The sequence below is a fragment of the Hesperophylax consimilis genome, chromosome 26 (genome assembly GCF_061612785.1).
Source record: "Hesperophylax consimilis isolate HC1 chromosome 26, BYU_Hcon_1.0, whole genome shotgun sequence".
Lineage (NCBI taxonomy): Eukaryota > Metazoa > Arthropoda > Insecta > Trichoptera > Limnephilidae > Hesperophylax > Hesperophylax consimilis.
Window position 1 is genome coordinate 866,788 of NC_142861.1, and position 72,089 is coordinate 938,876.

The following is a 72,089-nucleotide window of genomic DNA, read 5'->3' on the forward strand; positions in this document are numbered from 1 at the left end:
TCTCATCTCAAAATTTACACTGACAGATTAAATGGACTGTCCACAATTTATGAACAAGTCTCAAACGCTCTTTTTGCAGCATTTAAAAAAGGCGCTAATCACTACAATTTACGGAGAAGAAACGTTACCTTTCAGGTCGGAGACGTAGTCTGGAGAAGAAACTTTGTATTATCCAATGCTTTGAACTATTTTTCACAAAAATTGGCACCTCGTTTTGTTCAAAATATTGTTGTTAAAAAAAAATCAGACCTAGTCTATACACTGGCTGATTTAAATGGTAAGGAAACTGGTGACTTTCATGTCAAAGATATAGTAAAATCAGATAACATACCAGTTTAGTCTTCTACCATAAAGTATCGTGTGGAGACTGGCCATCTTTACAGGTGCTATCTTTAAATAAATCTTCTGAATACTGCTCATTTCAGTTCGGCCTGATCATCCGGATTGCTATGACCAGTATTTGTTAATAAATATACATATTTTTAAGTTTGTCCTTTACGGAAAATTAATTTTACTCCAGTTGATTACTCGAGTATAATTTCTCATTAGAATAATAAGTTAAAATTTTGTAGATTATAAAATATACATATTTTTAAGTTTGTCCTTCACGGAAAATTAATTTTACTCTAGTTGATTACTCGAGTATAATTTCTCATTAGAATAATAAGTTAAAATTTTGTAGATTATAAAATATACATATTTTTAAGTTTGTCCTTCACGGAAAATTAATTTTACTCTAGTTGATTACTCGAGTATAATTTCTCATTAAAATAATAAGTTAAAATTTGGTAGATTATAAAATATATATACAAATGTGAGATGCTTCGAAACACAAATACATACATATTTCTGGTCACGATCAGTTCAACTTAGCTCATATTTATTTTTAAGTTTATTTTTATGTCAACTTGGATTATACGACGATATGAACCCGCATATCCTCTTGTATTCTAAGCTTAATATCATATGAACTGTGTTCATATACCTTTATATTGTATTACTTTAAGTAAAAACATATGGAATTATTCGCCCAGTATTTCAAGATGTTCCGAGTTTAAATATATTGTGCTTACATAGGTCTCATTGCCCATTTGTCTATGTAAGTATCTTTACTATTACAAAAAAAATTCTTGTTAAGTTTCTATAAACAAGTTACTACTGAACTAATATTAATAAATTTATATAATATTAAAACTTCATCATTTGAAAAATGTAAATCAATCCTAAAAATAAATTAGTGATTGATTGGTTCCTGTGAGAACCTCGGTAATTAGTTACACTAATACTACAATTTACAAATTGAACCCTCGGGGACAAAAGACGAATACTTAATTGATTGGCACCATTTTTAACGATGGTTGTAGACTATTTATAGCACCATTTATTTACGATGGTCGCTAACAATTCTATTGGCACCATTTTTAACGATGGTTGTTTACTAAATAATGTGGCATCATTTTTGCGATGATTGTAAGACTATTCATAACACCATTCATTTACAATGGTTGGTTATATCCTGTATTTCATATACCAATGGTAAAATAAACTTATATGTTGTTTTCTATTGTATAACTGTCAGAAAAACTAAACCCACGAGACCAGTTTAGGGAGTTAGATAGGAATACTCTTCTATAGAGGAACTCTTCTTTTCCAAAATGGATTTAGAATCAGTGATAAAGTGCAGATGGTACACCATCTACGAGTGTAGCCTACTTTGGCTTATTTAAAAAAGTGAATCTGAACAGTGATGCTTTGTGCATATTTAATGTTTTGATGTATATTGATGTCATGCTTTAGTGATAATATTTGTATACTAATTTTAAGTTCTATTCTGTTATAGATGCTACGTCTACGGTAGTCCCAGACGAGAGTCAGAATACATCACCCAGCGTCGTACATGCTGCGGGTGATTACGGGCCCCGTCCACGTATCTTCTTACTGCTAATTGTGTACAATTTAAGGTCTTTATTTCTAAGTTCTGATTTTGTTATATCTAATACTCTGAACTTCAATTGGATGCGCCGCAGACTCATCCATCATGTCTTACGCATGATGGGCGCGACTGATTTTGTGGCACACCCTTTTGCAAGCATACTATTACTTTTAGTACATTTCTGCTATATAACTCGTTTTTTTATGTTATTATATCATGTATGTTTTAGGAACCCATCAGACCAAGTTAGGGTATCTCTTAGCTCAGGCTTTTATTTTGTTCTCCTTGTGTTTGAGGGCAAACACGTTGGGGGCGACCGGGGTAATGTTATGAAAATAACATACGATTTTCACTCTAAGTAAGAACCTGTCAAATCTGTGATTTATCTTGTCTATTGTTTATGCTCTGGCAACTTAGAACTTTAACAGGAAGTGAGAAGAAATTCAAGATGGTGGCACTTCCCGGCCGGTGACAGGAGAGACAGGCTGTCCGGTCGGGGGGTCAATTATTATTTCTGGAGGTCTGAGGCTCTAATCGAAAGTTATTTCATGGATTTGCGATTAATACCGAAATGTTCAGTTTGTGCTTCGAGATTAGAAGTCTAGTCATATTTCCCGCGAGTGGAATTCGCCCCGGGTGGCGTGAATAATGAAAACGTTTTTACCATGCGTGGCCATGGTGGTAATCCGAGTTTATTCAAGCGATCGGTGATTATTTCTGCCGATAATCTGTTTTCGCCGTGTGCATTTTGATTCAGAGCATTATTAAGTTCCACCTTGCCTTCGTGGAAGGGCAACTTACGGATTAACCGTCTACTCAGGGCTGGACCACACTGGGCCGTAGGCCAGCCACATTCTGATGCCGTCTACTCCTCTTGGCTGGACCACACTGGGCCGTAGGCCAGCCACATTCTGATGCCGTCTACTCCTCTTGGCTGGACCACACTGGGCCGTAGGCCAGCCACATTCTGATGCCGTCTACTCCTCTTGGCTGGACCACACTGGGCCGTAGGCCAGCCACATTCTGATGCCGTCTACTCCTCTTGGCTGGACCACACTGGGCCGTAGGCCAGCCACATTCTGATGCCGTCTACTCCTACTGGCTGGACCACACTGGGCCGTCGGCCAGCCACATCCTGATGCTGCCGTCCTCTAGCTACATGGCTGATTCATCTACTCCGCCATTCGCGGCACTCAGTGTTCGTTCCTCATAACTAAATACGTTCTTATTATTTTAGACAGGGTAGATAGATTCTACGTTCTGGTCGATGGGGGTAAGTTTTCACCTTTTTTGTATTTCTCTGTGAAATTTATCAAATATAATTTGTTACGGCCAGTCCAAAGTTTATCCAGATTACTTTCATTCTACAACCTTGCAACTTCCTTTCAAACATCATGTAGATGGGATATATTTTTCCCCGCCCTGAATGGAGAATTATGCTCTACCGTCGGTAGGTCGGTTTGGCGAGCTCTTTTCCAGTTCAACCACTGGAAGGGACTCTGGCGCGTTGGCCTTCAAAGACCAACAAAGTCAAACTTGGCCACCCACTATTCATTCATATTAACAGTCAATAATGTACTTAGAAAAACCACACACAATAACAGCCTATTAACGCATCTATGGGCTAAGTAAGTATCGTAACATTGTGTCAAATTCATATTCATAACAATATATTTAATATTAACTTTGCGAATTTTGTGGATCACGTAAAAGACTTTTTTCAACACTATTCCTAAATGGTTATATTTTTGTAAACCAGTCAAATCGCTGTATTTTTTAATTTTTTTTCTTGTTATTTTTGATTTTGTTTCTTGCATAGGTATATTATTTTTTAATGTAATTTTATTTTTATTATTTCTTTCTTATGTTTCAAAACTGTCATTAAAATTGTACCACCCACATGTAAAAGCCCTCTGGGCGTTAAATAAATAAATAACTCGACTCCGTATCTCTTTCCCATGCAATTTTAGTGCTAGTTAAGGCGAAGCTTAGTGCTAAATCACTATTTTGATTAATCTTTATAACGAATTGGTCTACATTAAGAATACCAAAAAATATGCTTAAAATAAATTGAAGGTTTTCCTATCGTTTCCCTTGAGTAGAACACAAATAAAAAAATAAATTACCCAATAAAAATATAAATGTAAACTACTAAAAAATATTTTTTTTCAATAGAAATATATGAACGCGTAAAGAAAACAAATTAACTCAATAAAAATACAGTATTAGAGCTAAGATTATCAGTGACAATTTCCCTTGATTACCTTTTTCTCTTTGTTAAAAATAATTTACAAAATAAATAAAAACCACTTTTGTGCTTGAAATCGAACGTTTCCAGACTCCGTTTGTCAAGCGATTTTAATGCCTATTACCTATATTCGTGACAATATAAGGCATACAATAACAATAATAATATACGAATAAAAACAAGCTTTGAAATTTTTCCTCGATATCTGTTCAGTAGTTATATGTAGTCTATTGGGCACAAAAAAGAAACATTAATAATATAGAAGATTACTTCATGTATATAGAAGGGTACACTTAAAATAATTAATAATCTACTCTTTCACAGATGGCGCTAGTTTAGGCAATTATTTTAGGAAAAGAAGGGGAATTAATTTTCTATTAGAAAAAGTATTATCGTCAAAATTTAAATAATTAAACGTCAAAATGAAACAAACGCAGATACAGGAACGTTGAAATAAACGCAGAAATAGGGACAAGTGAAGTAAATCTGAAAGTTGTTTTCATACAATAAAATATTATAAAAAATCTTTCATTCATAAATACTGACGTTACGCTGTATAACTCAGAAACATTTAATGTGTTTATGTTAGTAATTTTGGAATGTGAATATATGGTACACAATTTATTACCACTTATTCGTCGAATAGCCAAAAGTTGAAAATTTCATGAAGAAAACAACAATATTTAGTTTGGAAGACGTCGTAAAAAGATGCCGTAATAATAATAATATTTAAAAATATGTAAAGAAGCTCTGATTTTTTGCTGTAAAATTATACGACAAACTCCCTCCTAATAAATGCCATCAAATCTTGGCTTGGAATAATAAGCAAATAACTGATTATTTATAAAAACATCGTTATGGAAGTTACTGAAAATACCCCAAGCAAAGCTTGAAGTTGAAGTTCATGTATAATTTATATTACTTATCTTCTGAATGTTTGTTTCTTCAAAACCTTAAATCTCATAAATTTCTTCACCGATTGCTTTGAAATTATGACACAGCGTTGCATTCGAATACGCATGTGTTTTTATATACCTGTATTATATAGGTGTCACCTGTGACAGGTAAATCTATCCAATTTTTGAAAAACAGTGTAATCTGTTGGACGTAAAAGCAACTCGCACTATTGTTTTTTCTATCTGCACAGATAAACTGAGCCACAGCAACGCGTGGCGGGGTACAGCTAGTAAACTAAAAATAAATAATAAAAAAAAATTATATAGAGCTATTTTGTGAAGGTTCAACTCAAGTGTGCTTTATACTAAAATAGCCTAATCTAATATAATGTATACATTGATATATTATAATCCTTAAAGACAATGTAAGCGACTCTCAAACGAAAATTTAAAACAGAAAATCAGAAAAAGAAGGGATAATAGAGAAGTCAATAGATGTCGCACATTAAAATAAAAAAGGATATATCTATCCAAGGTAATATCTCAATTGCATTTAGTTCGGGACGAATCTTGCAATCAAGGTAAAAATAGCAGCCAGTTAAAATAAGCATTAAGAAAATGAAGATAATTTTGGTAGTTCTTAGTCGAAGTATGATACGGTTAAATATAACTGGATGGTCAGATTAACAAGTAGAACAAAGCCCCGGTAAGACTGAGGCACGACCGAATTAATTGACCGCAGTTTTGTTATGAAATAGCTCCGTCGAGGACTTTTCAGGTTCATGGTGTGATGTGACTGGATGTGGCAGTTAATTGTTATCAAATAGCCCCGTCAAGGACTTTTCAGTTTCATGGTGTGATGTGACTGGATGCGGCAGTTAATTGTTATCAAATAGCCCCGTCAAGGACTTTTCAGGTTCATGGTGTTATGTGACTTGATGCGGCAGTTAATTGTTATCAAATAGCTCCGTCGCCATGAACCTAAAAAGTCCTGGACGGGGCTATTCGATAACAATTAACTGCCGCATCCAGTCACATCACACCATGAACCTGAAAATTCCTTGAGTTATTCGATAAAAATTTGAAGCCGCGGGGTGAGGAGGAAGTTGTTAAAAAAATACCAAAACCTACTTAAATTTTTTAATGACAAATTCCATTCCTTCTCTAATCAAATATTCAAAAAAATCATAAGCCGTTATAACTGCATTAACAACACAAACATAAAATTATAATGGTTCGTTATATTATTTGCATACACATAATTTTAAAAGTTAGTCATAGAAGATAGCTGCCAGGCAAGTAGCACCCACTCTAGATTTGGATTCAACGCCATTCATACAAAATCGCAATTAATGCTCTATTCAGGGCTTTATAGGTTCATTCTTCACATTAAAAATACTGTTCTAAAATGTAATTAAACACACTACCTTCTAAAATAATTCTCTATGGCCTTGAAAAACAATTATTGTAATTTTTTTTTAAATAACGAACAACTTTGCAGTATATCATTTCATTATTATTATAAGGTTTTTCCATTATTAATGGAAAAAACCTTGTAGATGGATTACATTATTCCCATGGTCAATTTTCAAAAACAAACATGACATTTTCTAAATACGAGTAAACTGTTATTGGAATAATGCAATTAAAATCGATGAATTGTCTGAAAAATGTTTCTTGAACATATAATTTTTTTTTTTTTAAAGAAAGATAAACATTCCCGGGTTACGAATAACCTGACAATATTTGAAAATCTCCCACTATCACCACAGTAAGCGGAAAATATTGCTTGTGTTGTGATGTAGGACTTAGCCAGCCGAGGAATTGAACACACTACGCCTGGGTCGGACTCAAACGCGATGTCAACTCAGGCACCGACCGGTCAATTACAATATTGACTGGTCCTTGTATAGAGTAACGAATTCCCATTGTTCAGGGTTTCTTGCAATTATATGGGAAAAATTAGTTGCAAGACATAGGTCCCAATGGTCGTGTGCGACACCTGTCCCGGTAAAACAAGAGATCCTGGGTTCAATTCCTTGTTGTGACCGTTATCTTTTTATTTTTCTGTGTCTTGTTCTTTTTCATTATTATCTTCTTCTTCAACGATATATTACATTGATGGGTCCTACCTTCAAAGTAAGTTAAAAATAAAAAGTTGTTCCTTAATTAATTAAGACTACGGATCGTGTATACGATTTCTTTCAACTCTAAGAGCTTATTTAGTTCACCTCCGTTCATTAAAAAGCCAGTTATTTTACACAATGGAAGCGACATTATTAAAAAAAATGTGGACATTGACAGCTTATCCGACACATTAAAGGCGGTGCTAAAAGTAGCGGCTTTTGTCTACCGACTGTTGGAATCATATTCTGATCGTGCTCGCGAATATCGCTCTCAATATCTCTTTAGCCTTAAACGTAGTCAAGGACTGCTCGGATTATTATTAACAGGCTGTTGGAGTCAATCTGGGCCACATAAATTAGGGTCCTTTTAATTAAACTCCGTTATTGAGAGCAAACTGAATTATTTTATTTAATAAATGAATATACACTTTCACATGATATGACTAGGCACTCTTTACAGTAAAATACTCTAAATACAGGCGAATTCCTGTGATTCTTTAGGAAAGGTGAAACCTTTGATTGTTTTTGAGCAAGAGAGCGTTTTTAATGAAACCTAACCTTTTATATGACAAAGACAGTTGACAAACTTCAAATTCAAAAGGCCACAAAACAGGAATTGTCCTTGACATACAAATACAAAAAAAATAGCAGAGGCGAGAACCATTCATAAATACTATAACCTAACCTTCACAGATGGCACTAATGGTATCTAATAGATCCAAAAATAATACAACCTTGACGTTGGGATCGATTGAAAAAATCACAAAAATAAATCGAATTCTTCTTTATACAGAAACATTTTATTATAAAACACTTTCGTATAAAACATCAAAAAACTTCTCCGTCGAATGACTGGTAATAACAATTAATTGATACAACGCAAAAATCATTATTTAATCTCACATCATAAACAAAAATAAGCATACTCATCATATTATATTAAATCCTTTGAACAAAAGATGGATGCTTCGAAGCGGTGATGTAATTATGTATATTCGTATTTAGTGATATTGAGGTGTTCCATAAACAGAATGAACTTTGGGAATAGAAGCGTCGGGGGTTCCATAAGACGTAGCTGGAACTGAGAAGGTTCCAGTGCTGCTGGCTGATGACTCTTGGCTGAAGTATTTAGCCATCATCTCGACTATTGCGTTCTCAATCTGTCCTTCCTGGACTTCTTGTCCATTCACGAGCTCCACAGTAACAGTGTAAGTCTTGGGGAAGTTCTGGACATTTGAGGATCCCTTCTGGGAGACTTGGTAGTTGTAATTTTGAACAGGTCCCTGCTGATGTTGGATCTGAGGCTCCTGGTAACCTTGAGCAGACTGTTGGAAGTTCTGGACAGGGGCAGACTGGAAGCTTTGAGCCTGGTATGTCTGCTTAGGGGCTGACTGGAAAGTCTGGACAGGAGCAGCTTGGAAGTTCTGAGAAGACTGGAAGCTTTGAGCCTGGAACGTTTGCTTGGGGGCAGACTGGAAGCTTTGAGCCTGGAATGTCTGTTTGGGAGCTGACTGGAAAGTCTGGACAGGGGCAGCCTGGAAGTTCTGAGACAACTGGAAGGTTTGAGCCTGGAACGTTTGCTTGGGGGCAGACTGGAAACTTTGAGCCTGGAATGTTTGCTTGGGAGCTGACTGGAAAGTCTGGACAGGGGCAGATTGGAAGTTCTGAGAAGTTTGGAAGCTCTGCTCCTGGAACGTTTGCTTGGGGGCAGACTGGAAGCTTTGCGCTTGTTGCACTGGGAGAGATTCGTAAGTTGCCGCGGGAACTGCAGCCTGGTAGTTGTTCTGCTCTGGAATTGCCTGGTAGTCTTCATCCTCAGATTCAGATTCGTATTGCTGTGCTGGAGCAGACTGGAAGCTCTGTTGGACTGGAGCAGGCTGGAAGCTTTGCTGGACTGGAGCGGCAGAGTGGAAGTTGTCCTGGAAGGTCTGTTGGACAGGAGCCACCTTGAGAGTCTTCACCGGTGCCGCTTCTGGGATGGGGAAGGTGACATGTACAGCTGGCACGTTATCGTTGTAAGTCTCCTGGAAGTTCTCCTGGAAGTTGACGTGCTCCAGCTTGGCTTGTGGGATTAGGTCGGGGGCGCCATATGTCTGCTGGACCTTTGGGGGTGGCTGGGAGACCTCTCCGAAGGAGGTTGAGGAGGGCTTGGGGTAATCATAGCCGAGTGGAGCTTCTCCAAAGACTAGCGCCACGAGGGACAGAGCAACAAACTGAAAAATAATAAAACAATGATCAGTCAGCATTACAAGTATACATTAGATTTTTTATTTAAAAAAATAATTTTAGTGTCCTGTTTTATTATTTTAGTTTTCATAATTGTGAAAGCTATTTCGGAGTTCAAGGCCAGTTTGATAGTTTGATAATGGCCTTGACCGCCGAAACAGTTCACAATAATAAACACTGAAATGCTTGCAGAACCTAACAACAACAATAAATATCAAATTTGATTTGCTTTAAATTAAAAACAAAGTCAAAACTATAATTTTATTGTACTTTAGTTAAGGCGATGCACTACGTAGTGTAATATTTTAAATCGAGCCCCTTACGTAGATGGCGATAAGGTTTAATATCCCGCTTAACACCATCCGCCTGTTTTGATTTATGCAAGAAAAAAACATGGTCAAAAAGTGCCTTTTATTTTATTTTGTGGATGTTCAGGCATAAATATTTAATTTTTTCCCGATCATTTTATAAATAACTTAATTTGCCACATTATACAATAAAATCGTAACCGAAAATGGGTTCGAAAGTAGGAGATTTTGAACTTTAAAGCAGTTTTCATTGGCCTTATACATTATTTTTTTCTGGGCTTATAAAAAGACTTATCTAAAAAATACTCGATTATTTCAAAGGCCAAGATATATTCTACTTGCAGTATTTAATTAAAGAATCTGAAACATTTCTAGGCGACCAAAATTTCAAACCAAAAACACATGATTTTGAATTACTACGTAGTGCATCGCCTTAAGTACTCAAAGTTATGTGTTATCATTGGAGACTGGATTAAAATCGCTGAATAGATAAATATCGGTGATTCAATCCAATATTGTATTTGTATGCCTTTCTTAAAAGAACTGATTTTTTATACGGTCTAAACTATTTATTCATATTCATATTGTGTATGTACGGGCGCAAACAAATAAGTCATCTTAATATTTTAAAGCATAATTTGCAAAAAGTATATTTAAACTAACGTCTTCTATAACGTAGGCGCATCGGTATTTTAAACGAAAGAAAAATGTCATCATCGAGGAAACTTAGCGATTTCGTCAAAAGGGCTAATCCTTAAATGAGAAGGTCCCAATACACTATTGTAGTCACAGTTGATTTCATACACTCTATTTACTGGACCCTTTTGCTTCATATTCCTTTGACTGCTCAATTTCAGTATTTATTTACTAGTTGGGAGCGGCTCTGTGCGTTGTGCGGTCTAACGTGGACGTATCTAATAATTTATGATTAGCTGACCTTTATTAAAAGGAAGCTACAAGCCAAAAATGTGTGTATTCTTGGTATACCTTATATTGTAGGTAATAGGCATTACAATCGCTTGAGAAACGGAGTCGAGGTTCGATTTCGAGCATAAAACTGTTTTTTTTTGTAAATAATTTTATAAGAAAGCAAAAAAGTTAATCAAGTGAAACTGTCACAGATAATCTTAGCTATAATACTGTATTTTTTAAAGTTGTTTCCTTTACTCGTTCATACATTTCTATTGAAAAAAAAATTTTTTTAGTAGTTTATTACATTAATATTTTTTATTGAGTAATTTATTTTTTTATTTGTATTCTACTCAAGCGAATCGATGGGAAGACCTTCTATTTATCTGAAACATATGTTTTGGTATTCATAATGTACACGAATTCGTTATAAAGATTAATCAAAATAGTGATTTAGCACTAAGCTTCGCCATAATAATAATAATGATTGGATTATTTGTATAGCGCCGTTTTTCGTGACAAAATCACCGCAAGGGCGCTGTGCTGTCCTTTGTGCTGTGCGTAAAAACCTTGTCTTATAAACATTTTATCATAAAAAATACATATTTACGTTGAAAAATATAGATTGTTATGATTTCTGTCCGTGGTGTCAGTGGTAAGGTATAAAATATTACAAAAATAGTTAATAAATGGTTCTCTCAAACGATACAATAAAGTAAATCATAAAAGTAAGCTGGGTGTAGAAATATTATAACCTCATCTGAAAATTAAATCATTACAGATTTATCGGAATGTCATCATCGTTTTAATTTACTTGGTGCCATGATATTTCACTAAAATGAAAATTCAACACACATAGTTACCTTTGTAACCTATTTAAATTAGTTTTGGTTTCATCACTTTTCATGACTTTATATCACTTTTTGGAGGTGTGTGAACTGTCATTTTGATGACAATTCACACACCCGATACCCGGTCACCTTTGCACAGATATGTAGATAGACGCAAATAATTTTTAATTGATTCGTTTGTATTATTTATTCCTAAAAACAATAATATATAGGATATTTACTAATCGTTTCAGAGTGGTAGATACTTTCAGTATCGCCCTTGTGAAATCTTTAGTTGTGTCTGATGAGCGGATCTGAATAGCCAGGTACTTACCCACCTCCCTCTTTCCCATCTCCTTCCCCATCGCACTACTTTCATGGGCCCTTTATATAGGCCACACGATTCAACTTGCAGAACCCAATATTAATAATAATAATAAATAGAATTTAGCATTCTCAGACTATAAAAATATTACCATTTGTTATTTCGGCGACTAGCATTATACCTAGCTCTCTCACACTAAATTTAGGCGTATTAGATATATTATCAAAAAGATTATATTTAAAAATGCAAAAAATAGTCATTTTAAATACATGTAGGATTACGAAAGATTTTTTAAATATTTATGTTGAGGGATCAGTAGGATTTATAGGCCCTGTTAGGAGTTCTACCGAGCCGAACCCTCTGATATGAAAATATCTGGAGTCGGTGAATTATTTTCCCATTTGATCTCTGGTGAGTTGACGTGTTGTTCTTGTATTGTTTTGTATTTATTGTGCTTATATAATGCACTTGCATAATGTGGATTGACCAGATGATCATTTGTGGAAAAGTGTGTGGAAGGGTTTAGTTTTTCCTATAGGGAAGATTTAACCCGGACATAAAGTCGGAAATTATAAGAATATACCGTAATATACTAGAATATACCCCAATATATCGGATTTTCTACAGGTCGGAACTTGTGTCGGCAAAACCGCCACAAGTTTCCCAGTTTCCCTTAATTACCTTTTTTTACTTCCATACAAAATTATTCACAAATAAACAAAAACCATTTTTTTCACAAAAATCGAGCGTTTTCATACTCCGTTTGCTAAGCGATTTTTATGCCTATTACTAATATTCGAGGTGATATAAGGCACAATAAGAATAAATGGGCTATTTGAAACATTATTTCAATTAAAAATTGATATATTTGCACCTAGTTTCAGAATGGTAGCCACATACTCTCTGTTCACCTTCGAAAGTACGCCTATAATGTAATAAATCACCGTTGAATATATATTTTTTTGATTCCCAAGGATTTCATATTTGACCTAAGTTGACCCAAACACCTTTTAATAAAGTCAATACTCCAAAATCTACTATTTAAATTCCTTTCTTACATCTTCGCATTCAAATAAAACTTGTTTAAATATAGTATACCTATATACAAATCACAATTAACGTGATTGATAAAAAAACGTATATATCACTTCTATACACCGAAGAGATAAATGGATAGAAATGTGTTGTAGGCGCGTCTGTGTGTCTTGTGATCAAAGATTTTAAAATATTCTTTCTTGATTAAATACTTTCCAAAAAAATATAATTCCTTGACTTGTAGAAAAGTCAGTAGATGTTGCACATTAAGGCGATGCACTACGTCGTGTAATATTTTAAATTGAGCCGCTATCAATAACAACCCTTACGTAGATGGCGATAAGTTTTAAATTTCCGCTTAACACCATCCGCTTGTTTTGATTTATGCAAGAAAAAACATGGCCAAAAAGTGCCTTTTATTTTATTTTGTGGATGTTCAGGCAAAAATATATAATTTTATTCCGATCATATAATAAATCACTTAATTTGCCACACTATACAATAAAATCATAATCGAAAATGGGTTTGTAAATAGGAGATTTTGAACTTTTCATAGGCCTTATACATTATTTTTTTCTGGGCTTATAAAAAGACTAATCTAAAAAATACTCGATTATTTGAAAGGCCAAAATGTATTCTACTCGCAGTATTTAACTAAAGCATCTGAAACATTTCTAGACGAACAAATTTTCAAACCAAAACCACATGATTTTGCATTACTACGTATGGCATACATAAAGATAGCGGTCAATAAAAATATGCTTTAAGAAAATGTAGATAATGTTGGTAATTCCATATAGAAATCGGGCTAACTCCTTTTTTAGCCAATGTTTCAGACATCATTAGTCAATAGACACATGTGTGTATAAAATCCATTACAGAAGGATGGACACTGTAGTGCTGTCCGAAACGTAGCTAAAGAAGAAGGTAATGCAACACGGTATAATATTCCCAAAATAAATCACTTTAATAGTTTTGGCCATGGAAATCTCAAATCATATCTTGGTAGTTCTAAGTCGTAGTATGATTCTAAATATGACAAGGGGTATGGTTGAATTAGCTCTGTGGTATTGCAAAGTCCCGGGTAAAGGCTAAGGTCCTGGGTTCATTTCCTAGATGCGACTAAATCCTTTTCTGTTTCAAATTTTAATTGTCTTCAATGATTAAATAAACTCCTCCACATCGTTTCGGAAACAAGAAGTCAAAAGCCCTATATTGAGGCGACGTCAGTTTTATTTCAAATCAGTATGATCACACTTCTATTAATTTTCTGTTCAGTGTTTCAGAATTATCTTCATAATATATTGTGTAACTCTCCATTGATGATTACTAAAACGATTTTTTTACAATTATTTAATTCTATAGAAATAGTCATGCATTATACAAAAAATGCTCATCATTGCTATAAAATTTCGACTTGACATTTAGCATTTGGTTGTCGCGTTTCCTGGTGTCAATCAAATCAGTTTGTTTTGAAAATATTTCAATTTTTCACATTAACATTATATTAAGTTTTTACGTAAATCTATGACATTTTTGCATCCTATTGCAGAGGGTTCACACTGCAATGTTAACACCATATAAATACTGTCTTTACTAACTGTCTGCCAGATGGTTCAAATGCATAATCAGGATCTTCAAAATGCATAGGTACCTACTCGTAGGTTTCTACTTAACCCTTTCAGTACCGCATTTTTACTTCCATATATAGACCACATTATAAACTTAATGACCAGTCCAAGCGAAACAGCCCAAAAGGAATATATAATTATATTTACAGTGTTGTAACCAGAGATGTGCAAAATGGGTACCCAAAACCATTAGAATTGCAAAATGGAAATGGGTCAAAACTTTTCCATTTGAAAATGCAAAATGCAAAATGGTTTTTAGAAAAGCATTTCAAATGCGAAATGCAAAATACCTATTTTCAAAATGCATTGAAAATGCAAAATGGTTTCTCAGGTCAAACAATTAAAATAATTATAGAATTTTTAAACAATTTTGTCATTTAATAATGGACATCAATGTAGAACAAACATATTACATGATGGTAAATCCAAAAACACCACGACCATAAATATACCACTCTCACCACGACTACAGATTATGAAACCACAAAAAAATTGCGCGGGACTAATGTTGCCAACGTAAAAACATAGAAACTGCTATCTAACATTTAATATTACAGCGTCATGGCCCCATGTTCAGTATTTGAATCAGTATTTTTTGTAATGGTATCACTCAATTGCCAGGGCTCCTACCAGGGAGCAACTTGACAAATGTAAATTATCTCTCATAGCGAGGTTGAGGACCGACTGATATTTGGGGCTTATGAAAAAAAGATGAGTGGAGATAGTAGGAAGAATGTTGCAAAAAAGCATTTAAAATGGAAAATGCATTGAGAAAAGCATTTAAAATGCAAAATGCCAAATAGTTTTTAGAAAAGCATTTAAAATGCAAAATCGAAAATACCCATTTTGCATTTCCATTTGAAATGGATTTATTTGAAATAAAGCACATCTCTGGTTGTAACAAGCATAAAATAACCTACACAAGCAATACGCAAAATACGGGGCGATTTGTTTAACAAAATCAAGAGATATTACTTTTTTTGTTCATGTTTCCCAGGAGGAACTCTGATATTAAAAGAGTTGATTATTTTTCCTTCTAATAAATAACACATAAATTACAATATAAATTTGTTTGAAATCACTTTATTTTAGTAATTACTATTTTCTATTGGTTTTGGAAGGAACCTAATTCCTGCTTAAATCAGTGGTTTCCGGACACCTTGTAAAAATTCGAATTCCATTTCTTCATATGATATTGAAATTACAGCCAACAACACGCATGAAGTGTGGAAACCAGAAACATTTTTCAAAAAAGTACTCTCTTCGGAAATTGAACCTGCGATCTTTGTCAAATGATAACAAAAACACATCTTCAATATGTAACTGTAAAATGAGTCATAATTGAAAGTAAACTTATGTATTTCCAGGAAATCTTGAGTGATCGGAATTACCTTCGCGATGATATTTCGGGTAAATACTAGTTTTATGTAGCTGTCAATGTACATATAAAATATCTCACATCCTGTTCCCGAGCATTACGACACCTGTGTGACATTTTTACTTATGGTTTATCGCTATAATTTTCTAAAATGTTGATGATTATAAGAGTATAAGTCATTTTAGTTGTATTTAACTTTATAAAAGCTTTCAACAGTCTAACACTTGAAAATAAAAATTGAGGAAAATAAATTCAGACACAAAATTAAAAAAAAGGATTGAAGACCAAAAAGACAAAAAAACAAACAAACCAAAATTTCATAACATAAAATAATAAAACCTTCACGTAACACACAAAACCAATATAAAACACTCATCACTCACAAACACACAACATTTTATATAAATATACAGATTTTTTAAACTTTATTTCATTTTATTTAAATTTTATTTAACTTTAATTTTTAATCTATGTTTTTAGTTTAAATTTATCTTAATCTTATGTTTATTTTTCTTCATCAATGTTATATATATTTTTTCTATAAATGTATTATGAATATTTTTTGTGTTATGAAATGGAGGCCTCAGCACGGGTAAACCACCCAGTGAGGCCAACATTACTAAATTGTAATAAGAAATGTAAAATATTGCATACAAATATGGATTAAAGAACGAAAAAGGAAACATTACAAAAAAATATCTTAAAAGAATAAAAAAATATACCTACATAGTTACACATTATACACAACCGTACCAATAGATACATTACATGTTGCTTAGTTATATATCTGAATTAAATTTTTTATTTTTTTCGAAATTTGTTTAGTTTATAATAATTTCAACACAGTTCGTTTTATTAACATACATAATTTGTCGAATGGGGGCCCCAGCACGGGCAAAGCACCCAGTGCGGCTCACATTGCCAAATAATATTTTATAAAAAAATATATTGAATGCATTAAAAAAATTGATTTCACTTTAATCCAACGATTTATTTTGGATCTAAGTAGAAAAAAACTTTTTTTTTGCGTTTTGGGTTATTTTAATTTTTTTTTTCAATGGAAAATTACTTAAAGTGATCTGATCGTGAGCTGAAAATAATAATTCCAAATTTAAGATATGCAAATTTTAAGACGCTAGAACTCATCGTTTCAGTGGTTTTGCTGCTTAGACACATACACAGATTTAGATATCTAGATAAGATGACATATACAGAAAGGTTATTTTTAATTTTTGGTAGTAAATTATGAGAGATGCCGCAGACACTTTTACCGCAGTTCAACGCCTTCTAACAAAATATACGAACTTATTGCTGCACATAAATTGATGCGAAAAGAATTATACAGAATTTTCTCCCAATGCGTTTCATATATTAATATCTACGCAGTAGTTAAAACAAAGTTATTTATTTATTTGTCAACGCCCTTTTTCGGGGCTTTTACATATGCATATTAAGAAATATAAATTATTTATTGTACATAACTGAATTGCTTCATTAACAACATTTTATATTTGTTTAAAGATAAAGATAAAAAGATGTCCACTGACTTGGTATAATTGTTTCCCTCCATATTATTGTATTCTGGGCAAAGAAGAATACATATGCTAGTCAGTCCCAGAATTTCTGCACTGAAATAAATCCAATTGACTTCTATTCTAGCAATACCGGATTATCAACTAAATAATTTAGAATTTTATACAGAAATAGCAAGTCAGTGTAAATTCTTCTGTCTGACAATTTGAGAATATTCATATAATTTAACAGAGTGTTGTAGTTCAACACAATTGCTGGAATACCCATTTTAAAATATATAAAACGTAAGAATTTGTTTTGTATTCTTTCAACAGCGTGTACATGTATATGATAATGTGGGTTTCAGACAGGAGAATTGTACTAATGTTGACTTCTTACATAGGCAAAATATAACAATTTAAAACACTTTATACTGTTAAAATTTCTGGTTAGCCTAGTTATAAATCCCAACATTTTAAGCTCTTATTAGAAATTTCTGTTATGTGGTTAACAAATGAAAGATTTGATTTAAAAGTGATGCCTAAGTCTTTGATTTGTGTTAATGTCTCAAGAGCATTGTTATCAATGTTAATAAAAATGATTTTTTATTCGAGAAAATCCGACTATTTTAGATTTTGAGATATTTAAGTAAAGTCTGTTTTCATTATACCAAATTAATAATAAATTTTAACTAGTGTAATGGTGAAAATTCAACCAAAAATCACGTGTTAAAACATAATGTTTAGAAATTAAATGATTTCGAAAATAATAACCAAAATCATGTCGAAAATTATAAAATTTTGAAGTTAGTTATTGTTTTATAAGAACGGATGGGTTTACTGACTTGGGCCATTATTATTCAAAACCTTTCATGGCTTATTTATTCACGGTATGCGTGCCTACTTTAAAATGAGCGATGTGTTTTCCCAATTTCGTGATTTTGCGTAAAGATCGTCATAAAGTCGTGATTGCGTAATGTCATTCTAACACTTTTTATCGTCAATCAATCTTGCTATTAATAGACTAAAAAACGTTTATTCAAATTTTCTATTCATTTTATTGAGATTAAATCATGCAAGAGATCACTGAAGAGATTAACAAACTAGATGTTTGTGAAGCAGATGAGAAGTGTTAATAAATTCCTCAAGGCCCATGTCATTTTAGAGAATGCTGTGTGAGGGGTCTTTTTGAGGAGAGGAAATAGTGAACATGTCTCTTGAAGATACTCATGTTGTAGGAGGGAGGAAACACATTTCTGAGACGTAGAATAAACGTTTGGGGCGCATTTGGCTTGTTTCCCGACTACGCAACGGTGCTGGAGGTCTATAACCCTAGTTCCTTGGAGCACCTTCCTCTTGAGATGCCAGCAGAATAAGTACAGCATTCCCACTTGACGCCTATTTGCTCAAAATATTGTCAATCAGTTTAGATAGAGGAATCTTTCAAATTAACCGCCTGTTTCTGCACAGATTCAAGGATGACAAAAAATATTTTGGAGCTCCGGACCAGAGGTGGCTGCTGAATTCAACGGTGGAGAACACTCGCGATTTGTACAGGGTTAGCAGTTGTTTATTATTAAAGTATCTGCCGGCTTGACTCTGCCTTTTATGGTCTCTGGTCACTAAACAGGACCAAAGCAATTTCAGGTAACGTTTCGACTATGAATAGGAAATCTGGCTTCCTAGAAACTGGGCGTCAGCAGCAAATCTGGAATACGCCCAACAATTGAATTGTCAATTGCCATATCTAATACAAAGACGCAATGTGAGCATGCTGAGTCTGCTTTACAGGTATTTTAATAGAGCTTGCTCTAAGAAGCTAGCAGCATTGATCCCCTGTGCACCAGAATTCGACGTACACGAGCCTAATACACGTTCACAGTTGATGTTGAGTTCACGAGAACGGGCCGCTTGTTCGACTCGCTTTCGTGTAAAAAGGTTCGTATGTGTTGGCATCTGTTTTTCCTCCTTCATATAATTCGGTCCTCTTCAAAATCCACATTAATAAATCCTTTTCTAAAGTTCCTACCCAATACGTCTCACCACAGCGCCTTTGAGGTGATTTTGCACAAAAAAGGTGCCTAACTGGGTGGTGACATAGACCTCCTGCGCCTTTACACCGTAAACTCTTATGAGGTGTCGAACTAAACAAAAAGTGAATGGTCCCTCACTAGGGTGATACTGAGAGCATCTATTACACTAACTACTAAAATATATCCTTAATATGAAAGTTAGCCTCATAAATTGAAATTTCGCAACCTTCATCTGGTTAACATTAAAATTTTTCAAGATGATACCAGTTAATACTAATTAGAATTAAAAAAAAAACTTAATGAATGATATTTTTTACAGAATTTAACATAAGATTAGTGAAGTGTGCACCTGCGTTTCAAGGTTACGGGTTCAAATAATTTGATCTTACACAATCAATACAGCTTCAATAACAAAACAGCTTTTCGAAATATCTATCGAGATACATTTGCAAAATACACGTATGATGCAAAACTTGTCTTTTTTAAAGAAAATTTTACAAACTCAAGGCGTCAAATTATTCTTAACCTTATGCACGCCGCCGTATCGAATATGAGATTGTGACGGCGAGGCGTACCATATATGTGATTGTATCATTTATGATCCATGATATTACGTTATCGGGAAAATCTGAACATCTTATTAGACTAAAATACTAGGTAAGGTGTCCAACATCATGCAATTATTATGGAGGAGAAAGAGCAACACGGCTAAATATCCCAGAAAACAAACAATACAATGTCATGTGTACTTTAAGCCGTTAAAAACTTTAATTATAAATCGTAAGTACAGTCGTACATAACAACAACTCAACACAATGGCAATTCAGCACACCCTTAAAAGGTGATATACAGTCATGGAAAGTGATGAAACCAAATCTAGGTAATGGAGGTATGGTATATATGAGAGTTTTTTTTCACTTTCAATGACTTTATATTACCTTTTAAAGGTGTGCTGAGAAGAAAGGTGTGTTAGAATATCATAGAACTGTCGACCCAAGCGGCAGGCCCGTGAAAAATCACGGAACATTATAATTGTAAGATTGATAATTGCTTGTTAACTAAAAAGCACAGACCATTGAAAAATCACAATATCTGAAATTACTTGCCAAGATTAACGAAAAAATACACATTTCAAATACAGAATTAATATAATTTTCTGTAAAATAAAATTATGTTATTTTATCGCTTTACATTCAAAACAAATCCAAGTTCATTGAACCAGGGATACAATCACTCACAGAGTGACAGATCCGTAACCAAAATTAATTTATTTGATAAAGAGTTCAATTTTTGAATCAATTGTCACTGTTGAGCCTAATTAATTGTCAATAAATTAAACTACCACAAATTAACTTTCACTAATTTACTGTAACACATTATTATTTTACAATATACTCGTACGTACAATACTTGTATTGGCAGCCTGGAAATTCAAGAAAGTCAAGCCAAAATAAAATTATAGGTACCGATAAGAAATACCAGACAATGTGCTTGTTAATTTAGGGAATGTTCTACACATATTTAGTTCAAAATTCCGTTTTAGTGATGGTTTTATGTAAAAGCCCGCTATATAGTAAATACATAAATAATTATTACATGTGCACAGTATAAAGGAAACATGATTTTAATTCTTTTGAAGAACAGATAAATCTTTATCTATACTATCATCATACACATCGACACAAATTTTATTATCAACTCGATGAATTAATTTGATCGAATACCGGGAAAGGTTAAAACGATATATTTAACCGAAACTACAAATATACCCAACCAATTCCAAGGAAATAGCATATATTGGTGAATCGAACAATTTAGTAGAAAACAGGTTGGTATTTCGTAATAGAAGCCTTGTTAACTAATATGCATATTTATTCAACACTTACATTAATAATCGATCGTAATAGGTTTAGCAATGGTTCGTGTGACCAGTGACCTTTTTCGGGGAAACTGTCCCGGAACATTATTATGCTAGGTCACCTGAATTACTTCATAGGTACAACATTAAATTGTAACATTTAATAATTTAAAACAGTATTAGCTACTTTCAAACGACAACGACCCCATCTCGCTTTCCCACCCCAAAGCAGAATGTGGATAATTCTTGATGAAATTTTACATAGAGGAAAATTACTGTCTACTTTCTAAAAACCCTGCGTAGAGCTTGACAAGTTTGACACTATTGATAGATATATATATATATATATATATATATATATATATATATATATATATATATATATATATATATATAAAATTTTTAAAAAGAAAGACAAACATTCCCGGGTTACGAATAACCTGACAATATTTGTAAATCTCCTACTGCCACCACAGAAAGCTGAAAATGTTGCGTGTGTTGTGATGGAGGACTAAGTCAGCCGAGGAATTGAACACGCTACGCCTGGGTGGGACCCAAACGCGATGTCAACTCGGCCACCGACCGTTTACTACATATATACATGTTTACTACATTATACTGTAATGAATTGGCTGGAATTCGATTAATAGGTACCACGTTCGTAGAAACGTTAATGTAACCATATTGTTCTCTTAATATATAGGGTTTTCTAATAAGAGATGTTATTTTGAATAGCCCGCTATTTCGGTAGATGTTACTTTTGAAGCTGTCATTTTTTAACATTTGATAAGAAGAAACTACGCCATTAATAAAAATGGAACGATACACGCTTCGATTGGGTCCTTGAAATGCGTGAAAATGATCCGGAATTCCATCGAAAAATCATCTTGAGTGATGAGGCCCATTTCCACCTCGTTGGCATCATCAACAAGCAAAATTGTCGCATCTGGGGCTCGGAAAACCCAAGCGTTATTGTTGAAAAGCCTTTCTATCCTCAACGTGTGACTGTTTGGTGCGGTCTATGGTCCGGCGGAGTCATTGGACCTTGCTTTTTCGAAAATGAGTCTGAAGCAACAGTTACGGTGAATGGATTGCGCTATCGAGAGATGATTAATGATTTTTTATGGCCGGAATTGGATGGTATTGATCTGGACAACGTTTACTTTTAACAAGACGGCGCTACGTGCCACACAAGCAACGTAACCATTGATCTTTTACGATTAAATATCAAAATAACACCTCTTATTGGAAAACCCTGTATAATCTTTGTGCTATTTTCATTTTTATTATTTTGCAAAATTATTAACCTCAACATAAGCTTGTCTGTAAAAAAGGATACAATATTAAGAAACAATAAATAATAAACGATAAACAATAAACAATAAAGATATTGAATAATCAAAAATTATTGGAAATTAACCCACTCGAGCGATTTTTGACATATTATGGCAAGTTTTCAAAAACGTTTTGTGCGATCGCTTGTGCCAAATTTATAGGTGGATTCATTGACTTTAAGACGCATTAAGCAGTTTCATATTATGTTTCTATATTAATATTTTGAAGAATGGTATCAATTGAATAATATCGTTAATGTGACACCAATCGCTGGAGTGGATAAAAAAGGAGAAAGTAGAAGATTAATTTGGGCATTTGAGAGGTTACAGATTTAGTAATGGGAGTCTCAAAATGGAATATGATCTCAGTCGAGATTAGCATATAACCTTTGCAACTTTACAGAAAGGTCGTAAATAAAGGGCTTGGTTATGTAGGGCCTGAAGGAGGCTTCCTCACAAAATGCTGGCGGAAATTCTGGGCGGAAGACGACAGTAGTTGATGAGCCAGTGAGACCATGGCAAGAGTGGAAGGGATTGGAAAGAGGAAGGTAGGGGAGTATCTGGCTATTCAAAACTGTTCACCAAGCACGGCTAAATCCATTTCATTGGTGGTCTTATACCAGGGAGATACGGAGAGTATCTTCCACTCTGGAACGTGCCGCAACTAAACCAGATATTATTTTTAATGAATAAATTGTGAAATAACACAAATTAATCAAATAAAATTTATTTGCACACGCTGGGATTTGAACCTGAGACCTTCAGCTAGTTAGTTGAGAGCCTTAACCCTCGACCACTGAGGCCGTCAAAAGACCTTTACAGGCTACTTTGCTATTTTTTGTGAATGAGTAACAACGAGAAAATAATTTTGTACAACGTACTAAGATAATACAATAACATGCTCGGTCAGTGGCTGAGTTGGCATCGCGTCTGGGTACCACATAGCTGTCGCGATCTCAATCGTGGACTGGCTTAGTCTTCCATTATGACATAAGTAAGTTATTCCGCTTACTGTAGTGATAGTAGGAGATTTTAAAGTTATTGTCAGGTTATTGTAGAAAGCAATCACTTTGTGGTTTGACATATTTAATAAAATGAAATTAAATACTTTTTGTTTTAAAACCACGAGTTTTTAATTATTTTTAGAACCGACCGGTTTCGCTTTACTCAAGCATTCTAAAAATTATTTAAAACTCGTGGTTTTAAAACAATAAGTATTTAATTTTATTTTATTATTGTCAGGTTATTCGTAAACCGGGAATTTAAGTCGTTTTTTTTTTTTAAAATTTAAATTAAATTGAATGAATATAAATAATAAAAAAAGATATTTCAACGTAAATACACAGTAAATAGGGCAATAGTCCTATTAAAAATAATAATTATTAACACACAAGTAAAAATTATAAAGTTGTCTACAAATTCATTAAATATCGATCTCTTTAATAGCTTATACTTTATAATTTAAAAGAAAAGTAGAATAAATCCTTACTAAATATTTAATATATCGCAAGAGCACATAATTTTCAAATTAAAATAAATTATTCAGTTTCGTTTCCGTCAAATTCAAAATTACCGCGCTACTGTTTCTCATACAGTATATGTTGAAACTTCCTTCCCAGTGAACGGAGTAAACCGTGCTACCGACCTTTCCAGACGCCGAGCGGATAGGATCGACACTTATTTCGTATATTAACTTCTGTAATGTCGTCCGTTTTCAGAGAAATGCGTATACGTCCGCGTTTTCTTGTTTTACACCAAAAGTTGATAGAATGCTTTATCATTGACAACGAGCCTATCTGTCGAGTTTCAGCTCGACCGGAAGTCGGGAAATTGGTTAGTTCCCGCTTCCAAGATTTGCATTTGAATACAAAAGTAAAATTCAAATAAATAAATTAAAAATAAATCTTTTACATTTTTTCCCTTTCACCGTTTTTTTTCCTAAATTTCAAAAAAAATTCCATGACTTTCGATAGCGTGGAATTATTACATAAAAAGCATACAAATTATTTGATAGCACTTAGAATTCGTGATGAAAACTTTGATGAACTTTGATTGTAGAATTTCAAAAGGTAATATCACTTTCATTGGGTGCATAGTATCTTGAGTGTATAAAAACTAACATAATTACATAAATCTCTTAAATCTCTCTATTTAAGGCGAACCACTACGTAGTCATCCAAAATCATGTGTTTTTGGTTATAAAATTTGGTCGTGTTGAAATATTTCAGATGTTTTAATTAAATTTTAATACTGCGAGTAGAACATAGACATATGAATATTAGTAGACCTGCCCTAAGTGATTAAAAGCGTATTATTCCCCACTCCCCATACCGGTTCCATTGGAGCCGGCTGGACTCGCGTATGGCCTCAAGTGAATTTAGAAAACGTGACGTCATCATTCTTGTGCGAACTATGGTCGAGGCATCATCGGTTCATTTTACGAAATAACACGACAAAATGGTGGCTTGTGGTATGAAAACATGTAAAAATAGATGTGAAAAAGAGAATAAACCCAATTGTCGTATTACATTCCATATATATTATAAGCGTTATTTTACTTTATTTTAAGCATATTCACATCGTATAATATGGATCAGTTGTAGAAACATATACTATCACATCGAGATGGACGTCTGGACGCGAAACACAAAGTTGGTTGGTTGCTGGGAAGTAAATTATGAACATTTATAAAAGTGTCTTAACTAAATACGTAAATGAAATATTCGACTCTGAAAATAGAAGAAATTTATTTTGCCGAATTTGGACTTCGCAAATTTGTTCATAACGTAGCGAGTAATTTGCGCTCTCATGTAAAAATGTCTATGATATTATAATGCGAGATGCCTATATACTGTCAGATTGATTTATTGACGAATCACAGTCAGCTTTACCCCCTTCGTTCTTCAACATTTGATTTTACCCCTCATCTTTAATTTCTAGTCTATATATTCATATGTCTGTGGAGTAGAAAATATCTTGGCCTTTTAAACAGCCAAGCGATTTATTTTACTTTATTTTTTTAAACATATAAATTAATATTACTTAGAAAACATAACATATCTTTTATTGTTTATGATATAAACATCATATCAAATCATAAACAAAACATTAAGATTTGAACATATTTTATAAGTTTAAAAAATATATCAGGCCTATATAAACTGCTTTGAAGTTCAATATTTCAAAATTACTAAGCCATTTACCGTTATGATTTTATTGTATAATGTGGAAATTTAAATAAACAAATTTTTTTAAATGTTTGTGCCTGAACTTCGCAAAATAAAATAAAACATATAACATTGCATTAATCAAAACAGGCGAAGCTTAATGCCAAATCACTATTTTGATTAATCTTTATAACGAATTGGTGTACATTATGAATACCACAAAATATGCTTTGGATAAATTTTAGGTTTTCCTATCGCTTCGCTTGAGCAGAATACAAAAAAAAAAAAAAATCGTAATTGTAAAAAGCATTCACTTTGTGGCTCATCATAATTTATAATAAAAACACATAAATTTGTTTTTGACCACGATAGTTTTATTTTCACTCTACCGGTTTCGGAAGATCCCTTCCTTCGTCAGGAGAATATTTAAACAAAATATTCAATATATATTTAAACATAATATTTTAAATATTCTCCTGACGAAGGAAGGGATCTTCCGAAACCGGTAGAGTGAAAATAAAACTATCGTGGTCAAAAACAAATTTATGTGTTTTTATTATAAATTATGATGAGCCACAAAGTGAATGCTTTTTACAATTACGTAATATCGGCAAGTACGGCCAACAAAGCAAAATTATTTAAAAAAATAAATTACTCAATAAAAAATATAAATGCAAACTACTACAAAAAATATTTTTTCAATAGAAATGTATGAACGCGTAAAGGAAACAACTTTTAAAAAATACAGTTTTATAGCTAAGATTATCTGTGACAGTTTCACTTGATTAACTTTTTTGCTTTCTTATAAATTTTTTACAAAACATGTAAAAACCAGTTGTTTGCTTGAAATCGAACGTTTCTAGACTCCGTCTGTCAAGCGATTTTAATGCCTATTATCTACGATATAAGGTATACCAAGAATATACACATTTTTGGCTTTAAGCTTCCTCTTAAGCGGGAATTTAAATCTTATCACCATCTGCACAAGGAGGGTTATTGTTAGCGATCATATTCCAAATGTTAGACATTCCAAACGACATTATGTAAAAGCCAGTTAATGTGTGTTAAAATCGAAAAGTGATAAAAATGAACCCCAAATACCAGTTAAGAAAATATAAAAATCTTTTATGCAACACTTTCAATGTAGTTAGTTGTACTTTATGGTTTATTAGCTTTGAAGATTTTAAACAAAAAAACATATTTTTTACTATAATACGTCTATTTTAAAAAACTTGGTTTGACGGAGGATTGAACCCTCCTACCAAGTAACTGAAGTCAACAACTCTACCAAACTCGACAAATACTGAATGGGTAGGACCGACATTTATATATATATATATATATATATATATATATATATATATTGACCTCTTCCCGTAGTATGTTGATCCAGTAAGAAGTTGTTAGACTATGTTGATCCACCTTTAACACCATATAACTTGGCTATTGTGGAATACATCTGAATGAATTGACAACAGTGGTACAATAATTATCAATGTTGCCAGTTTGCCAGAAAAACCATTTGATATACTGTTCATAAAATTTTCTAAATTTGTATGGAAATCGGATGCATAATTTATGTTGATCTACCTAAATTGGCATACTTATGTTGATCTCATATATATTGATCTATTCCCGTAGTATGTTGATCCAGGTAAGAAGTTATTGGACAAAGTTGATCTGTGTCCCTATATATGGTTTTACTAAATGAACCAATCAAGAGCAATCGGTGGACTGTTCATCACAAGGTTTTATCTGATTCCGTAATCTTTTGTGATATTGAACTCAAAGTATTAGTCTCTGGAGTCGGATATCGCATGAAATGACTGTGAGATGGTACCGTTTCAAATCAAAATGACGTGTTCATTCGACTGTTTGTTGCTTGAATTGTTTATAAGAAATGTATGCGTATTTAGATTGAAACGAAACTTTCGCAAAAATCAAATCCATTAAAAAAATACCTACTGCGTGGCGGGCCGGATCGAAAGAGACTGGTTGAGGGATACCTTTTGACCATCAAAATTCAAAATGACGGCAAAAGGCATAATGTTATATGGGAAATATTGAACTTGCATCTATTACCATCTCTCCTGATTACGCTTCGTGACTTAGTAGGGGTGGCCGGGTTCTTGGTTATAATGGGTAATTAATGGATGATTGGACGAGGTTGGAGCTAAGAAAAAACTGTCCAAAGAAGCGAAGCTAGCAGTCCACAATGGAGTGCTGGTACCTACCCTAATATATGGAAGTGAGGCATGGAACTGGCAGAAGAAGGCTGAAAGTAGACTGAATACTGTAGAAATGAGATCCCTGAGGCATATGTACGGTAAAATCATGTATGACGAAATGTGCGTATGCTGTGTCTATTCTACAGATATTTTATTAGAGCCTGTTAAAAGGAGCTAGCAGCATTGATCCCCAGTGCACCGTGCACGTGCTTGATACTCGACAACTGCTTGATACTCGACAACTCGACGGACACGAGCGGATTGATGTTATCGATACATATATGAACGGGTCGTTTCTCCGACTCGTTTTATCGTAAGTCGGCTCGTATGTGGAACGAGCTATCGGCATCTGTTTTTCTTCCTCAATATAATCCGGGCCTCTTTAAGACCCGCATTAATAAATTCATTCCTACAGACCCTATCTTAATCCGCCCCATAACGCTGCCCAACTGGGTGGAGACATAGTTTCTATGTATTTAACGTATAAAGACAAGGGCACTCTTGTGAGAGGTGTCACATAAAAAAGTCATACCTCCGAATTTGAATATAGAGACATACAAAATGATCTATATTATAAGCAATGAATCCACCCATATTTTATCGATTATCACATTATTTTAGAATTTAAAAAAACTCGTAAGCTTAATAATCGCAGAACTCAACTCAACTTCAAATATTAATATTCTGTATAAACGATTGTTACATCTTACCGGAGATGACCAGATAAATCATCAAAATGATAATTCATCACATCTTTAAAAAGTTATGTAAAGTCATGGAAAGTGATGAAACAAAAACATTATTAACTGGGTTAAGTAGGTTAGGTTCGGTTAGGTTTAAATTTTTTATTCATCGTTTCTAATGACTTTACATCACTTTTTAAAGGTGTGTTGAATTGTCACTGTGTTGAGTTATCATGGAACCCTTACCGGAAATGTTTATATTTTAAAGTTCTCTAAATAAAATGAAATGCTCTTAAAAGAAACATCTCATATTTAATATTATACAACAATATGACCGGAAGTCGGCATCTTTCTTTGAAATAAATAAATCATAAACTAAAAAACAGCTACAAGGTGGTTACAAATGCAATTATATTTAATCAATTTGTTCGATTATATTTTATATGAAGTTTTTTTTACAGTGGGCCAAATGAATTCTATATGTGGCCAATTGAACCAATTCAACCAAAGTTGTCCAATTTTAATAACTTCGACGAGGAAAAGAAGTTTTTTAATTAGTTGAATAATAATTTTTCAAAATTTCAATTATGTTTAACGTAATACACTATCTGGCATCAAGAAAATCAGTCTAGTCACGAACCGTAACTATTTAGTGTAATAAAATAAAAAAATAAAATTATGTTTATATCATAGTTTGCTTTAATCTCAATAAAAAAGAAGGAAAAAAGTTTTTTTTTTATGAATGAGATAAAACTTTCCCCCAAACAACGTGTATATTTAACTAACTAACTAATTAACGATCACGCCGTTTCCCCGCAGGGGTAGACAGAGAGGACGGACCGCCAAACAACTCGGTCTTGGCACACACTTCTTGCCTCATTCACATTCATACATCGTCTCATAATACTCTTCTATTATTCTGACTCTTGACATGACCCGACTCGAGTATCTGATTCACTTGATCGTGCCATGTCTTCCTCGGGCTTCCCCGACTTCTGCTACCATTCACATTTGCATCATATATCCTCTTTACACACTCCTATCTTCGCTCATTCGCTCTACATGCCCAAACCATCTAAGCGTCCCTTTCTTAATCTTAACCACACATACGCCTCAGGGATCTCATTTATGAATTAAAATTAAAATAGCAACTTCACATTAGGAACGAACAAATAAGTACATTGACTAAGTGTTACGGACGGACATGCACTTGAGCAAGACTTGGGAGCTGTATTCACAGAAACTTTAAAAAAATAACTGACGTTTAGTTGTAGTACTGGGTCAATTGTTCTGGTATCCCCCGAAAACATAAAAACATAAACAATATAAACTAATTTTTGAAAAGAAAGACAAACATTCCCGGGTTAAGAATAACCTGGCAATATTTGAAAATCTCCTACTACCACCACAGTCAGCTGAAAATGTTGCTTGTGTTGTGATGGGGGACTTAGCCAGCCCAGGAATTGAACACACTATGCCTGGGTGGGACCCAAACGCGATGTCAACTCGGCCACCGACCGGTCTAAAATATGGCAGAAATCGCTCCAGTGGATAAATAATAAAATGTAGTTAATAGGCACTTTATAAAAAAAAATCGTCTAAAGAAACAGAAAATTTTTTAAAACAGTAATAAATAAAATACATTCTGGAATCGTTAATAAGTCGTTATGAAATATTTAGCCGTGTTAAGTAATCAATAGTATCGCGGTGGCAAAACGTGGAATTCCATAGCCGTTTTTAATTTATTAAAAATATTTATGATATCAAAGACAAAACAATTAAATGTATTCTAATCAGGGTGTCGTTATATCCCGGCCGGCGGCTAGAGACGGACGCTTCGAGTCCTTTGACTCGGGCGCATTTACCGACAACAATCGGAAGTCGGGCGACGCGAAGCGAAGATGCCCGAAGCGAAGCGAAGTTCGTGCCCACACTATCGTATTAGGTCAACTTCGATCAATTGTTTATAAGAAATGTATGCGTATTTAGATTGAAACGAAAATTTCGCAAAAACAAAATCCATAAAAAAATCATAACTTAGCAGGGGTACACGGGTTCATAGGGTGAGGTTTGTCTAGGTCCTGGCGGCGGATGCGTTTGCCCATCTACTGCGTGGCGGGCCGGATCGAAAGAAACTGGTTGAGGGATACCTTTCGACCATAAAAATCCGAAATGGCGGCAAAAGGAATAATGTTATGTAGGAAATTTTGAACCTGTATCTTTTACCATCTCCCCTGATTACGCTTCGTGACTTAGTAGGGGAGGCCGGGTTCTTGATTATAATGGGTAATTAATGGATGATTGGACGCGGATGGAGCTAACTAAAAACTGTCCAAAGAAGCGAAGCTAGCAGTCCACAATGTAGTGCTGGTACATACCCTAATATATGGAAATGAGGCATGGAATTGGCAGAAGAAGGCTGAAAGTAGACAGAATACTGTAGAAATGAAATCCCTGAGGCATATGTGCAGTAAAATCATGTATGACGAAATGTGCGTATGCTGTGTCTATTCTACAGATATTTTATTAGAGCCTGTTAAAAGGAGCTAGCAGCATTGATCCCCGTTGCACTGTGCACGTGCTTGATACTCGACGGTCCGAGCGGAATACACGTTCACAGTTAAGTTGATGTTATCTATACATATATGAACGGGTCGTTTCTCCGACTCGTTTTACCGTAAGTCGGCTCGCATGTGGAACGAGCTATCAGCATCTGTTTTTCCTCCTCCATATAATTCGCGCCTATTTAAGACCAGCATTAATAAATTCATTCCTACAGCCCCTACCTTAACCCGCCTCATAACGCTGCCCAACCGGTTGGCGACATAGTTTCTCTGTATTTAACGTGTAAAGATAGGGGCGCTCTATCGAGAGGTGTCACATAAAAAAATCATACCGCCGAATTTGAATATGGAATAATTTCCTTTTGCCGCCATTTTAGATTTTTACGGCCAAAAGGTATCCCTCAACCAGTCTCTTTCGATCCGGCCCGCCACGTAGTAGCTGAGCAAACGCAACAGTGTACCCCTGCTAAGTTATGATTTTTTTATGGATTTGATTTTTGCGAATGTTTCGAATAGCTCTAAAGATGATTCTTTTAAAATCATCCCATATTTAATATTATAAAACAATATGACCGGAAATCAGCTGAACTAAAAAAACAGCTACAAGGTGGTTACAAATACTATTATATTAAATCAATTTTGTCATTTAATTCCCAAACAATGTGTATATATATATTCCTTTAAATTAAAATAGCAACTTCACATTAGAAAAGAGAGGACAACGAACAAATAAGTACATTGACTAAGTGTTACGGACGGACATGCACTTGAGTTTATAAAACTTGGGAGCTGTACTCACAGAAACTGGAGTTTAGTTGTAATACGGGGTCAATTGTACCGGTATAATCATCCCCCAAAAACATTAACACAGAAACCATATAAACTACTAAATGCGGTTTAAAGCTAACGAATCCACCTAGATTTAATCAATAATCCCATATTTCTAGATTCCATAAGTACCCACTCTATTGTGTACCTAGAGGTAAAACTAAGATATTGCACAATATTGGCAAAATGTGGCAGAAATCGCTCCAGTGGATAAGTAATAAAACGAAGTTTATAGGCACTTTATAAAAAAAAATGTCTAAAGAAACAGATAAATTTTTAAAACAATTATGAATAAAGTACATTCTGGAATCGTTAATAAGTCATTTTGAAATATTTCGCCGTGTTTAGTAATCAATAGTATCGGGAAACGCGGTGGCAAGACGTAGAATTCCATAGCCGTTGATTATCAAAGACAAAACAATTAAATATATGAAATTCTCTGTATGAAATTAGTTTTCATACAGAGAATATCCAAATAACCCTTTTTTGTGTATAAAAACATATCGGCTTTTTGGTTAAGATGTGGTGTGATATGATTTGTATTTTTTTATGAAAAACTAATATGAGGCATGAAGGAATTACAAAATTTAAATAAAATATATTGAAGTGCTTTTAGTTGGTATTACTATAAACTGCACGTGTTAGTTCATCTTCTGCCATGTTTGTGCTAAAAATACTTTATTCAACTTCTCGAAGCAAGCTGTAGCTTTTTGTAGGAAATATGATATCTGATTATAATATTGTCAATATTTCTTTTTTCATTTTTTACAAATAAAAACTTGTGTGAATACCGCACCAGAGTCATACAGTCCTAACCGCTCCCGTCTGGAGCCAGTGAGACTATGGCATCCTCAAAGGAGACCTCAAAGGAGATGACGAGGAGGAAGGTGGGAGAGTACCTAGCTATTCAGATATAACCAAACACTAATTGTAAAATAGTGCAAATTAATTTTAGTAAAATTTATTTGAACCCGCGACCTTCGGATTGCTAGTCGAGAGCCACCTCAAGTAGTTTGATATGTTTGGTGACTTAGCAGGAGTGCCCGGGTTTATGGGGTGAGGTTTGTTCGGTTCTTGGCGGCGGATGCGCTTGCCTACCAAATGCGTGGTGGGCCGGATCGATTAATCCTCTTTCAACGCATCGCCTTGCAACGCAGTAGGAGACTTGGATTCTTATGTTTATCCCTCGAACACACTGACCCCCAGATTACTACCCACCCATCATACCTATTTCCTTCCCAGAACTCACTCTCATTCCTTTCTTTCAAAATACCCCCAACACAGCATTCACAAAGATGACATAGGCCTTGAGGGTTACGATTTTCCTTAGGGCCTCCTGTGTGGAGACGATGTAAAAAAATACAAAAAATAAACAACTTTCTCGCTAAATCGTTGGCGGTGACTAATGGTAGGGGTATTGGTTATCTTATAAATGGTTCCCGGGGCGGCGGTACACATAATTGTAATAGTTCTCGAGGGCTCTGATGTACAGACATTATGGCTCCTGTTGATTGACGAACATATACTAAAACATCGTTGGTTGGAATCGGTGCTTGAAATGACTTTAGCCATGTTTAGTAAAAAACAAATTGGAATTAATTTTTCAGCAATTTCAATTTATAATTTGAAAGATTAAATTCTCACCAATCTAATCGCCGCAATTTTAATAGGCACATATTATGGATATTACGCTTTGTTTCAACTTAATCATTACAAGAAACTTACGTCGGGAGAGATGGTAAAAGATACATTATAATAAAATTTGATTCAATCAATGTTCAAAACTTCTCTTATAAAATGACTTACACAAATCTCACCCCATGAACCCGGGCACCCCTGCTAAGTCACGAAACGTAGTAAATGATGCATTAAAGTTACATTTTTTTTTAATCAAGTTCAAAAGGTTTTTTAAGCATGGATTTGACGTTTGCGAAAGTTCCATTTCAATATAAATACGCGTGAGGCAGTCTATCCTCTTTAAGTACAGAGTCATTTTCATAGAATATGGATGTTCTAACGGAATCTAAAAAGTACCACAACGCGCGCGAAATTGGCGGTAACAAGTTACAACACATACAAGCGGTCAAGTTTGTCTGAAATATATAGATCAACAAAATAAATCGTGTAAAATGTATATGCGACCGAAAAATGGGCGTGGCTTACAGCTAAATCTCGATGACACAAGTTGATCTGTAGGGATTTACATATGTATGCCAGCTTGGGTAATGGATCAACATATCCGGGGTGGATCAACAAATGCAAACGGATCAACATATACCTGGCGTACCGTCGCGCGAGATCAACATAGTACGAGAGGGGATAAATATATATATATATATATATATATATATATATATTTATATATTAAATACTGTAATTTCATTCGATTTTAAGAAAAATCGAATATGTCCACGAGTGGGTATGTGATTGCCACCAAAACTTGATAGAATGCATAGACAAAGGGTTTGAGCTCTATCAAGAAACTCGATAGAAGTGGGTTAATTTTAAGATTTTTTCTTCTTTAAAAGAAAGACAAACTTTCAATATATTGACAATATTTGAACATCTCCTACTACCACCAGTAAGCGGAAAATGTTGCTTGTGTTTTGATGGAGGACTTATCCAGCCGAGGAATTAAACACACTACGCCTGAGTGGGACTCAAACGCGATGCCAACTCAGCCACTGACCAGTCTTCATTATATTTATAATTAAAATATATATATTAAACACAGAAATGAAATTGAATGTAATATAAAAATAAACTTTCACAATTGTTGTTAGTAAAGAGTTGTTCACAGTTTTCAAAACGCTAAAAAGGTACTTAACTAAATGATGTAACATCTCAAACAGAATGAATACGTGGTAAAAACTACGAAATAAAATTATAAAATCTTTATTTGATAAACGTGAAAAATGTCCTCTTTTGACGTATTCACAGTAGTTACATAGAAATGGTGCACTATTAAACGTAACAAGAACATAATATCACTGTTTAAAAACATTATATCACTGTATACAGAAATCTAAATCGGAATTTAAAAAAAAATAATAAAAAACTTACGATTTTCGCGGTCATCGTAAATTTGATAAGACTCTGTCAACAGCCTCCACTACACTAGAGCCTCTCAGAGTTCACCTTGTAGCTTTTATACTTCGGAATCTTCTTCACATTATAGCTCACAGCTCATAGCGACCGCTACTGACTTCCAAAATAGGTGTCCTTTTGTCATAAATTAAATGTGGTCAGATTTCTGACTAATTTGTAATGATGATTTTGAAAAGACAGAATTTGACGGGGATTTAAATGATGCTACATAATTTCAGGATTTCTTAAATTATGGCAATCTGATAAAACGCAGTGTTAAAATTAAATATTAAGAAAATACATACCGTTCACTTTTCCAGATATCGCTGGTTTAAATTGCGGCATGCACAAGAAAATTTTATTTGATTCATTTATGTTATTTCCAGTGACGGCTCTTGGTGTTTTCACTGGAGGTTCAGAACTTCAAGAGAAATGATTATATTTCTACAACTATTTCATCAATTTTACAGATTTCCCAACTTTTTAATTTCAAGCCCCCTTTTCAAGGCTTTTTTTCTAAAACAAAATTATATTTCGCCTATGTAAAATATTAATAACTGCGACAAAATCATTAAATGCAACTGCTTTATTGTCAAAAAACCGAAACCAAACTAAAATTAGAAAGTGGAACACAATATTGCTTTGCAGGACAAAATCTTTTTTACTAGTAAGATTTGCAAATGCCATTAAAAGCAAACGATTTGGGAAATTCAGGAGTAAGAAAATAAAAATGTACCCAATTTACTATAAAACTACAAAAGAAAAATAACTTTCCTCTATATGTTTATGTTATTTCTGTATATGGCGGCGCACAAAGATTGTCTTGTTTTGGCGTAGGTTAGAAGATTTCACCGTCAGTTTGTTATTTTATGTATGAAGTATTTTGTGCTGATTCTATAACGCACAGCATGGGAATATCGGGTTGTTCTTTAACTGTATTTTTCGGTCGCGTCAATTTCAGAGGCAGAATTTGAATGGCGCGCTGTTTGTAATGTGCTAATATTATTTTAATGCAAGTTTGTCTCATGATGTCGTCTTTATAATGGGGTACACTGTACAAACGCACTTTTGAGAAAACCAGGTACTTCCCCACCTTTTTTCCATCTCCTTCCCCTCCCCGCTACTTCAGCGTCATAACATAATAATAATGTTCTAATTGCCTAATTGGCGATGTCGAAGTCTCACTGGTTCCAGAGGATTGGTAGAGTAGGCACGCTTGTGCGATATTTACATAAAAAAGTGAAAACAGCATTTTTTATACATTGACTCCACATGGGAAAACCCGAAAAAATAATTTCCCCCGTACCTGTCATCTTTGGGTGATGTTGTGTCTAGGGTAAATACAGTTAAAGAACAACCCGATATTCCCATTCTGTGCGTTATAGAATCAGCACAAAATACTTCATACATAAAATAACAAAATAAGGAAAGGAATGAGGGGAAGTTCTGAGAAGGAAAAAGGCATTAGGGGTGGAAGGAATCTGGGGATCAGTGTGTAAAGGAGTGACATATGAATCCATCCCTCCCACCGGTACAAAGGCATTGAGTCTGGAGAGTTCGGCTGGAGAAGTCAAAGGGTCTCTCTTAAACATCGGTCACTCGCGCGGTTTTTAGCCTCGTGAGCACTCGCGGGGTGTTGTGGCCACCCCATATACTCAAAGTACATTTTTATACATATAGTATCAGTTAATGGAATTATACCAGCATTTTATTATTTAGTGTTGTATGACGTATGTAAATAAAAAACGTAAATTTTGTAAATCAACTTTATTACTGTTCTACAAAAAATTATAATAATCAGCCTTTTTAGTCATAATATTGAGATATTTCCTCAAAGAACCAAAAAAAAAACAACTTCTTAGTTTTTTACATAAAATTTCTCATTGAAAATCATAAATATAAGGGTTAATTAACAAAATCAAATAGAATTTTCTAATTTATCGTAACCTTGCTTATAAAGTAACCTCCGGAAAAGTATAACACGATCACTCGCGGGGTGTCGTGACCACCCCACGCAATCTTTGACACGTCCTCACGTTAACACTGCACCTCCCTCCCCGTGTCGACGGATTTAAAGGTCACTTAAAGGTACTGAGACGCGCGGACTTGTAACTAGACAAATTATTATTCATTTTACGTTAAATAACGCGTGGGGTGCTGACAACACCCCACACAAGTGATCGGGTGATAACCGGCTTCTCCCTACCCGGAAGCATTCGCCGTCAATACCTGGACAGAAGTCACCCCATAAACCCGGGAACTCTAACCTTGCCAAATATCCAAACGTAGCGAACATCTTGGGATGACATATACTAGAAGTGTTGGTTATCCAATAAATCCAGGAGTCAACAACGGCCCTATGTCATCTCAAAATAGGGCATGTTGTGAGACTGGATGGAGAAGGGAAGGGAAATACTGGATAGTAGCTGAGTGGAAAAATGCGTCGGGTTCCCTTCCAAGCATCGTGAGTTCAATTCCTAGCTAGCTAACTACTATATTAAGCAATATTTAGAAGTAGTAGAAGTTATCAATATTAATTTTTAAGTTATTATTTATTTATTTATTAATTTTCGGGAAATCGACAATTTAAATTTAATCAGTTGGTACATAAGTATTATATAGTAAAATAAAACCAATTATGGATTTCCTCCTTGTGACTTTAACTGAGACAGCATAATATGGAATAAGTTATTAAAATTTGTGAGAAAGGAATATGAATTAAAAAATTTACACAAAACAAAAGATTATATAAAACGAAAAATTTAAAAAACAATACATTTATAGCCATCGAGAGAGTTAACTAACTAACTAACTAACAAACCATCACGCCGTTTCCCCGCAGGGGTAGGCAGAGAGGACGGACCGCCAAACAACTCGGTCTTGGCACACACTTCTTGCCTCATTCACATTCATACATCGTCTCATACATACTCTTCTATGATTCTGACTCTTGACATGGCCCGACTCGAGTATCTGATTCACTTGATCGTGCCATGTCTTCCTTCTTTGTAGGTATAAATCAAATCATAATAGAGATATAAACAATAAAGACAAAAACATTATTCACAAACCATCAGAGAAATATTCTTTTATGGACCTCTTGTATTTGGTAAGTTCGCAACTGAAATTATCAGCCTTGGATATACGCTATTATTATACCGTGTTGCGCTTCCTCATTCTTTAGCTTCAAACGTTGGCGAACTAATGAAGTGTAACACGCCATAATAACCTAAAATTAATCATTGTAAAACTTTTTTGCATGAAAATCACAAAGCATATCCTTAGTAGGAGGTTTTCAAATATTTTGAAGTTATTCGTAACCCAGGATTATTTGTCTTACTTTAAAAAAAAGTGATGGAAAGTCAAAAGGTAAAGTTTGGGTTAGGTTACCTTGCTATGAAGATCTGATCTTTCTTTCTCACCTTCATTAATCTCCAAAATCAGGAATGTCGTTGTTCCATCGTTTCCGGGTAGTTAGATTTTTTTACGATGTCGGACTTAAAAAAAACGCGTGAATTAAGATGACAAACAGGTGTCTAAGAACTTCGACCGGCGTGTTAAATTCTTGTTTGGAATAATTGACAGGGCCTTCGGAAATGTTTGTATTACCAGTCAAACACATCAATAATAAACTTTATTATTACATACTTCTGATACTTCGCAATTCCGGAGGGAAGACAAACAGAGGGTCGCATCAGACTTCGTCCAGTTTCCACATGTCTTCGGGATGAAAAAGGTCGTGTTCTATTTTGGTACCGATTTTTGTACAGTTTAAGATGGCAGAAAAATAAAGTATCGGGCCTGTAAAAACGGCTTTAAAGTTAAAAAATCTCCCTTTTCGGTTATTGTTTTATTGTATAATGTAGCAAATTAAGTTCTATAGATCGTAAAACATTTATATATGTGTACCTAAACTTTGCAAAATAAGCTGTTAAGATGTTAAGCGGGAATTTAAACCTTATCGTCATTTACATAAAGAGTGTTGTTGTTTGCGGTCCGATTCCGAATTTTTAACGACGTGTGCATCGCCTTAACATTAAAATTAGCGTGTATTAATGATTTTATTACTCATCAACGGAAATCGAACTTGCGACCTTCGATCGCAAGTCAGCTTTCTTTGCTCTTTCCGCTAAACCAAAGAGTAGCGATGGGTTCATGACTCATTTTATTAATAGCGGGAGCCATGGTACCGGCTCAATATTTTCGCACGGATCAAACGGCCGTTGTTTCCAAACGATCAATATCAGGCTCCGATTAGCCAATTGTTCAGTAACTTATTTATTTATTATTATTATTTATTGTTTGAAACATTTACAGAGTGTTAACAATTATTACATTTATATTATTTCGGTGGGAATGTGCACAGATATTAACACCCCAGTTAAAAATGTTCACAGCATGCGTAAACAAGGTTTAGTTGATATTAGGCGGAGATGCTAGTAGTGAAAGAAAAAAATACAATTATAATAATAATTAAAAAGAAATATAAAACATGAATATTAAGTATGAAATATAAAATATAGTAAATGTACAGAGAAAGGATAAGGAAGAAAAGTAAAGTAAATAATAAAGCAATTATATCTCTTGTTATATCTTAACTGTTCTCCATAACATATCATGGTAGAAGATGGTTAATTTGTTTTTTAAAATATGCGAAACTGTTTGCGAATATATCTATAAGGTCACATTCAACTGTATTGTACAGACGACACATTCTAGATAGTGGATTGAAATATGCAATATTGTTATTAAATACATCAATATGGAATATATTTTGGCTCCTTAAATTATGTCTATTAGGGACTTAATGAATATTGCTCAGACAATTAGTGGTAAAAAGTTTATCATGAATAATTTTATATAAACATATTAAGTCCGCAAATTGTCTTCTTTTTTCCAATGTCGTAAATTTGAAGTTTAGTAGACGTTCTTCATAAGATTTGAGTGAGGCATTTAATCCAAGTTTATATGATAACAGTCTTAGGAATTTTTTTTGCACTGATTAAGTAACGTTCGATTCGCCTTTTTTCAAACATCTTCACCGTTGATAGTGGCACCGGCCACTTTTATAGACAGTAAAAATTTTCAATGTTAAATTAATATTGACGAATTAATTATTGTATTTTTTACTAATGCGTTTATTTTTTAAAATATTGTAATACATAAAACGATATTTTATATACTTATAAAAAAACGCATGTGACATGTTAAAAATAAATGTTAGCTTGACTTTAATGCCACCGTGACACCATGGCGTCGCGAATGTTTTTCACTCTGTCGACACTTTTTATAACTAGTCATTTACTGAAGCAAGCTTAATCCAGGAGTTCGGCTTCCTTAAATTGGTTGATCGCTCAGTCGTCACATTTCCGTTGGAAAGAGCGTAGTTGTGCGTTTGAGCAGTGTTAAGCTAAAATTTCGCCTCAACAGTTAATCGGATTGGGAACAACTTTTTTTTTTTTTTTTTTTTTACTTTATTTATTTTCATTTCTTTACACATATTATACATATTAATAGATAGTATAAATAACATAATATATAAAACCAAATAGTTTACAAAAGAAATGAAAACCCACTAAGGCACTGACTGCCTGAGTGTGGGTAATATAAAACGATTACTATATTTCAAGTACCTAAAGTATAATATACATTAGTAGAAAAAGTTTTTTTTGTTTATAGTTATTATAAAAAGTAAAGAGAAAAACATTATGTACAACAATTTATAAAGTTTCAGCAAGTGAGTTGTAGAAAGGATAAATAAATTTATAGTAAAAGCGTTTCAATATCTGCGTCAATCAGCCATAATTTTACCTCTTTAATACATTCTATCTTTTTATTTATCATTTGAGTTTGTAGTGGTAGAAGGTTAAATGTACGAGGACCAATGAAACTGCTATGTGTCTGCATTAATTTAGTATTGGTCGAAACTGTCGAAAGAGTTGATTCAATTGAACGATGGCTCAATTAATAGGAAGCCGTGAGATCAGAGCGTATTGAGAATACTATGTTCGCCCCATACGGCTCCCCGAATAAATTATTAGACGACTCTTGGTACCGGTATGCCGCGCCGCGCCGCACTGTGTTTCGTTTCATACAAGCTAGACGGAAAAAACTCACTTTGGAATTCTTGAAAAATGACGTCGTGGGGGTATCAGCAGGTAGTTAGTGTGACAAATATTTTTGTAATTCGGGTAATTAATGCACGGACTGACTCCAGGGCCCCAAAGTTAGGTAAATTAGTTAATAAATTATCAGTTGCTTTTATTCGCTTCTTGTCGCGCGAGCTCTAAGGTTGTTTAAGTGTTGAAATTGTATTGTTTTGATAAAAAAAAAACGGAAGCTACTTTTGAAGGTATGTAGTATGTTTTTATGGTAAAATTTTATTACAAAACATTATAGTTTTTTTTTAAAATAATGTTTAACTTGTGTATTTTTTTGTGGTTTAAAATATTTAATTTCTAACTTCTCGAGAATTTATTTCGGATAAGGTTCCGTGATTTTTTTTTTGGTAGAATTTACAATCAATTTTCTATTCAAATCAGTTTTGATATTTTTGCTCATTAATGCTCACCAATCATATTTTGTAATTTCACAGGCACCACATACGAGATTTCCAGGCAGGAATTGTTCGAGACATGGAGAAGTTTACCCAGTCTAGTTTGTATAAAACGAAACACTGTGCGCCGCCTCGTACCAAGAGAAGAATAATATGCTATGTAGGTAGTAGACGTAGGTACATTTGTCTAAGTCCAGATGTCAGACTTTCAGACGCCGTTTACGTTTCTGAATATGTTAAAACAATTAATACCCGGATAATTTTAATTGCTCTATTTTTCAAAAATATCTCCTGATAAAAAGAGTAACCGTTCAATTGAACTGTAGTACCTACGGTTTACCGGGAGTCATACGAATATGGCTTATCAAAAAGAGATTACTCAATTGTGCCGCTCGCTTACGAACGACTCATCGCTACCACAGAGGTCATCTTCATATCATAGTAATTGTGTGAACATACACAATTACCATCACAAAAATGCCAAAAATCGGAAATGCTGACCTTTCGATATGCAAACAAACCTCTAGCCTTTAGACAAATGTAAATCTGTTTATTTATAGACACGTTTATTCATAAACACACCAAAGGGCGTCCTTGACCTTGACTAGATATTACTAATTATTAATAAGTATTGGCCCTGTTAGAAAACATTAACTTTATAATTTTATAAGATAAAAACGATTTCTTTATCATAATTTTATGAAAAAAATCAAAAAAAATTCAGTTTTAATTGCTTTCATCAGGCATATTATTTGCGCTACAATGTATTAGCATGAAGCCACAGTGCAAAAATCACATTTCAGTATTGTAAAAGCTGAAAAAAGTAGCCTTATGTTATCGAGAATCTCGAAAAAAAAACTATGCATATGTCTTTCAGCTACGCGGCCTTTTTCATTAAAAACTTAAATTTATTTTAGGCCAAAATCCCCAACAAAACTTCATATTTATTTTCTTAATCAAAAGGTATTGCCAATATGTTTAACGGATTTTTGTTTGAAATTATGATATATAGGCCATTAATTAATTAAATTTTACATGATTTTAGGAGAAAATTTGGCTTTTTTTTTGGTTAAATGTTATTATTAAAAATATAATCTTTGCCTTGCCAACTGTAGAAAAAAAAGTCCAGCCTAATGTAAAGGTAATATAAATAATTATTGTGTAAACAATTAAGTTTTCATCTTATGAAGTGCGATTTGCTGAAGTTCTTAAAATTCCTTGAGGGATTCGGAAGATTCCCTTTATTTGAAACAGGATAAATCGGTAACCCTTGTAGTGCGTTGTAAAAAATCTTAGTAGCCCAGTCAATGAACACATTGAACTGGTACAAATTAGGGGAAAGCTGAATGTTTGCAGGTTGATAGAATCTACTGCGGGGAGTACTTTCACAAAGTCTCCACTTCTCCCCTGCTTAGTTCCTTCCTTTGCCACCCCAAATATTGAAAAAACCTAAATTAAAATATAAATTTTGTAAAATTTTGATTTGAAGTTTATCTTTTTCTGAGGGAATACGCAAAAAGGCTTGCAAAAGACTATTAGCAAAATTTAATAACAGTTAAAATAATATTATGTAACATTGCTTATTTTTATTCTTAATACTCGTCAACAATCTTTTTAATAACCTCAACTCCAAAAGAACTATTTTGAAAATACTCCTTACAGTAGGTACTATAAACCTACGAAAATTATGCTTTCCCCTAATTTCTTCCAGCCAGTGTCGATTTGTATTCACTGATTCACTGGGCTTAAGAGGCCTTTTCTCAGACCAAGATGACATTTCACAGAATGCAAACCATCTCGTCAAAAGCGTCCATTCCATCATTTTACTCACTACGCTTACACCAGTCTTGAAGTTTTTGCAGACCTTCACATTTTCACACGGACGTCATAATTTTACCACACATAAGTCTCAGGGATCACATTTTTACAGAATTCGGTCTATTATGTCACCGTCTAAAAGAGGTGAAATTTTTGATGCGGTAATTTAGTGTTGTTATAACATTTCAGTAAAGTACGTAGTGGGTAATTTTAAGTGAGACCATAATTTTTGCAATAAGGAAGCAAATTCTACAACAAAAATATATATAATACTTCAATTTATTTTAAAATAAAGCAAACACTTTATGCAAACATATTATGCATTAATGAAAAACGCCTTCTCTTAACATCACCATTTTTTTAATATACTGGAAAAATCAGGGGTAATTAAAAAAAAACCAAGTGTTTTTTTCAAATACTATGAACGGTTTCTTCTTATTGTGATTTTTTACAACTACCATTACTGAGTAAATTTTTTTTAATAATCCAAATTCAAATGGAAATACCCATTCACATTATTTTTGTACTCCCGTATATTTTTCTTGTTTTCGCGTTAAAAAAAAAAAATACATATATATATATATATATATATATATTTTGACGTCAAAACATTGCAGCGTCCGTATATCGGACGCTGTAAGTCGGTGGACGCTACAATGCTATGGAGTTTTTATATATATATATGCGAATACGGGACATTTCTAACACTTTCTTTCTAAACTGTTGAATTTTTTGTCAACTTTTGGTGTATGTTTATGATTTTTTTCCAGTTTTTTATTTATAAGACAAAATTCCAGGAGCCATGGTCGTAAACTTTACATAAAATATATACTACCAATTGAATTCAACCCCCAATTATACAAGGGATGTTTCCATGCCAAAACTAGAACGCGGATCTAGGCAAGAATCTGCATGCTTGTATTTGCATATATTATGAAGAGATTTTATTATAACATAATGCTATTCGATTAAATTCTGACAAAGCTTTGGACTTTAATATCTACAAGGACAAAATCTACATACATATTATATTAGACTAGCAGTTAAAAACCCGCTCCGCGGGTTTTTGCTACTAGGCCCTGCGGGCGGCACTTAGTTGGGCTTCGCCCAGTTTATGTGATACTAACAGTTACATTTAATAGGTAGATATTAGATCATTGGGTAGATATATAATAGAAAGACATTCTGCACCATTAAACACCCCTCACCCCAACATAAATCTCGTCAATGAGAAAAATGTTTCCTCTTCCATACCACTGAAATGATTTAATTTTTAAATCGAAATTAAATTGCAAAATATTTATATGTAATTCGAAAATAAAAAAATTACAACATATTACAATATTACATATAACTTTGGTAAAATAATATACTCTTACCAAAAGACTGTCAAAGTAATTACATTTTTTTAAATATATTAAGAATTATTTTATTGGGATAAGTCCTAAAAATCTACATATTTGGGTGAAATAATATTACGCTCTTACCTAACGATTGTCAAAGTAAATACACCAAAACTCTCTTAATTCGCGAAAACCTTACAGGTGGGATAAATTGAGTCATTTTAATTTCAAGGGACACAAAAAAACAAAACTTTTTAAGCAAGTACAATTTATTATACTTTTATTTTTTACAATCTACAACATAATATTATACACTTTCATTAGGAAAAAATCTCTTTATAAACAATATTATCCGTATACCAATCAGTCAGAATTTGTATAAATAACGATGACTGCGCTCAAACTGTCCATAAGAAAATACTGGTTCAGGAAGTAACAGTCCACCCCGTTCAAAAGTTTGTCCATGAGATTTATTTAATTTAATTTGACTGGAAACTGTTTTCTGCACATATTGAATTATATTGTAACATCCGAAAAAGTGTTTTAAATTCTAGGAATGAAATGTACTGTACCTTTTCTGTTCCCTGTAATGATTTTGGCTTGAATTAAGTTACAGCTGAAATTTTTATAGCACCGCTTTTGTGAGATATCACCTCAGGGGCGCTTTCCGTTGAAGTACATCCTCATTGATTGCATAAACATGACTATTTTTAGGGCACAATATGGTACGTTGACTCAACCCTAAGGCATCAGCAGTTGTATTTGTCTCACCGTATATATAGTGAATCTTGACAAATATTTACATTGGGAATAAGCACAGATGACTCTAATGTTCCTTCTACAAAAGGAAGTTTGCCATCTTCCAAGTCCAAAAGCCATTTAGAAAATATATTTTCACTTTCTAAAGCTCTGACATTTGTTTTTAATTGAAAAGTTTTGAAATGGTACCAAAGTGTGCTGCTTTTATGCAAGCGGCAATTAATTGTCCTCGTGAAGCACGTCGACACACTGGAAGGATCTGACGAAAGTCTCCGCCCAAAACAATAACTTTGTTACCAAAGACAGAATCACTTCCCATGATATCACGTATAGTACGCTCAATTACTTCTAAAGCTACACCTGTCATCGGTGCTTCATCCCATATTGTAATATCTGCTTCCGTTATAATTTTCCAATTCTTTGATGTGACCTTACATGTTGTATTGTCCTGTAAATTGAGGGGTAAGCAGTATGACACGTTACCCCACCTGAAAGCAAGAGTGCTGCAATGCCTGTCCAAGCGACTGATAAAACTCTTTTACCTTTTCGTCTTAGAGTGTGAATTAAAGTTTAGTAAAGGTATGTTTTCCCTGTTTCGCCTGGGCCATCAATGAAGAAAAATTTATTGTCATCATTTTCATGTGAAAAAAACTTATTCAAAATAGAATTATATGCTTGAAGTTGTACGTCATTGAGTTTGGCAGCCATCAATTCACCTAAAGTGTTTTCAGAAATTACATTAAAATCAGATACTTGTCCAAAACTGCAACTTTCATCAGGTTCAGGTAAGCCCTGCATTCTGCAAGATGAATTCTCCTTCATGAGAATATCCTGTATGTTTAAAAGACAAAGATTAATAGCTGTTTCTTCAGCAACACCATGATGAAAAAAATCTTCAGCCGAAGATCGAAGGGATACATTGTATTAAAATTAAAACAAATAGATGTCTAAGAATTTTAGGCGTCAAATACAATGAAGCCTCCGTCATACTGCGACCATTCTCGTATGTCATCAATGAGCTTCAGTTCACGCGCCGCATCATGAAAAGTAGCTACATAGTAAATTGCCATCAACAGTTCGCAAAGATTCAAAGGATGTAGCTCCAGCCACCTTTATAAGAATCAGCCGTAAATGATACAGTTCTATATTTCTAGGAGAAATTGAAGGTATTCATCCAATGATGTTTCCGCCTCCCCGCTGTCGCCTCGTCCACTTTTTACCAGCTGCAAAGACATAGTTATTTGGTACATCTTGATAGAGATAGAGCGTCCCTCAATATCTTGAAGATTAAATTGGAACCACGCTGTTAAAGAGGTGTTCCTTGTAGATGCTTCCCTGAGAGCCTGTTCCTCCCGCCCAGAGGGGAGGGAGGAACAGGTTTATTTTGTAGAGACAAAATAAACAGATTGGCTGTCGGGTAAATGTAAAGCCAGAAGTAAAATTGAGTGAGATTGATCATGTATAGATAAATAAATACTATCCAAAGAGGAACAAATTTTAACATTAATATCAGCATCATATTTTTTGCTAAGGAATGCATTATATGGAACAACAAATCGATTGTCGATACGTATATCCCGAATAACGTGATTTTCAGAAAAATTATCACGTCTCCTGTAATCTGGGTAGCCTGCGGAATTATTATCAGTAGCGTCTTTAAATGATTTGGGGAATTTTTTAGAGCACTTACCGTTTACCATGCAGACTGACCTTGGATTAAGTACGCCACATGGTCCATGAATGTTATTTTTTTAATAATACGGTACAAAGCCGAATTCTTCGGATGGGGTAGTTTTGCAGATACGGCATTATCAATATCAGAAGCTGTATACAACTTATCTTCGCTGCAAAGTGTAAACACACCATGTAGATGAGGTAGTCCTTTTTTTTGCTGTTCAATTGTATACACCCAACAAATTACCTTTCCAAAAACATGTTTCTCAGTCATATCATGAATAAATTCCTTGACTTTTAGATGGAAAACCTTGGCTACTATATCAGGCCTGTCCGCGGCCGATTGATAATGTTCCAATTCGGTTGGTATTTCATGTAAAAGTTATGACGACGACAGGACGACCAAATTTACGTACCATAGCCATTGAAACTTGATAAAGTTTATTCACATGGCGTGGTCCACCAGTAAATGAAGATGGAAGAATGACTGTATTACCTGCACATACTCCTCTATCAGTGGCTAAATTTCTTACATGGTTTTGCAAACCTTGATAGCATTCCACTCTGAGGTGTCGTTGGTTTTTCCTAATGTAATCTAGGCGACCAGATTCATAAATAATGATAATAGATAAATAATGTAAGCATGAATTAAATACTGTTGAAAAAGTTTACCCCGCATAATGGATTGGATTAAATATGTTTCTTCGCACTGCTAATTTACTTGCATAAAACTACATAGCAGTTACAGTATGACATTGAGCAGTACAGAAATCAGCATGATGCTTAAAGCCGGGGGTCCAACCACATTCACCTGATGGAAATAGTAGTGGGAAAACCATAGGATCTAAATGCTTTGATAAAGTTGCCATCCTTTGAAGTCCTTGACATTTTTAGGTTAAACAGCGATATCTATACCCGATGGCAAATTCCCGTCTGTCTGCTACGTATACCATGGCGATATCGTGAGAACTGGTTGGAGCATTTTACCTCTGATGAACGTGTAAATAATAGACGTATATCTCTCACCTGCCCACCCTCAGCCGCAATGCGTATTTCTTCTTCCTCGACAGATTCTTTTAGTTTCTTATACTGATGAGGGCTTATTTGGCGTATTTCACTAACAATTATTTGCATTATATTTTTATAGCAATCGGCATTAGATGGATGACTCATACGCACTCTAACAGCCTCATCAGGATCGTATAGATAAAGCTGAGCATAGGAAGGTATTTCACCTGCAAATTGTATACTTCTGGAAGTGAGATGATAAACCTAACCAGAAATTTTTCAACAATATGGACCATTACCTGGGATATTAGCTATTTGCGCTTAAAATGAGGCAAATCTATTAGCACTCTTGTATTGACAAATAAAATTCCTAAAGTTTTTAGATTGACTACAATCTCCTGTCAATAATTCGGTGCTGGATAATAAGGTAAAATTTGTGGTATTATTTTTCCAGTATGACAGCAAGAATGTAACAGTTTACCTTTTTATATGACACTCTTTTGATATGACGCCGAAATAATTCTGTTCTAGAAGCACATAATTAGGATTATTGAGCACACTTCAAGAATACACTACTATCGCTTCGCTTGGTAAATTTCCCTCTCATTCGAACATTCCGAAATTCGACCAATTCTGGTAAAATATTGTCCACATTCCTTTTAGCCATAGTAATTAAATTGAAATAATAATCTGAAAACAAAATATTTCTTTTTAGCGATTCACAGGTAGTTTGTTAACAAATTTCTTGGTTATCACGTCAATAATTCTATAATTATCACATATGACACATATCAAACATTGACATTGACAGCCAAGCGCATGCCATGGTGGCGCATGGGGTCGGTGTTGTAATATCAAAAAATAATTAATTAGGTATTTAAGTATCGAGTGGAACTGGTTATTTTAGCAGCCGGCTTTTTAATGGTGGATTTAAATATATTATATTTATAATTATATATTTGTATATATATATATCGAACTTTAAAAAATTACACTGACATTGTACATTGCTTGACATTAACTGGCTATAAAGGCTTTTTGCATTGATTGGAAATCGATATACGCTGGCAGCACTGAACAATGTGTCTTTCGCGTGAATAATGATAAACGTCAAATTTCAATACGTAATTGCGGATAATTTTTACTGTAATGTAATTAATCCAATGGATTGTGAACTTTCTAAAACATATTTTCTTCGATATTATCCAAAAATTATATGAGCATCGTGTCTTAATATTCAAATCGTGTCATAATTTTCAAATCGTGTTAATTTTCAAGTTAGCGGAATTTAACCGAAACAGACAATTTAAATTTGACCAATCAGAGGGCCTACACCGTCCAGACGTTGGAGTATTAATACTATCAGATGTTTTAAATTACGATTAAAATATTTAAAGTTACAAAAAAAATTTGCTACAAATATAAGTACAATTAAAAATGCACATTTTAATGCATTAATTTTCTCTCAATGATCATGCCTACAAGTTGCATAGTATCATGCATGTTATTTCAATTTCTTATTTAGATTATTATAAATAACAAAAAAACTACAAACTAAAATAACGCACTACACAACGGCATAGATAGATCACCAATCAATTGATTATATGTTTCATATTGTGATGTATGGTAATAAGTTGGGTATTCAAGCGATAGATGGCACCAGCCATAAAGCTTACTCCAGAGTCCGACAGATGTCACTAGAGTGTAGCAATTGCCTGTGGGGTATCCTTGTCAGACTTCAAGCTTCTAGACACAGAGAATTGCCAACCCTCGGGTAATGAACATTATAGCTAAATCCAGACTTTATTTATTGTAACGTAAATAAACGTAATTATTGTAAAGAACCTTTTACTTTATCAAGAGTTCCCAACACACAGAAATCTGCTAGTAAGCAGAGATATAACACATATATTTCATTTTTATATTCTCATTTTTGAACCAGGGCGGTTCCGAGAATGAATTGAGTAATCTACTACGTCAGTTGTACGTTGAAAGCCGAAGAGCACACATTAAAATAACCAGACCCTGCGCAGAAAAGTAAAGTTCGCTAAAGTAATACAACGGTTTGCGCTGTTCATTGATGGACTTTTCTACGCAGGATTTGAATGTTCGTTATTTAACGAATCGCCTAACGTACGATGCTTAAATTGAGTGTGCCAGGTAAAATATAACACATTTGTAAAAGTGTCTAACTAAACAGTGCAACAAAATATAAAATTTTGGCAAAAAGTCCGAACTTTTGTTTACCAAAATTGTTGATAAGTTTTTTACGCAGTCAGCAATTTGCGCGTCATTGTAAAAAGGACTAGTAATTCGTAAGCAGATTTTATTTTTATGCACTGAATGATGACATTAAAGTGCGAGGTGCCTGCGTACTATCAGATTACTTTGTTTACAAATGAATACTCCCACGTCATCCCTCTCTGGCCCTTATAGGAAGCTCTGACTATTCCTTACTCAATGGATGTGTGAAATTCTGCATTTTTGAAAAAGTAAACAATAGAATTTCGTAGTATTTGAGGAAAATCTTGTATGTTCCATGAATGGAACTTCTTTTGAATTTTATGTGTTAAGGAAAATCTTTTTGAAAACTATTTATTTATCAATTATGACAATTGACCACACTGATCGATGATTATGATAATTTAAATTGCTTGTGTCACCTAAAAAGACAATGTTTTGAGTATGCTATTGGCTTATGGACTACGCACTAAACTAAATATTTATTTATTGTTATCAACTTAACAAGTTCTGAAGTGTAATTATTTTGCGCATGTCAGTTGTTTTGCCTGTGGCGATGCCACTTATAGGAAAATATACAAAATATATTAAAAATGTTTCCAGAGTTTTCAGGTGAAAAAGGTGAATTGTTGGTACAATTTTTTTTTTACTTCTGCCATCACGTAGACGCACCTCAAGAAGTTAGTGCAATTAACCACCCGACACCCTGTACGTAGATCACATATTCGGTTTAGCTCTGTTCGGTAACCAGTTATGAATAGCCAGGTACTTCTCATTCTTCTTCTTCACTATCTTGTTTTCTTACGCACTCCCTTTATTATTATATTATTCACTATATTAATCTTTATAACGAATTGGTGTACATTATGAAAACCAAAAAATATGCTAAAAGTTAAATTGAAGGTTTTCCTATCGTTTCGCTTGAGTAGAATACAAATGAAAAAATAAATTACCCAATAAGAAATATAAATGCAAACTACTACAAAAAATATTTTTTCAATAGAAATGTATGAACGCATAAAAAAACAACTTAAAAAAATACAGTTTTATAGTTAAGATTGTCTGTGACAGTTTCACTTAACATTAACTTTTTCGCTTTCTTAAGCAGGGTACTCACCTAACCGTGTAACCTGTAACGTATCTGATACTGTATCAAGTGAGTACGCAGGCACGAGTCTACTGCGAGCCGCTCGCGGGTGGAGCGCAGTGTGCTCGCAGTGACCCTGTTTCACTGCGAGCACTAAAGGCGGATCCGGGAGGTCGTAGCTGGATACGCGCTTACCGTGGACGAGCCGTATCCACTTGCAGATTGATACAGTATCAGATACGTTACATGCTACACTCTAGGTGAGTACCCTGCTGTATAAAATTATTTACAAAATAAGTAAAAACCAGTTTTTTGCTTGAAATCGAACGTTTCTAGCTCCTTTTGTAAAGCGATTTTAATGCCTATTACCTACGATATAAGGTATACCAAGAATATACACATTTATTGGCTTGTAGCTTCCTCTTAAAGTCATAAAAATAGACGGAGAGTCATCTAACGAAGAAATTAATTAATTAATTAGAACTGAAAATTCATTAAGGCTAAATCAGAAATCAATCTGCAGGAGCAATCTTGCTCGCTTAAGGACAAATAAACTTCCATTAACAATGTTAATTGGGAAGAATTCTAACTTTATGTGAGTGAGTTGGTTACTTATTACCTTTTACATAGATAACATGGTCAAATTTAAAGCTTAAACCCTCAGGCCTCTGGCATATTGACCGTTATATTTCTTAAAGACGCTGTCAGAAGATCGGTGATTTTGTGTGTATTTGTAATTGAATCCAAATAAATAGAATATTTCTAAGGACGGGCTGTTTCACAGAATTTAGAAACTTCATCAATTTTAATAGTTGATTTTAAAGTTCTGTGAAGGTTCTATTCAAGTTCTGTTACTATATCATTATTGGCCAGTTGTTTCACAAGACTGAAATAATAACAGAACTTGAAAATTAACTTTGAAATTTTATGAATTGTTCAATCTCTGAGAAAAATAAATATTTCTACGCTTGCTGTAAGTTCTCAATCTGGGTGACATTTAGCCGGTTATCATATCTGTTACCAAATAAAATTTTAAAAAATCCGTATTATAGCCTGGTACATACAAATTTAAATAAATTGATTGAAATCTGGGGAAACGCATGTGAAACATACATAAATGAACTACAAATGTAACACAATACAAAGTAATTAAAAAGCTATTTCACTTCAAACTCAGAACATCAATAATTTTTTTTTATTTATATATAGGTATATGGAAACAAAACTGTTAACATTAAGAAAACTACATGATTATAATACATGTCTCCTTGTATAGGTACAAAAAAAATTGATACATTCAAATACAGAATTCATTAAAACGTCCCAATTACTCGCACACACATACGAGTACTTTACTTGGCAACATGATAACATACATTTACACCATACATACTCACTATGGCAAGTAATCCATTGATTACGAGGGGGGCAACATATATAATTGCCTTCCAGACAACATTAAAAATGAAATAATTATGTATTTATGTGTAATGTAATTAAAAAAAAAATTCTAGTTAAATAAGTGAAAATGTATTTTTCTTTTATCTGGAATTAAAAAAAAAATTAAAAAAATTTACTAAGTTTGGTGACATCAGCTGTAGCGGTGTCTGGGTTCATGGGGTGAGGATTGTCCTGGTCTTACCAGTGTGGTGAACCCTTTGACCTCTATAACGCCCTGTACCGCAGTGTGAGCAAAACCTCCTAGATCACAAAGCCGGGACACTCATTCAAAGCAGCCTTCTAAATTGTATGGGATTTTTAATCTTATTCATTAAACCACCTTAAAATGTTTTACAAAATTTAAAAATGTATATAAATATGTATATTTTTTTTCAGGTTCCCGTACAAGTTAGGAGACTTGTTTCAGTGTCGGCCTTGTGATCTAGGAGGATTTGGTGTGAGTCACTGCTGTCACATACATCACTGCTGGAATCACTGGCTCACAGATTCTTAACCTACCCTTATACCTTTTTCCTTTCCAGAACTTCATTTACTTACTTTAAATAAAAAGATCCTCCACACAGCATCCCCAAAGACGATGTAGGCACTAAGGGAAATTATTTTCCTTATGGCCTCCTAAGTAAAAGAATTTGGCAAAGTTAAAAGCACTTATTTCGTTTTCCATTTATTTATAAACGTCCTTTTTAAAGATTTTTACATATGAATAGTAATTGTGCACTAAATATTTTTTTTACAAAAAATTTGGCATTTTCAAACTATAAAAATATTACCATTTTTTATTTCTGCTACTGGCATTATACCTAGCTATCTCATTAAAAATTTAGGCGTATTAGATCTATCAAAAATGTATACATAAAGATGCAAAATTCGGTCATTTTGAATACATCTTGAGGGATCAGTAGGATTTATAGGCCCTGTTAGAAGTTCTACCGAGCCGAACCCTCTGATATGAAAATATCTGGAGTCGGTGAATTATTTTCCCATTTGATCTCTGGTGAGTTGACGTGTTGTTCTTGTATTGTTTTGTATTTATTTTGCTTATATAATTCACTTGCATAATGTTGATTGACAAGATGATCATTTGTGGAAAAGTGTGTGGAAGGGTTTAGTTTTTCCTATGGGGAAGATTTAACCTGGACACCAGGACATAAAATCGGAAGTTAGAAAAAAGTTAATACATATAAGTGAAATGCTTCCGTAAAAACATTTCGTATTTGTTTAGTGATAAATTGAAAATTTCCACTAACTTGGTATAAGTATTTCCCTCCATTAGGATTCTGGATAGAGGGGAATACATATGGTAGCAAGTCCCGGAATATCCGTTCAAAAATTAATTTAAATAGATGTCTTTGACGAAACCAACATGACGACGTTTTGTTCACATCATTAACAAATGTTTTTTTATGTTTTAATTCACATGTTGATTTCAAGAGTGTGGTTTCATTTTGATATTTACCGATCCTTCATTTGAAGCATCAGTTTTCGAATGACATAACTTTGTATTTGATTTGGTCGGTATGCAAATTTAATACTACCACCAAACTAATTCTTTCTATAACCGGTTTCTGTTGCCTGGTGATTGAATATTAAATATCATTTAGTTAGTGCAGCGTTTCTCAACCTATCTATGCTTATTATACTGATATTGTTAGATAAAACCCTCTATCGCGGTTTGAAAACTTCGACGGTTCTTTTGAAAATAACAGATGGCGCCACTTCCGTTTATAACAATCCTAAACTGTACAGTAATTAAGATAATAATACTATAAGATACTGTGTTTCAGGGTATATTTTCTTATATCGTCCCACCATTCAACATTAAAACCTTGCTTGAAATGACTTTAGCCATACCAGATACTTCTCTATCTTCCACTCCCTCGTCTCATTCCCCTCCTTACCACCTTTAGCCTCAGAACATACCCCAATTGGGGATACCATAGTTTTACTGGCTCCAGACGGTTGGGAGCAGTTGGGACTCTTGTTTAGTATCTACCCATTCGCAGATATGTGCAAAGCCAAACAGACTTTATTTTGCGGTAGTTCTAACAGTTATAGCTTTAAGCGAGTCAATGACGGACTGTAGTTTTTTTTCCTTAGATTTTCATGAACCCCCAAAGTTTCGTGGTAAGTATATTAGGAATCAAATGTTCTAAAAATGTGACAGCTAAAAAGGGATAACAGATCAAAAAAAAGTTTAAGAAAGTTTAAACATTCGGTATTACCACAATCTGTGGACATTCCTGGGAACAAGATTCAAACGTGAAACGAAATGTTCTTTAGCTTTTCTAAAGAATGTGTTGGTCAGGTCATTAATGGATGTTCAATATTCGGTGATCAGTAAGTTCCTTGGCACGACAACCAGGACACAAACCGGTCTATGTATATATTTGTTTGAAAAAGCTAGTCGAAGAAATTGCATCATTCACCAAAGAAAACTGTTAACATGTTTTTTAAACTCTATTTCAAACAGTAATTTTTTATACTGACATTGCACATTCAATCCACACAAATGTGTTATTTTCACGCATAATTTTCTTGTCAAAATATTTCAAATCATTCACCGGACAACTCATCACAATAACAATTCAACACACCTTTAAAAAGTGATATAAAGTTATAAAAAGTAATGAAACAAAATCTATATTAAATAAGAATTCAACACACCTTTAAAAAGTGATATAAAGTTATAAAAAGTGATGAAACAAAATCTAGATTAAATAGGTTACGTAGGCTAGGTGTACATGTTAGTTTTTCATTACTTTTAATGATTTTATATCACTTTTTAAAGGTGTGTTGAATTGTCACTGTGTTGAGTTATCATGTAACCTAATGCACCAACATAATGCACTTCTGATATATTTTGGTAATTGCAAATTAATTTGTTTCTTCCGATCAAAAATGTGGATAAAAAAGGTATGCAATAAATGTGTTTACAATTCAAAATAATGAGAATGTTCCTTGGGTTTTTACAAAACATCTCTATTAAGAATTATAAGTATTAAAATCTTAAAATATGGCAAATTAAAATGTTTTTTTTTTACATATCATTTTAGGAATGTCATAAATATAATTATGTCTTCCATATTACAATCCCTGATGCGGACCGTTATTAAAATAATTAACTACATTTTAATGTTAACCATTATACTAAATAATATGACGCGAAAAACAACAAAACCTCACGAAAAACTATTTGATTTAATAAACGTTCTTATTATTTGGTTTTGTATTGTTTCCATAGATGACTCTCTTTCTCTGTAATCGAACATTAAATAAATTATTTTTAAAATGGATGAGATGTCATTTTGTTCGATCAGTAGTTCATAGATGTCAGTAATTACTGATTATAATACTATAGCAAACCAGTAGTATAATTACAGGTATATTTTTTAATTAGTATTTTGATTAATATGCAAATAAGAGTCCGTAGGTCAACATGCCTGAATTAAAGAAAATCTTATCGTAAATCCCATAAAATGTAAATTTATAAATAGCGTGCGTTTATAATGAGATTTTGACGAATATGTTAATTATTTACAAAGCAGTTTGCCGTTAAATGTGTTTTTTCTTAAATTTTATTTGATCGTTGGTAATTCGATATTATAAATGCTCAGAAATTCTTTAGTATTAACATCTGTCCCGCATTCCGAGTTTCTTGAGCGTTTTTGGTTCCTAAAAAAATACATGTTGTTTTTGTAAATAATTTGTACAGTCGAAACGGTAATTTTGTGAAATTCCTTCAATAGAAAAAAATCGCAAAGCATGCCACTAAAAATATAATAAACACTTTTTGTTCTGTTATTTAATATATTATAGGTATGAAAAAAAACACAGTGTATCTTTAAATGCTACTTAGGTATTTGTCGAGAGATTTTTGCTCTATTTTAAATGTGTTGTGTTGTATACAATATTTTCACAACTATCGCTTAAATATTCACGTTTTAAAATATTTTTCTTGTTTTTGAACGTTTACTACGGAGGCCATATAAAATAGCATTTCTCGTTTTGGGTTTCCACTTCAGACGTTAAAATGAGTCGTCAAGTGATTTTAGTTTTGCTATAACTTATAACTGAAATGAAAACTATAAAATAAATCTAAGCACTCAATTATTTTTAAATTTCTTTATTTATTTAGTGGCCTAAAAAGGCTTTTACATAAAAAAACACACCTGCCACTTCCATATTGTCACCCCAAGTGGTTCGTAATATTTCGTGACTTAATAGGGTGAGGTTTTTTTAGGTCTTGGCGGCGCACAGTGGGCTGAAAATCGCCTTTCATAGACATAGAGACTTGTATTTTCAAGAGTATTTTTTTTGGCTAGAAATGGATTCTGCTGATCATTACTATGCTATAAAATTTCGTATGAAGCAATTGCGTGTACAAATGAAGGAGTTATCATTTTTTTAAGAAAAAATTGTATGGCACTGACATTAAAAATGAGATTATCTCTGGAATCATAAGGTTGGCCATTATATCCTTACACACAGATATACTACTAACTCCTTCATTTGTACACGCAATTGGTTCATACGAAATTTTATAGCATAGGATCAGCAGAATCCATTTCTAGCAAAAAAAAATACCCTTGAAAATTCAAGTCTCTATGTCTATGAAAGGCGATTTTCAGCCCACTGTGCGCCGGATGCATCTGCCCACCTAGACGGAGAAAACTTACTACAAATTATTCGTTTTACTTGTTAAAAACGGGATTGCAGACCTTTAACAAAAGACGGGTTTACTAAAAAAAACTGTTTATAAAATACGAATATGTTATGGGGATTTCGGGACACGTGTTCAAAAAAATCTGATATTTTCGAATTTCGTCTTTATAATTATTAGGATAAGCGCAGCTGCGTGAACACGTGTTCAGATATATTCTGAATGTGCTGATAGTTTGCTAGGAAATGGTGTGCCATTACGTTTTTAACTTGATTTTAATAAATCCGCCATGATAATTTTTTTCAGTGTACTGTTGATAGAGACCCTTTGACCTCTCCAACAGGACTATATCGACCCATCGAACCTACACCATGGTCACTCATGGACACACTGACTCCCGGATTCCTACACACCCCTCTTACCTGTGTGTTCATTCCCAGAACATCATCTCCTTTATTTCATTAAAAACATCCTCCTGACAGCATCACCAAAGGTGACAGTTCGAATCCCATAGCGAGAACCGATTTATAATCCTTCCAACTTACAACATAAAATATCCAATTTACGAATTTTCGGTTACTTCATTGAAAATAAAAAAAGACAAATAACAAACAGAGCAAAATTTTTTTTATTTCGTTGAATACCTACGTTTGTAAGTAAATATTTATATACTTAAGTAAATAATAATATTAAACTGAAGTTTGTTTATTTATATTACATAATAAACAAACTTCTGTTTAACTGAGAAGGTTCCTTTACGATATCTTGTTTGCTGTTTGATATTTTATTTCAAAACTCTAAAAATAATGAAGATTTTGTTTATGTAAAAGTAGGCATTATGTATTTGAATTAAAAGTACTATGTTATGTACACATACATATATAATTAATAGTACAAGAGCTCGAAATTATCATAAATAACAGGTTTTATGCATAACACACCAAAATACAAGTTTCGTGAAAATAAAGAAAAATTTATTCCTGACGAATTCTGCTAAAAACTATATTTCAACGGTTTTAAGTCTACGGTTTACGGAGGTTATTAAAATAAATAGCTTTGTTTTTTAACCAAGAGATAACACAATTTATTTCTCCGTCCTTCTCTCACACTTTTATAAAATAAACTAATTAATGAGATTTAGAGATAAACCCAAAATACCTATTTTATTTTAATCATTGGGGACAATAATGCAAGCGACTCTCAAACGAAAATTTGAAACAAAAAAATCACAAAAAGATTTGGTCGCATCTAGAACTTATTTTAATATTTTTATTGCCAAGCACGCGATTTTTTATTTTCCCCTTAACTCTTACATGTATTATAAGAACAGAATATACCTAATGAGCTATACGGTGTATACGTGATGGTGCAGGTACCGTAATATGGGGTGACGTTAGAATAAGGGGGGGACTTTGACCGTCGCGGTTATTTGCATATTTCTCGTTGCCATCCAGAAATTAATAGCTTCTTTTTAATGGTTTTTTTCGGGTAACGCGGTCGAAAAAAAGTATCAAATTAGTTGGATTCTAGTTATATATAAATATTGATAGTTGAATTTCGAAAGCTGTTTTGAGTAAATATAGTTTAGAATAGTTTCATGTCATTTATATTGTAAAGTAAATCAGTTTCTGTCAGTAAATCAATAAATTATATTATCACTAATTGAATCTTGAAATTGAAAGAAATCAAAGTCCCCCCAGTTTACGGTACGATTGAAGAGATAAATATATGTAAGTGTTTTAAGCTCAATTTGATCTTCTTTCGGATGAAATTGAACAGCCGGCATAGTCCAGTGGTAACGCATTGGACTGCCATTCCGAAGGTCGCGGGTTCGAACCCGGCGTGCGCAAATAAATTTTATTTGATTGAATTGTGTTATTTCACAATTAATTAATTAAAATAATATATAGTATAATATATAGTATATTTGCGGCACGTTCCAGAGTGGAAGATACTACCAGTATCGCCCTGGTGTAAGACCACCATTCAGAATTGAAACGTTGCTCCAAATGGCTTTAGCCGTGTTTAGTGACTAGATCTGAATAGCCAGGTACTTCCCCACCTTCCTCTTTCCCTTCCCCACTTACCTTCAGCCTCACAACATCCCCCAATTGGGGATGCCATAGTCTCACTGGCTCCAGACGGGAGCAGTTGGGACTCTTGTGAGGTATTCACTATAAAAAAAAAAAGAAAATTAATAAAAGTCCCCTTGATTCTACGGTACGGATGAAGAGATAAATAGATATAAGTATGTTGTGGGTGTGTCTGCGTCCGAAATAAGCTCAATTTAATCTTAGTTCGGATGAAATTCACCAGAAAATTAATTAAAGTCACCCCATTTTAAGGTAAATTTGAAGAGATAAAAACATATAAGTGTGTTGTTGGCGTGTCTGCGTCCGAAATAAGCTCAATTCAATCTTCGGTCAGATAAAATTCACCAGAAAATTAATTATAGTTACCCTATTTTACGGAACGTTTGAATAAATAAATATATGTAATTGTGTTGTGGGCGTTTCTGCGTCCGAAATAAGCTCAATTTAATCTTCGTTGGGATGAAATTGGTCAAAAATGTTCAAATATCGTTAATATTTCTTGAACAGAAAATTGACTAATATTTTATATATTTCTTTTTTTTTATATTAATTTTCGGAAAATCGACAGTTTACATTTATTTCAGTTTGTACATAAGTATTATATAGCCAAAATAAAACCAATTATGGATTTCCTCCTTGTGACTGTACCTCTACTGAAACAGCATAATAAGGAATAAGTCAATTAAATTTGAAAGAAAGGAATATGAATTCAAAAATTTATACAAAACAAAAGATCATATAAAACGTTTACAAAACAAAACATTTATCAATACATTTATAGCCATGGAGAGAGGTTGTAAAGCGTGATTTTTTTGAGGTTAGGATTTTCATGCATTAGTATTTGACAGATCACGTGGGATTTCAGACATGGTGTCAAAGAGAAAGATGCTCAGTATGCTTTGACATTTCATCATGAATAGACTTACTAACGAGCAACGCTTGCAAATCATTGAATTTTATTACCAAAATCAGTGTTCGGTTCGAAATGTGTTTCGCGCTTTACGTCCGATTTATGGTCTACATAATCGACCAAGTGAGCAAACAATTAATGCGATTGTGACCAAGTTTCGCACTCAGTTTACTTTATTGGACATTAAACCAACCACACGAATGCGTACAGTGCGTACAGAAGAGAATATTGCGTCTGTTTCTGAGAGTGTTGCTGAAGACCGTGAAATGTCGATTCGTCGCCGTTCGCAGCAATTGGGTTTGTGTTATTCGACCACATGGAAGATTTTACGCAAAGATCTTGGTGTAAAACCGTATAAAATACAGCTCGTGCAAGAACTGAAGCCGAACGATCTGCCACAACGTCGAATTTTCAGTGAATGGGCCCTAGAAAAGTTGGCAGAAAATCCGCTTTTTTATCGACAAATTTTGTTCAGCGATGAGGCTCATTTCTGGTTGAATGGCTACGTAAATAAGCAAAATTGCCGCATTTGGAGTGAAGAGCAACCAGAAGCCGTTCAAGAACTGCCCATGCATCCCGAAAAATGCACTGTTTGGTGTGGTTTGTACGCTGGTGGAATCATTGGACCGTATTTTTTCAAAGATGCTGTTGGACGCAACGTTACGGTGAATGGCGATCGCTATCGTTCGATGCTAACAAACTTTTTGTTGCCAAAAATGGAAGAACTGAACTTGGTTGACATGTGGTTTCAACAAGATGGCGCTACATGCCACACAGCTCGCGATTCTATGGCCATTTTGAGGGAAAACTTCGGAGAACAATTCATCTCAAGAAATGGACCGGTAAGTTGGCCACCAAGATCATGCGATTTGACGCCTTTAGACTATTTTTTGTGGGGCTACGTCAAGTCTAAAGTCTACAGAAATAAGCCAGCAACTATTCCAGCTTTGGAAGACAACATTTCCGAAGAAATTCGGGCTATTCCGGCCGAAATGCTCGAAAAAGTTGCCCAAAATTGGACTTTCCGAATGGACCACCTAAGACGCAGCCGCGGTCAACATTTAAATGAAATTATCTTCAAAAAGTAAATGTCATGGACCAATCTAACGTTTCAAATAAAGAACCGATGAGATTTTGCAAATTTTATGCGTTTTTTTTAAAAAAAAAGTTATCAAGCTCTTAAAAAATCACCCTTTATATATAAATCAAATCATAATAGAAATATAAACAATGGAGACATAACATTAACCATCAGAGAAATGTTCTTTTGTGGACCTCTTGTATTTAGTAAGTTTGCAGCTGAAAATATCCACCTTGGATAGTACGTTATTGTAATTATTGTATAGGCTGTTCAGGCAAGAATTCTGCCTAGAGTTCGTTTTGCATTGATCCTGCCTGAACAGGACACAAGAACGTGTTGAACGCGCAGGTACATTGAATGGAATCTTGTTTAGCAACTCTGGGCATTGAATATTATTGTTAACTACTTTATACAGGAATAGTGCATCCTTATGATACCTCCGTACACTCAGTGAATAAATTTTGAATATGAAGCTGTCCCTGCACAATTATTGAATTGCTACGATTTTGTTTATGTGGATTTTATAACCAAACAACTGATGCAAACTCCAGATGTATAGTGGCTTAATGATATCGATGCCATTAAAAAGTTTTGTGTTTCTTACGATGAAGCCTCACATTTTAGCAGCTTTATTTGTGATTTAATGCATATGAAGGTTATATTGTAGTTTACTATCAAGGGCAATTTTCTTGAACAGATAGTCAATTTTATTGGCTGGGGTCTAGGAGTCGATATGTACTAGATGAACTACCTCGAACAATTTTCTCGAATTGGTATGGGTCGTTCTTCTTCAGATTTATGTTTTGATCCGGTGTTTGTTAGCAAATCGAATTAACTTTCCAAGGATCGCGTTAACGACTGTGTTGAAATAATCAGCATATATAATAATTAACAAATAAGTATATATCGCTTCGAAAATGTCCTATACATATGTTGAATATATTATTACGAAAGAATTATCATAAAATTATGTTATTGCCACACTGTTTTCGAAATTTTTCAATTAATTATCGGTCATATAATTAAATTACCTAAACATACATATTTAATTATTTTATTTATTTACGTTGCTCGGGAACTTATAAATGGTTTGGGGAAAAGTTTTGAGGTTGAGAATTCTATACAGTTTAGTGTACCTGACAATTGGGTGCATTTTTAAGGTGAAAATAATATTTATTTGTTAAAAACAAACAGCTTTTACATAATGTACAATGATAGATATAAATATACAAGTTAACTGAAGTCAAGCCACAGAAATTTCTTATGCTAAAGTTCATTGGAAATCTTAAAATTAATTTTGTGTTAAAGGAAGTGGAGAGGAAGAGGAAAATAGGAAGAGGATAGGAGATGCTCCCGATACATTCCATACTCTCATTTTAACAATCGATCGTACGCATTACTTCATATCGATATTTCTTTAGGTTATTACCAAAAATGTCAATGCTGTAAAATTTTGTATTACATTGTGCACATACACGAGGAATTGGGGATTTTTTTCGAATGTTTGTTCTACAAGAGGGTAGATAAAATAAATCAGATTGTCGGGTTGATCTAGACGGAATATGAAGATTTATTAAATTGGTAAGTTCTGGTGAGTCCAGACTATTATTTAAGATTTTAAACAATAAGATTTGATCAAAAATTAGACGTCGTATTTGGAGGGAGTTAAAATTATGAAATTTAATGGATTCGATATAATTTGAGAAGTATAAGTTTAGTTTATAATTTATGTGTTTAATTTTTTTTTTGAATTCTTTTTATTCATTCAATATGGGCTTGGTATAAAGGAGTCCAGATCGATGTACAGTGTTCCAGGTGCGGGCGAATATATGAGGTGTAAAGGGATAATAGAGTAAAAAATATTGAAGACAATATTAGTGATTTCTAAACGAAAATCTGAAACAGAAAAATCAGAAAAGAAAACGGTCACATCTGGTCCTGAAATTTCCTGGGTCCTGAAAAGGTCCCGGGTTCGAGTCCCAGATGTGACCGTTTCCTTTTCTGATTTTTCTGTTTCAGATTTTCGTTTAGAAATCACTAATATTGTCTTCAATATTTAAATATTACAATTTGAGGTTTTACTCAATAAAGTTATTCCGAAAAATAAATAAGGATTATAGAGTGTTTATGTTGTGGAAGGATTTTGCTATACGAATTATAAATCCCAGTATTTTATTGGCTTTGTTAATGATGTCATCAGTGTGTTGGATAAAGTTTAATTTAACATCCAGTGTTACCCCAAGGTCCCTGATATATTTTACTTCATTGATGTGTGTGCCGTTTAGTGTGTATATAAAGGATATTATTGTATTGTAATTAAGCATTTGTTTCACTTGATCGTGCCATGTCTTCCTCGGGCGTCCTTGACTTCTTTAACTATTCACTTCTAAATCATGGATTTTACCACAAATAATTATTTGATTTATGTCTTATTTTGGCATCACCGACTATTTCTATCATTCACTCCATGTAGTATCATCCCAGTTTTTACTGTTAAAAACTACATTATTTCAACTTTAATTCGACTAAGTATCTCATTCCAGCGCAGGGATATTGCGTTAAGTCTTTCTCGAGAATCCCCGACTTCTACTATTCAAACTGCTTTCTAAAGAATCCTGGCACTTTTTTAAATTTTTTTTATATTAACTCCACACAGTAGGCCCTGAAGAAAATAATTTCCCTCAGGGCCTATGTCATCTTTGGGATGCTGTGTGGAGGGTCTTTTTGTGGAGAGGAAGGAGTGAACATGGGTCTTGAAGAGTCCCATGTTGTAGGAGGGAGGAAACACAGAGGCCGGCAGTTCGTTCCACAGCCGAGCTGTTGAACTTAAGAACGAATTTTTCGTCTTCGTAGAAGCGAACCGTTCTCATGTGACAAATCTCAACCGTGTATAAATGTTGGGTGCGCGTTTGGCGTGTATCCCGACTACGCACCGGTGCCGAAGGGATCAATGACGCTAGTTCCTCAGAGCATCTTCCATTGTAATACCGATAGAACAAGGACAGCATACCTACCTGACGCCTGTGCTCTAAAGATTGCAGTCCGTTTGTTATGATTGGGGAATCTATCAAACGGACCGCCCGTTTTTGCACAGAGTCAAGGGTTTTTTTCAGGTATTTAAGGGCTCCGGACAAGAGATGGCTGCCAAATTCGACAGTAGGGCGCACTTGCGATTTGTACATGGTCAGCAGTTGTGTACTATTAAAGTATCTGCACTAATAAGAACAAACTTGCACATAGAAAATATGCAGCGAAATCGGATGAATTGAAACATTCATTTTTATATTATATGGATTTTTATTAATTTGAGGTAAATTTAAGTATAAAAGGTCATGGGGCAGATTTATTATTTTGTGACATACGTCAAAAGATGTTGCTGAACTGTCTGTAAGTGACGTTGAAAATGACGATGGTCAATGCAGAATCAAGCAGTTGAGTCGCTCTGTTGATTGACGCGTTCTGATAGGCAATAATAAACAATAATTGTAGTTTATATTTCTTAAGTTTTATAAATATCAAAATAACACTGACCATAATTGATTTGAATACTGCCAAATAGCGAGCAGCGACAAATTGGCGTTTGCCAGTGGTGACATCTAACATTTCAGTTAGAAGCTCTAGCAATTCTGCATGTACTTATGCTCGGTCAAAAAGCCCGCTGTCCCAACTTCTGTCTCTATAAGCGCCATACAATAAACGAGATGACACTATAGTCCTATGGCCTAATATTACGTAGACAAAATTTCACTAACTGGAGGTTTGGGTCATGTCCGAGACGGACTGACAGAGACAATACGATTAATATAATCATGTGTTTGAAAGAGATATTTATAGACGTAGGTCGGGTAGTTATACAAAGCGTAAACGTCGCATAGAATAAACGTTTTTAAAAAATATATTTTGATAGTTCGGAATATTCTTTTGCTGTTTTTGTAATCAGTTGATGTCATATTAAGGCGATGCACTACGTCGTGTAATATTTTAAATTGAGCCGCTATCAATAACAACCCTTGCGTAGATGGCGATAAGGTTTAAATTCCCGCTTAACACCATCCGCCTGTTTTGATTTATGCAAGGAAAAAACATGGCCAAAAAGTGCCTTTTATTTTATTTTGTGGATGTTCAGGCATAAATATTTTTTTTTTCGATCATTTTATAAATAACTTAATTTGCCACATTATACAATAAAATCATAATCGAAAATGGGTTCGTAAGTAGGAGATTTTTAACTTTAAAGCAGTTTTTATAAGCCTTATACATTATTTTTTCTGGGCTTATAAAAAGACTTATCTAAAAAATACTCGATTATTTCAAAGGCCAAGATGTATTCTAATCGCAGTATTTAATTAAAGCATCTGAAACATTTCTATGCGACCAAATTTTCAAACCAAAAAAAACACATGATTTTGCATTACTACGTATGGCATCGCCTTAAAAGAAAAATATAATTTGGTCAGTTATCACTGACCATTTCTCGGCGGTTATAAAAAATAGCTTAATTTAAAACATGGTTTTCTTTATTTTCCATTATTTTTTTAATTAAATTAATTATTTTAATTTTAGTCATGGAAATGTATTGTGTAGTAATTTCCAAATAAATATTACATTGTAACTCTGTATTCCTAATTCATTGTAGGTAATTAATTACTACTGATACGAAGTTGCGAAATGCCAAGTTACGTGTTTATTAATTAAAATCATAAATAATGTTTAGCAATATCAAAGTATAATTTGAGTTGAATTGATGACATATATTTATTAAAGCTTAGTCACAAATATATTTTTAAGTGTCCTTCCGCTTCTGGATGGGGATCCACCACTGATGGTAAGACCATGTATGATATGATATGATCCTGTGAAAAATGCGGAAATTAGCAAAGAATACAAGGCTGATGGATGCGTGGTGACTAAGATTTTGGAATGTAGAGTTAATGAACGGAAAAAGGAGTGAAGGGTGAAAGAAGTCCAGGACGCCCGAGGATGACATTGCACCATCAAATGAAACAAATACTTCAGTTGGGCCATGTCAAGAGTCGGAATAACATAATAATATGTACGAGACGATATATGACTGTGAATGAGGCAAGTAGTGTGTGCCAAGACCGAGTTGTTTGGCGGTCCGTCCTCTCTGCCTACTCCTGCGGAAACGGCGTGATGGTTAGTTAGTTAGTTAGTTATGGATCTTAGGAAGAAATGCAAAAAAACCTTTATCTTAAAAAAAAGACAGACAAACATTCCCGGGTTATGAATAACCTAATATTTGAAAATCTCTTTCTACCACCACAGTAAGCAGAAAATGTTGCTTGTGCTGTGATGGAGGACCTAGCCAGACGAGGAATTGATCACACTACGCCTGGGTGGGGCCCAAATGCGATATCAACTCAGCCACCGCCATTTTTTGTATCCACTAAAAACTTCAAGTTATAAAAAATTGTCTCTATGGATCTTCAAATACCAGATAGATTAGCCCAATTGAAAAAAAATTTGGTACCCCCAAGAGGTTGAAGGATTATAATTTTCTTTAAAAAATTGAACGGATATTGTGTGAGAGGTTGATCGGGTGAGGTGTGTTCAGGATGCGTCTGCAAACCTGCTGCGTACTGGGCCGGATCGGGGATCGGTTGAGGGAGACTTTTTGATCTCTCTCATCGCCTTGTACCACGTGGGAAGGATGAACTCATCTATTGTTATTCCTGAACACACTGACCCCCCGACACCTACCCACCCCTCATACCCTTTTCCTTCTCAGAACTTCTTCTCTTTCCTTTCCTTAAAAATAAAATCCACACGGCATCCCTACAGATGACATAGGGAGAGTATTTTCCTCATGGAATTGAGATAATGAAAAATAAATCCAACATTCCTATTTTTAATCTTATATCCAAATTTAGATGTGGTCATGAAATTATTTTTTTGTCATTCATACTGTTTTTAATCATCCTCTACCGCTTCTATAGTTCACATCCTTATAAATTGTATCAACAAACTAATGACACTCAATTCGTAATTAATTCAGAAATTGTACGAACATCAATACATTTCAACTGTGTTGAAATCTTTGGTATTAAAAATACGTTTAAATAAAAGCACGTATTGCTGTGAAAATGTATGTATTTAATACATTTTTAAGTATACATCAATATTATCTTAATATATTATACATATGATTCAAGACACCAAATTGAATAATTTTTATTAAGTTGATAGATGGGTCCATTTAACCCATTTTGGTGGTGGCCCCACATTCCTTATCAGCTATATATTCTATTTCTGAAATATAAACAAAAATTATTAAAACGAATATAAAAAAAAGTATATATAAATATATATATATGGGTTAGGACGTGTTTTTTCACATAATTTGAACAAATAATCGATTTTCAAAGTCGATTTTAATGTTCTATGAAGGTATTTCAGTATTGTGAAACAACTGTCCAATGATTATAAAATAATAGAAACTTCACAGAACTTGAAAATCAACCTTGAAATTTGATGAGTTGTTCAAATTCTGTCAAACAACCCGTCCTTGTAGTTTGAACAACCGACATAAAATTAAACGGATGAAGACATCCTTCAGTGATAATTTGATAGTTCAGAGTAAAAATATTGTATCTCTAATTTTGGTTGAAATTGAGTTAAGTACTGAAATGTATCAAAGATAGTCTTTATTTTTTCATTCAAATATTACTAAATCTACTGTTGACGCAACTTTGTATACCTATTAACATATGTTCCTGCTTTCAACCATCTCATTCCCTTACCCAATTACCTATCCTGCTCTGACAATAACAATCTAAAACCTGTGGCTTACCTACATACCTCAGTGACAGTTTATCTTTATCTTGCCACTCTACTAAGGCAAGCCGTGCAGTGTATTAATGACCCTCAGAGTTTTGTTATTTGTTTTTGGGGTATTATGCCGTGTTGCGCTAACTCCTTCTTTAGCCAACGTTTCGGACAGCATTGCAGTGTCCATCATCAGGGCAGATGTCTTATTTGAGGTTGTGTTAAAATGTGAGCTTAAGTATGAGGTTGTGATACCGTGTTGCCAGCTCCAACCCTCTGAGCTAGCATTAACGTATCATTTTTTTTTATTTAAAGTGGTTTTCTTCGTTTAGCTCTGGTGTATCCGTCAATTACCGGATACCAAGAACTATTAAGCTTAGCTCCATCGTCTCTATTGATGTTTACGGGATTTTTATGAATTTCAATGGCCTCCGTAATCAGCCGTGCTCTATAAGTTTTCGGTCTCCCCAGGATTTCAGGAACAAATCCAAAGTAATGCCCGGTGTCAATCAAATGCTCGGCAATTGCTGATTTGTCAGGGTGGCCGAGTTTACAAGCTCTGAAGTGTTCCGAAATTCTTTTGGAGATAGTCCGCTCTGTCTGGCCTACATAGACCTTGTCACATCCGGAACAGCTGAGTTTATACACTCCATCTATTTCCAGAGGAAACTTAGTCTTTGCAGACCTCAGTAAGTCCTGTATCTTTGTTGTTGTTCCGAAGACAGTCTTGATATTTTCCTTTCTCAAAAGCTTGGCAATTTTGTCTGTCACATTGTGCACATAAGGCAGGAAGGCACAGCCTTTCGACTCTTGTTCAACTCTGTCTTCGTTTGGTGCAGATTTGGCTCTTATGATTTGCCTTGTCTGACTTGCTGGGTAGCCGTTACGCTCCAGTGCATCGGTCAGCTTCGTAAGTTCCGCTCCGATTTTATGTTCTTCGCATATTCTGGTCGCTCGGGTCACCAATGTATGGATAAGTCCTCTCTTCTGCGCTGGGTGGTGGTGCGAATCAGCGTGTAAGTACCGATTCGTATGGGTTGGTTTCCTATATACAGTATGCCCTAGGCTACCATCGTGTTTCCGCATCACCTCCACATCTAGAAAGGGCAGGATTTTATCTTCGTTTTCCAGTTCCATTGTGAATTTAATTTTGCTGTGGAGAGAATTAAGATGGTCCAGGAATTCGTTTAGTTTCTCCGTTCCATGAGACCAAATGGCGAAGACATCGTCGACGTAGCGCCACCATACTTTAGGGACAGCCGAAGCTGTGTCGAGTGCCACTTCTTCAAACTTCTCCATAAAGAGTCGAAGAAAACCACTTTAAATAAAAAAAAATGATACGTTAATGCTAGCTCAGAGGGTTGGAGCTGGCAACACGGTATCACAACCTCATACTTAAGCTCACATTTTAACACAACCTCAAATAGAGGATGAGGATGGAGATAGATATTCGATTGATTGATCGTTTTTGTGGTTTGTGACACAACCACACAAGCGTTTTTGTCTGGCTTGTGCACTCAGCCAGGCCCCGCTACTTTTGCCGGCCGGAGGAATCCCGCCGGCCCCCTGAGCAGGCGCTCGCGCCCCCAACTGCCTTTCTCAAGGCAACACTTTTTCACGCAAAGCATTACTCGACATAAAAAATCCACGCTGGCCCCCACAAACCGCCCGCAAGCACCCGAGACGTGCTCCCTTTTCAAGAGGAGTCACCGTTCGACGCAGATGACCATGTTCCCGACCCGGATGCTCCCCGCTGACCACGAGGACTCCCCGGTCGTGGTACCGCCCGGCGCTCGCCAAATTGCGCATCGAACTAAGACCGGGACCATGCGCCTTACGGTCCCCGCACCACAACCCCGCCCCGAGGACCCAAGGACCCGGAGACCATCCACCACCACGGCTCCCACGACGCCCGACGCCACCGAGATGACGGAGCCCGTAGCAGGCCCCTCTTGGGCAGCAGGACCCAGTCCTGCCCCCAGGCGCCCCCCGATAGGCCCAGCGTCGGCCTACGTGGCGCCCCCGAGACCGCAGCAGCCGATGGAGACTGCTGCCCCCCAGGATGGAGGCTGGACGAGGCCGTCCAACCCCGTGAAGAGGCCCATGTCCCCACGGGGACCACAACCGCTCCAATGTGGCAACCGTTTTGAAGAGTTGCCCGAGGTAAGCGAAGGCGCCGGCGCGCCGCGTATCAAGCGTGCCAACACTAATACATCTTTCTCTCCCGCAGGTACCGGCAGGAGAGACCGCGTTCCCCCGGTTGTGATGACCCTGGGGAACATGACGCACGCGCAGATCACAGCTGCGGTGCAAGGACATCTGGGAGCTGGTAAGCCCTTCACTTTCAGATACAACAGGGGCGGCACGGCTAACATTTTCGTGCGCACGATGGAGGACCACCGCGCCCTTACCAACGGGCTGCGAGCGGAGGCTCGCGGCTTCCACACGTTCACGGCCGAAGCGGAAAAGATGAAAAAGGCCGTCATCAAGGGCCTGCCGCTCGTAGAAGTGGAAGAGATCAAGGCAGACCTGGAATCGCAGGGATTCCCAGCAGTAAAGGTGGTCAAGATGACCGCCTCAATTGAGTATCCCATATACTTAGCGCACTTCAATAAGGAAGTCAACATGGGACAGCTGCGCGCGGCCGTCAAATACCTGTGCCACTGCCGAATTCGACTCCAGAAGCACAGGAGCAACCACCTTCAGCACGGCACTCAGTGCTACAGATGTCAAGACTTCGGGCATGGGTCCCGAAACTGCTCGCACACAGCAAGGTGCGTAAAATGCTTACTGGAGCATGCTTCGGCAGAATGCCCCAAGAAGACGAGAGATGAGCCCGCCGCATGCTGCAACTGCTCAGGCCCGCATCCCGCCAATTACCGAGGCTGCCCCAAGCGGGTAGCGTACGTCGCCTCAATACAGCAGCGACCTGCCAGAAGGGCCCAACGCCCGCCGGCAGAACAGAACCCGAGCAGGCCACCTCCTCAGCCGAGGACGGATGGACGCACATGGGCCAACGTAGCCGGAGGCACCGCCCCCGCCCAAGAGCAGCGCGAGACCGCGCCGCCCCCACAGCCACGCCCACAGCCCCGCTCACAGCAGGAGCCCGTGCGCGCGCCCACAGAGGACAACCTGGATTTGATGGCCCTGCTCCAAGGCCTCCTGAGGATGCGATCACAGCTCGCCCGCTGCGCAACAAGAGCAGACAAGCTCGTCATCCTGATTGAGCTCCTAGACACCCTCGATGCCTAATACCGAGACGGTGAAAGTCCTCGTATGGAACGCATTTAGCGTGCGCAACAAGACAGACGAACTGCTCGCTTTGGCAAACGAATTACACACCGACATTATTCTCCTATCAGAATCTCACCTGAATCCAAGTGTACCGCTGAGAGTGCAAGGTTTCGAGATTTATCGTGACGATCGACAAGGAAGATCAGGCGGAGGAACCGCAATATTCGTTCGACAATC

At 34.8% G+C, this 72,089-nt stretch overlaps 1 protein-coding gene across 1 annotated transcript; it reads right to left on the reverse strand.

Moving 5' to 3' along the window:
- Positions 1-7,981: 7,981 nt before the first annotated feature.
- LOC149410944 (uncharacterized) lies at positions 7,982-35,165 on the reverse strand. Its single transcript, XM_089647166.1, has 2 exons — positions 35,115-35,165; positions 7,982-9,416 (listed from the first exon to the last, which is right to left on the reverse strand). The coding sequence occupies exons 1-2, from the start codon at positions 35,127-35,129 to the stop codon at positions 8,205-8,207; spliced, it is 1,227 nt and encodes a 408-aa protein (XP_089503292.1). The 5' UTR covers positions 35,130-35,165; the 3' UTR covers positions 7,982-8,204.
- Between the last annotated feature and the right edge of the window lie 36,924 nt (positions 35,166-72,089).